At 42.2% G+C, this 72,089-nt stretch overlaps 1 protein-coding gene across 2 annotated transcripts; it reads right to left on the reverse strand.

The window, feature by feature from the left end:
- Nucleotides 1-4,700: 4,700 nt before the first annotated feature.
- On the reverse strand, nt 4,701-40,619 carry dlgap2b (discs, large (Drosophila) homolog-associated protein 2b). 2 transcript variants are annotated; one of them, XM_061092110.1, is made up of 10 exons: nt 39,471-40,619; nt 30,420-30,637; nt 28,337-28,490; nt 26,872-27,091; nt 9,904-10,262; nt 8,624-8,709; nt 8,141-8,547; nt 7,505-7,596; nt 5,878-6,030; nt 4,701-4,916 (listed from the first exon to the last, which is right to left on the reverse strand). In XM_061092110.1, exons 1-10 carry the CDS (start codon nt 40,554-40,556, stop codon nt 4,701-4,703), a joined length of 2,991 nt encoding a protein of 996 aa, XP_060948093.1. In that variant the 5' UTR covers nt 40,557-40,619. The 2 variants fall into 2 exon arrangements, with proteins under 2 accessions (XP_060948093.1, XP_060948092.1); XM_061092109.1 differs by lacking the exons at nt 4,701-4,916; nt 5,878-6,030; nt 7,505-7,596; ... (1 more) ...; nt 8,624-8,709; nt 9,904-10,262 and adding an exon at nt 22,405-23,216 and having other exon boundaries at nt 39,471-40,556.
- Between the last annotated feature and the right edge of the window lie 31,470 nt (nt 40,620-72,089).

Consider the following 72,089-nt stretch of genomic DNA (forward strand, 5'->3'; position numbering starts at 1 on the left):
GGACAGACTTTACACACTTTGTGCCACTGGAAGTTTTACCATAAAAACCAATGAGCTAAGAGACTATTTGAATTGTTTGACAATGTTGTTACTCAAACTGTGTAATTATATATTTAAATGTATACCTGTTCTGCCAGTTGAACACTATGAATTACAAAAAAGTTTTTTGCTGAACATGATGTGTACATCAATAGATATAATAATCTTAATATAATCAACATAAACAATGTGCTTTTAAACAACAATCACCAAGCACGTCCTTTCTTCTAAATATTGCTCCAGGTACATAATCCGACAATTTCTCTACCGGCTGCAGTGGCATCTCTATCCAGCCGTAGAGAAATGCAGTTCCAGGCGTTGAACACTAGGGGAGCGGAGTCCGAATATGACATGGAATTACAAACACGGAACAAAACTGTTTGGAAACGAGGCACGAAATGTGAGTAAATTGTCGAATCCACCGATTTTCTACAATTGATCGTAATTTGAACGGACATTTGTCCACAGTCATGACTCATAAAGTGGATCTCACTGCATCGTGGTGAAACTTCTATGGGATCTGAGCCAAAAACCCCAAAAAGAAGGGTTAGGGTTAGGATAACAAATGTTACCCAATCCTCCTTTGCTGCCCTCTTGACGTTATTGTGCTGAAGTTTATTACAGTCCAAAGTTTAAAGTAGTCAGATATAAAGTTTTAAATTCTGCAGTCCGACCCAGCCCAGTTTCCAGCCCTTTGTAATGGTATCACAGACAAACTCGCACTCTTAACAGGTGTTGCAGTCCTTCCACAAATCTCAACCCAACACATTCACTCACTGAGTCCGATGAGAATCAGACCGTAAGGCACCTGAGGATTTGTCATGTACATAGTTGCCAAACGTCTAAGCCCCTTGTGGCGTGGTGAGATAGAACGTGACACAGACAAGGAAGAGAAATATTCAGTGTTTTCACTAAAGATGTCATGTTGATGTGTCACGATCACAGACGAGCGTGAGGTCACAAAACACTTTTCTAAATATCGATGTCAGCGCATGTGTGTGTGCGTGTGTGTGTGTGTTGTACGTACTGTGACAGCTCGCAGCTGCCGGTGTCCCTGTGACTTTCGAGGACATCTTTGTGTCAGAAATCAGCCCCACCCACTGGGGAATGGTGCAAAAACAGCTAAAGTGACATCGTTTTCCATTTTAAGCCAGAGACCAGTAGGTCGTCCCAGTGGATCCTCACTTTACTCTCCCAGTTCCTCTTTGCTGCCTCGTCCCTGTCAGGTGACACGTGACGATTTTACCCAAAGCAGAGAAGCTAATCTGTGGATTATTACCACTAATACGAATTTGTAGATTTCACTCATGTCTACTGGTTTGAAAGTGGAAACAACCTACAGGGAAATTCTTAGTGAAAAGGTAGCTCCTAAAGGAAAGCCTAGATTGATGATGATGACTTGATCAAGTACCACACAAGATGGAATCACAGTATGCAGTCTGTGGGAAGTCGACTTGATTTGCTTGACCTTCATTCAGGTGGAAGAGCAGTAGAATTGTCAAAGTCATCAGCTGTTGTCTCGTAATTCAGTGAAGCTGTCGTCTGCTTCTTTGAGAACAAAAGTTCAGGAGGAACCGGTGAAATAAACAAGGAGGAATATTTTAAAACTGTAAATTCTCTCTCTCAGACCAAAGCTCGTATGTGAAAAATTAAATGACTGATTAAATTTTCTCAGTTTTCCGTTTAATGCATTATATTGTTTTTTGCGTCTGTCTGTAAAGTCAAAAAGCTCCTGAAACATCTCGGAAGTAGACCGGCCTGGATCTTTTAGCATCTTCTGACCCTCTTGGATTTTCTTGCATCGTTTGGGGCTCTACATTTGTTTTTTTTATTTGCTTAAGACCGTTTGGTAACGTGAGGGTTTTCCATCCAGCAGTGATGTATACGTGTCACAGAGTAAAAGACTCTCCCTCCTGAAAAGCAGGTCTCACTACCTCACCAAAGTATTTACAGTACACAGACTGCTGCCCCCTACTGGGCACTGGTCTTATAACAGTAACATGGGAAACCTAGTGGCCATGTAATAGTCTTAATCAGCTGGGACTGGATTGACAGATGAATGGGCGTGTGTGAGCAAAATGTCGGTGTTTCTTCGTCTGTGTCGTATAAAATATGGACGGGTACACTGAATGCCCCTGGCTCATGGCGGGCATAGTAGATTTTACTTTAAGGTCGGTGGAATGTCGAAATCCTGTAATCTCTCCCGTCTGATACATAAACCCGACCTCTTTTCAAGCCAGACAGGAAGTTACACCATGAAACCTCTCTCCTGATTTTCACCGCTGAGGGCGAGAGCATTGCAAAGATGATCTTTTCTAAAGTCACAATGTCCCACACGTCGCTGGAGAGACACCGGGCACCATGTTAATAAATCTCAGTTTTAAAAAGTCCTTGAGTGTGTCTGTGTGCGTGTGTGTGTGTGTGTGTGTGTGTGCGTGCACATAGGACTGGGTAAAGGACAACAGTTTCAGAGTAAAAAGCAGCACCATTTACTATAGTAACTGAATATTGTTAAAGTGTCATTTGCACCTGTCTTTCATAGACTACATGAGCAGATCAAAATAACAACAGTATATTATTTTTTAAATATGCGCCACTTGGAACAAAAGGTCAGATGCAGTGTGTCAGAAATGAGCTGTTAGCAGAGGAACCCCCCCCTCAGTCAGCAGGACCAACGCACTCAAATCAACCCACAACTGCTTTAGCTAGAGATACTGGATGTTTACTGTGATGTCGGCCGTGTGATAGATACTGTAAATGTGATTAAACGTGTTAGATTTACGATAACGAGGCCTGAGCGGCGTCGGAAAGAAAAAATGAAACACAAGGTGCAGTTTATATGATCCTATAGAATAACATGAATTCTGTGGTAAATCCTCCATTTCTGTCCTTGCAATTCAACTGCAACAATATCACATGAGCTTCATAAACTACATTTCCCTTGGAAATACAAACATGAATATTATAAGGTGCAAAATGCATTGTTGGATACAGTCACCTCTTCCAGGCTTCGTAAAACTTCTTCTTTTTCTGTTAATAATTCATATTTGTTCTGCAATGGAAATGCATCCAGCAGCAAATAACGTACATATCTTTAAAAAACGTTCTAAGATGTGGTGGTTTTTTAATATGAATTAAAGTGAATCAATGAAGGGAAATAATGGAATTTGTAGCCTCATTTTCAGATCTCATTCAGCAACACTGTTCCACGGCAGCAGCCTGGTCACCTCGGCCGAGGAGGTTCTGTCTGTTTGTTAGGTTTGATTGTTCGTGAGCAATATTACACAAAAACACAACTGAGGTGTTTTTAAAGGATGGAAATAACCAATTAAAGGTTCAGTGTGTGGAGTTCAGTGACATCTAGTGGTGAAGTTGCATGTTGCAGCTGAATACCCGTCACCTCACCCTCCCCTTTAGATGTTTAGTTTGTCCAGACTGGGACCTGCTCCTGGTGTAAATATATAGTATTTAAATATAAAAGGCCCATTCTAGGTGAAAGAAAAACACAATTCTTACAATTTCGAATGAAAAAACTAGTGAAAACATCACTAGGATTCATTTATATTATGTTTCTGACACTAGATCCATTTCACCTAAATCTTACACACTGAACCTTTACATTTTGGCGCAGATCAGGGATATTTATTCTCTTTCTTTGACATAGCAACATAAAGCGTTCGTCAACTTTATTACAATTTTTCCAGTGAATAATTCATGGAACTTGATGGAAATAAATCAGGTATATATCAGCTGATATCTTTGAGTGTATATGGAGGAGGTTTGCCCTTCTAGTTCAAGATGGAGTGATGCAATAATGGTAGAAACAAGAGTATTGTATTGTATATAACCACAAAAGTGGCAGGAAATCTCGACAACGATAAAGTTGCACCAGGTTTCTAATGAAAACCATCACTTTCTGCTGCCGTGGTAACCTCAGGCTGCTTTAGCCCAAGACCATTGTTGCTGATGAGATAAAGTTGCACTTTGTGTTTCCCTTTGAATGTAACAAATATAACATTACTCGCATTCTCTCCGTGGGGCTTATAGCGATGACGGAAGTTTGAAGTTATAGCTGAATTTCATGACAAGTGAAATGTTTCTTTTTGGATATAGCAGCTCATTCTCATGGTGCAGAATGTGTGGAGTCCCCTGAGGGCTGAAAGCTACACCAGGCAACTTCACATTAGCAGCTTCAGGTGACGAAGACATGTAGACCTTTTTTTTATGACGTTGAATAGCCATGAGAATACTGACGCTCACTAATCCAGCTGGCCTGAGATCCCTGTTAACCAACTTTAATCAGACCAGAGGGACAAGAGGAAAAAGGTCTAATGCTGGTGTGTCCAGGTTTTACTGCTTCCGAGACAGCTCGGGTGTCAATCAAAATTTCAGATTTTTGTATCTCTTCCTGTTGGACGAGCATCGCACACACCTGACTCACCTGACTTCTCACTGGGGGAAGACGGGGCGTTCTTCCCCATGGCAGTGCCACGTGGTCGTTTAGGCTGAAAAGAATGGTTTCCTCTGAACTCTTTGCCTAGTGTAGCTTCAGTGGGGACAACCCAGAGAATGGCAACAACAGATGGCAACACAGTGGACGAGCTGGGGGACAGATGAAGACAGCAGGAGGAGGAAGAAAGTGGACGATGAGTGTGTGGACCTCAAAGCCGGGTCTGGGCCTCTGGGATGTAGATCTCGATACTGTCCGCCCTCTCGGTGACTGAGTTCTGTCTGAAAGAAGCTGCTCGTTTGGCAGCCAGGAGGCGTCTCCGGGCTTCGTGCCGCTGGCGGTCCTGAAGGTCCAGAGAGCGCTCCCGCGTTATAACACCGTGGCCCTTGGCTGGCCGCTTGGGCAGGGGTGGGGGCCACTTCCGCTCCTTAGGAGACAGAGCGACTTGATTAAACAAAAAAATGTCTAGATTATTTAAGCAATTAACTTCACAGAACGTGTTGATTTGAAGGGAGAAATGCGATTAGAACGACGTATCTCAATTAATGGTCTAAAGTTGAAAAGGGTGTAGATGTTTGCCAGAGGTTATCAATTATATGGACCTTAAATTTAATGGATTACAAATAGAACAGTGGATCGAATCAGACATTATTGGATGGCTTTTGTGCTGTGGAGTGAGATGTTGATGATGATGTTTAGTGTCATTTTTTAAGTCTGATCCCGATGTTTTGCTCATATTGGCTGATTTAATCGACCCACTGGTGAATGGGTTTGGCTCTAGTCGGTATCACAGCCCCTGATTCCCTGAGAACAGAAATTACTTTGAATAACTTTCATCGATTGAGTTCTTAACTGGTTATATAGTTAGAACATCACTTACGTTACATACAACGCCACTAACATTCCCCCTTTAGAATCTACATACCTAAATCAGACTGACGCACACAATCGTTTGAATAGAAGCTTTTTCTAATTGCTTGCTAATCTGCTGTTGGAAGTAAATCGGTGCCTCGCTTGCTGGAAGCAGATCAGCCCAATAAAGAGCATCTGTGGGACTGTTAGCACTCGACTTCAAGGAGCCTGAGATGTGCCCGTTAACTGCTGGAGGTAAATAACAGCCCTCGCTACTACAACTGTAGCATGAAGATAATTATCCAAGAGCCCCGGAAGGCTCTAGTCCATCTAGAAACACATCACAGCCTAAATGTGCTTCTCACACGTGATCCTGGGATGAGACGATTATCCTAGAGATGCAGCTGATGATTCCAATGTGACAGTAAACAATCCTCAAACAGGATCACTGATGTCTGTGTAGTTCAGTGGGTTGGTCCTCAGTGTTTTCAGAGTGTGGATTTGTGAGAAGTTAAATTAAATATCACTATCTTTACCTTCTTCTCCGGACTCTCCACCAGCTGCCACTCGTTGCTCTTGATCTGCTGCAGCTCATCGAACTTGGCAGTGACGTCGTCGATGGAAAGCTGCAGCAGGTCCCAGAATCCAGCCAGGTCCTGAGATGTGGGTCTGGGCATGGCACTGGGGTCCTGAGGAGACGGTGGAGGAAAGGATGTGGTGAGCATTTGACATTTTCTAAAAATTCAAGTGCATAATTGTACACGCCATCTACAGATAAAATACTGTATTTCAGATCTGTGTTAAACCATCTGCTTCATATTAAATAAGAGAAAAGAAACCATGTCACTGAAACCATCATATCTACTTTGGCTTTGAAAGCACAATTTACTTTCTGGTCATATCATAACCACATCTACACCTGAACCTCACCGTCCTCACCACTGTGGGGCAGCATAGCTTCAAAATTGGTTCATAACCTAAACTGACACTTTGTGGTTACATCCTTAAGATATGACAAAGTTGTTTTTATATAGCGGTAAATTTGGTTTATTTTGTGCCATAAAGCAACAACAATGATTATAGATAATCAAATGCATGTGAGAATGGTGAGTGAGGGAGGGGTTGTTACTTCAAATCATACATTTCTAAATTGTATATACATATTTTTCTTTGTGTTCAAACAATTAAATACATCAATGGTAGGGGAACACTTAACTTCTCGAAAGCTTCAATACAGCAAACTCACAATTGTCTAAATGACAAACGTCTTTAATGTGACTAACATCTGGTGCTCAGAGTGTGTCTGTGGAGCATTCTTCTTCCTCCTTGTGATCCTTACCCAGCTGACTGATGTGCAGATGACAACTTGCACAATCAGGCGGCTCCACACAACCGTTACCACAGGCAGCAAACACAGACCGAGTGCCAAATCAGACCCAAGAACATTCTATCATCCCATACGTCATGCAGTTCTTCCTCCGCCCACCAGGGGAAACCTGTCTCGTTGACCTGTCTGAGGGCTCGGGGGCCTATCTCAAGGCTTGTCTCTAACAATGTTAGACTTAATTCATCATCCCATTATCTACAGAGAGAGAAACCGCAGCATGAATCCATCTTAAAGAGAGCAACAAACTGAGCTAAGACACACACACATACACACACACACACCGCCTCCACAAGGTTTTGCATTTCATTAAAAATATTAGTTGCCCTTTAGACAGAAGTGATTAAGCACCCGTCTTGTTTCTGTATCTGCAGAAACATTCTCATTGACGACATTTTGTGGATAGAAAAAGGTGCAACCGCGTCTACGTGAAGTGAGGGCTAAACAGGGAGACGGCGTGTCGGTCCATTACTCAAACTCTAAAGGTCCCGATCACGCCGCTGACGCTGTGCATTAATGGATAGCCCCCCGAAACGCAGGTGCTGCTTCCTATTGGAATTCCCCTTCTGTCCGCTGTGGGTCACGAGGGCTTCACTATCGATCCCTGGGCTCTATTTCTGGAAGGTGCACAAGTGCAGCGTCAGAGCGAGCAAGAGGAAGAGGATGAGTTTCCCCCTGATCCTTTGTGTGACATATTAACACCATGTAGGTCGATTTCATGCTTACACACACACACACACACACAGACACACAGGCAGACACACACATGGAATACTCACCAGATTCTGCTGACATAACCAGTAAAACTGCTGAAACTTTTGAGACATTAGCAGCTGAGCACTTCCCACTGCGCTCCGGATTTTTCCAAGAACTGGTGGACGAACACATGTAGAGAGAGAGAGGGAAAGGGACAGAATTTGATTTGACAACTGACGCAACATGATGAGAAACATCTCTCATTCACAAGGATCCCATCAAGATTCAGTGTTTTCATAGGTAGCATGACAGCTTATTGTGTCAGTGTCCACTTTGGCTAAACTGGTTTACGTTGTAGACTGTAACTAAAAAACTGAAAATTCATGTCAACAAGTTCACAAAGATGATTTAAGTCATATAAGGTAATTCAAGGATGTTGACGTGTTCATGTTTCTGCTAAGTTTGGTTCTAATTCGTTATTTGAGTCATGATTGACAGCTGAGACTGATTTATGATTGGTTGAGACCTCAGTAGAGTGGCTCCACCCCTCTTTGCAGTCTTTGACTCCAAACACACAAGATGGCAGGGTTTGAATTCAGGATATTTTGGCTGGATAGTGTGAGGAAGCACCATCTTTAATAGCAGCGGACATCCTGCATTAAATATCCTAAAGACAACAACACCAGGTTGACAAAGATAGTTTCCCTGGGAACACTCACTCTCCTCCGACATGTCGTGTTCCTCTGCTTCTCTCTCCATCTCTTTGCACCATCCCTCCAGCCGCTTGGTTTCATTGTGGAGGAGCTGCATGAACCAGCTGCCGTCCCTGCGGAGGGGGGACACGCGGCCGGCCTCGGTGCCGTCCATGCCGGGCCCCACCAGCCAGGGCTCGGGCTGCGGACTGGACGGCCCACTGGACGGCCGGTAGTCCTCCCTGTAGCTGAACAGGCCCTGCGTGCGCACCGTGCGGATGGCCCCGTACTGCGTCGGCGTGCTCGGCTCCGAGTGGCGACCGAAGCCGCCGCCAAACTGCAGGCCCTTGTCCTCCATGGAGGGAAAGCCCTCCAGCTCCATGTCTGCTTGCACAGCAGTGGTCACGCTGTTTGAGCGCTTGAACCGCCCATGCCTGACAAGGACAGCGATGAAATGTTAATTCGCTCCCTTGAGAATAAAGAAGAATGTGTTTTGTCCGTGCTACTGACCGTTTGTGATCCTCCACCTGGATCCCGATTGAATGGAACTGAGGAAGGGCTTTACTTTCTGACTCCGAGTCGGTCACAGTTTCCACCTGGAGAAGACGCACAGCAGAACACTTTCAAGTCACCACACATCGCGAACGCTCAAAAGAACAAACACACTGCTCAGTTAGATTGTTTATTTTAAAACAAAGGCAGGTGTGCTGGTTTGGAGAAGGACTCGTATCATCTCCCACAATCAACTCTTTGAAAACCATTGCACCGATTGTTTCATACATACATCATACATCTCTGCCTTTCATAATCCTTCTCAAACCTATAAGTGCTAAACAAGGACCACAAGGGCAAATGGCAGTCAGGAGTGAAGTATCACCCCCCTGCTCATCCTTCCTGCTCTGCAGAGCACAGCTGATAAACCAACAGTCAGCGCCACTGGAAGAAAACCAGCACTTTTATGTAAGAATCAGAGACCAGAGCTGCCTGGTCCCTGGGGAACGTTTGGTGCTTTCCCAGGTTTCAGATCCACGTCTCCAGAGACTCAATGAGCAGCCCCGTTGTTCTTGGTCGAGAGTCTTTGGGGATTCTGGTACAAGACGTAGCTGTACGACACAATCCTTTAGGTGGATGTCTGTTTCGTTATCGACACGGCATCCATTTTAAACAACTGGACACATTTTCTTGGACTCGGGAACAGCATAGTTCACACAGGCACCTACGTCCAACCACTGAGGACTCTCGCCTTTAGAATAGGAAGGAGGAACCTAGGTTGTCAGAGTGACTCTTTGATTCTGTGTGGAGCTCTCGTTTACCTCAGCTGGTAGATATCACTCTTCACTACTCCTCCAGGTAATACATGTGTAAAGTTAAACAGGACTTTGAGACCTTGAAGTTCACACTGACTGGTACATTTGGGGAATTGATCACATCTCTTAAATAACGAAGATTAGCTCATTTGCACTCTTGTAGTTGTAGATGTGGACCTACTGTAAGTTATCCATGAAACATCAACCTCTTCTGTCATCTCTGTTAATGTATTTTTTTCCATCCAGAGTGATTCATTGTGACATCTACCAAAAAATCCATTGTAATTTTCTTCTTTGGAGAAAAAAAAACCTATTTTTCTGATTTAAAATGAATGACTGAGAGCCCAGAGGTGTTTTTACAGTTGCACAGCTCTCCTACATGTTGACATTCTGAATATCAAACTGAGGGAGACAGAGAGGACTGGTATAATTGGAATGAAAGCTGAGTGGTGAGTGAGGAGAGAGCAGAAGTCAGTTTGTTACCTGTATCCCGATGGAGGAACGTGGGGTTTTGAGGTACTCCTCGGCCTTGGACACCAGCACTGCTTTGTCGCATGTCTGGACGGAGGTGTGGCTGCCCGAGGATGCGTGCCTCTTGCCTGCTGCTGACTCCATGGCCATGGTGACCGCCTTGGTGCTGTCCAGGCTGTCCGTGGAGCTGTAGATGGGACGGCCGAGGCTGTCCGTGGTCCACAGACCGCCCCGTGGATGCCTGCCCTCCTGGTAGGCATCTTGGGTGGACTCTGTACTGCTCTGGGCTGTCACAGAGATAAGAGGCTTGGTGGTGGAGCGCGGGGGCACAGGAGGTGGAGTCTTCTTGTAACTAGGAGGATATGATACCGCTGGATAGCACAAGCAGGATGAAAGGACGAGGACAAGGCAAGACAGGGGTAGAGGGTAAAATAAAACATGAGAATGAAAAATGTGGCCAGAAGCGGACAAGTGCTGCAGTCACCTGTGTCACACCGTGTGTGAGCATGATGACAGAGTCGGGGTTAGAGCTTTCAAAGCAAGGGGAGTGTCACTAAGGTGAAAAGCAACAGCAGCTCTGTAACATGTCTGTGTGTTTACTGCAGGAAATGAAATTAAGGATTATGGGAAAGATTTGCTCTCTAGTGCCAATGAGAGTTTGATGGTAATCCATCCAGATGGACCTCACAGCAGAACTCTGCCAACTTCACTTGCTTTCATGATAAAACTCTGATGTCACATGTAATTGTTCAGGGGAGAAAAAGTTTTAAATAATGGAAAAGAGATTAGGATTCATTTAAATTCACAGAAAAATAAACTGAAATTTAGATTTCAAGCTTGTCTTTGTTTTCTAGAGCAAAATGTGACGAAGTAACTGAGCTGATTATTAACTATTTTTACTCTTAAATTATTAAACCTAATTACTTGAGGAATAAAAGCAAGACGAAACGTGATTCCAAAATAAATTAAAATAATTCTGTTAAGAAATTAAGTTTGCTCCTTTAAACTTTATTTCTAACAACTTAGAAACACTGAATAAAATTATCTTTTTTACACTGAATAAAAAAATATATTCTGCACTTAAGGTTAGAAAAATCTAAATGAATCACAGAGTAAAAGTCGTCTGTGAATCATGGCTCAAACTTTCTTTTGTGACACCTTTAACAACCGTTATGAACCTGAAGCTTCTCCCAGATTCTCTCACTCTCGGTCCTTTACTCATCCCCATCCATTATTTATAAGAGTTACCTAATGCAGCAAGAATCTGTGCTTCAAACTCTTACTGTTTACAAGTGGGTGCAGACACAGCCCCTAACATTGTGCCCACACACCTCACAGATACGTATACTAATGCACGCCACTTTGAACCATACAGGTAATTAAATGCATAGAAGAAATCCCAGTGAAGTCTGTGAAGCTAAATCCAGTCAGAGACTTGACTTGCTTCCCACTTGAAGGGGCTGCAGTTCTGCAAGACGCGGTGGGTGGAGACCGAACTGAAAAGAGCGGTGACTCAGCTGGTATGCAACACCATACATTCTATTTATATACGTTGACTTACTTCCTAAAGGAAACACGTAACAGACTGCTTGGTACTAAAAACTGAAAAACATCCACATATTCATATATATATATAAATACTCTAGTATCTGTATTTCTTGCAGTTACCTTGCATTAAATTCTAATTTGGCTGTAATTATAATGTTAATATATCTGTAGCCTTGCACTCATGTAACTGATTTGGATTAAAAACTCTTTGTCCTTTTTGAATCAGGCAAATCAGATCATAGAACTGCAGGAGGATATGAAATGGTTCCAACGTGAGGTTAAAGTACCTTCCTCATCATATTTTTTAAACAACATGTGAAGTATCTTGTTTATCAGATTCACCCACACTGTTACAAATTCAGGTTTCGGTCCAAACAGTTTTAGAGAGGTTGCTGCTGTTCGTGTGAAAAATATCACAAACACCTCTCTGCACAGTGAAATACAAAAGAGTTCAACAAGGTCATTAACCACTTCCTCCAAATATATCATTGTTGAATGGAACAAAAAAACATTCTGACCTTGATGAAGGCGATTTAGCGCAGGACGGTTTTATTTAGACTGGATTCGTTTTATATGCTGTACCTCCATTTTAGTTAGTTTTACCCATTTAGTGTGATTATGATGTGTATTTTTAGTTTGTTAAAAATACTGTATATATAAAAAAGGTAAAAACACTGTAAAGATCCTTATATACAGTGTAATAAATTATAGTTCCTAACTTATTTGACTCCTGAATGACATTACCTTCAGACGTCCATCCTGTTTAACTGAGTCGCTCCGCTTGGCGTTTTAAAATTAAAGTGAGGAATTTAGTTTCTCAACTGAATGAAACACTGTGGATGTGACCTCGTCCAATTAGAATAACTTAACAGCTTCTCTTCTGCTGACACATGCAAAGTAACTTTTAATTGTTTCCAGACTCCAATTGTGTAAGAAGGAAATCTTTGATGGAGATGGATGACAATTTAAAAACTGAATTAGTTGTTCCCCGTTCCAGATGCATCAGGGAGACCAGTAAATACAAGTTAACAGTTTGATTGCCGATATGAAACTGGAGCATTATAATCTCCTCAAATGTGTCTAAACCTCTCGCCTCCACTGTCTCGTACCTAAGAGATATTATGTACCTTCTTCCAATTGTTTTCAATCGAGATTCGTGACTCAACCATGTGGGCTGAAGGTGGCGCTGCGGAGGAAAGGTCACCGAGTTTTCCAAAGTGGTCTTGAATGTGCAAATATGCCCAGTCACATAAGCTCCTCTGTAGAAGCAATGAATGAGTGTACTCCCACTGCAGGATAATGGTAAATACTCTAAATGAGCCTGTCATCAGACTGGAGGATGACTCAGCACTACACGGCTGCCCCTGCTCTTCATTCACACTCTTTTGTGCTCGACTAAACGAGCTGACATTCAGGGGCAGATTTGTTGCCTCGCACGCCTTTGTTAATATGCCGGGAATAATCACAGAATTATTAGCTTAAGTTGTTGCTGTTCAGCGAAGACCTTTAATTTGCTGACTCCTCTGCTGAGAGAAAAAAAAAAGGACATTATAATATATATTGCAATAACATTGACTGGACAGCAGATGTCCTTCGATGTAGACTCTACATTATTTACCCTGGACTCTCTCGGAGTAATACTGGATCATATCAGGACTGAATTTCTCAAGTACTGATAGTGAAGAGTATCGTGTGTGTATATCAAAATCCTCATAAATATCGTGGAGCTCAAACTGCACGGTGAGGCTTAGAAAATAAAAGCCTTCATCAAAGTAAATCCAAAAAGTTTTTGAGAGAAACGCACAAACCTGTGAGATGAATTTTTACTTTACTACTACAAAATCCAACAGAGCTATTGTTAGATATAATATGACATTATTAGCTTATCTGATATTTTACGAGCGTTTTAACATAATACAGGAGAAACAATGAGTCTAGATTATACTACATTGATTTTAGGAGGCAGTGAAATGTTGCGTAATTGGTTTTTAAAGTTTTACGGATGTTTCAATATACTTTTTTCAATTTAAAACCAGATGCTGTTTTGCAATGTATAATTTTCAGGATTATGAGCAAACATTTGGCACCCAAAGAAATACTATGTGTCTCCCACCTATTTCCTAAGTAGACGTCCACATTTATTTACTTTTGTCCGTGTGCTTATTTTTCTAGCAACCCATGGATGTATGGCTGCAGCTGAAATGTGTTTTTTTAGCGGAGATAAGAGCCAGTGAGGTGGAGAGGAGAAGAGATGGAGACAGACTGGTTACCTGGAGGAGGCTGAGCGCGGTCCACGCTGCAGGAAGTAGGGAGACGAAACTGAATCCCTGCAAGGAGCAAGCACCACCAGTTACTAACGGACCAGTACAGGCATCTTCATCATTCACACTGATGCACTACAGGTCTAAAGCTCATTAAACACAGGATGTTTTCTGCTTATTTATCCAGTTGCTAAATAAGTAACAGGCAGAAGGAGAGAGAGAAACACACAAGCTGAATGTAGAGATTTAAAAATGGGTCATATTATTGTTTTTTTTCTGGATGCACTTGGAGAAAATGCATCTTGCCCTTTAATGATTTCACATAGTATAAATGAGTTCCCTGCTTCTCTGTTTACGGGATTATTACAGATTGTTTTGGTTCACACTCATAATTCAGCATTTGTCGTGTTTCAGTCTCAAAACGCAGACAAATATTCTAATGGAACTGACACAATTTGCAACTTGATGGGCAAAACTCCTCCGCAACAATTTCTCAAGAGGTGCCTCAACCTTGTTTACATGTTAATATCAAGGTTTTTGTATATGTACATTGTACATTTGAATATGAATATTTCTAGATTTTGTACTTGTTGCTGTTTGTTGCCTCCAAAAACATTGTATTGCTTCATAAAGCAATCAACAGAATCACTATCCAAAGCTTTAACCTTTGATTAATCAAGGAATTTTGCCCATTTGCATTGCCATATTATACATATTATCTAAAGATCAATCCATACTTATCGATTACTTATTTAAACATACAGTACATTTGAATCTGAAAACACAGCTTCACCTTATCATGTTATATAGACATATAAAACACAGAGTAGAAGTTATTTAAACATTCATATGAAACCAAGTTGTGATCAACTTTTTTTTATAACTTAAGGGTCTAATGAAGCCATTAGAATTATTACTATTACAAATTTAGATGGTGAGATGGTTTATTATTTTCTGATCCGTGGATATTGTCAATACTTTTGTTCAAGCAGTACAGTGTCTCTTCTGAGAGAGTGTTTGGAGACTAAAGCCAACTCGAACTCTAATTTACAGACAGAGACTAAGAAGAAGAGGCAATAGCAAGTAATTATAATCAAGTGGTAAATTAGCCACTCTACTACTGTGGCAAAAATACCAAAAACGTGACCTTAAATTGGAAAATTTAAGTCGGCTTTTTGTCGTGTTAACAGAAATGAAGATAAGACGTCTGGAAACATAGAAAATCTGACAAAATGTCCTGAGAGAACCATGTTTTTAAACTAAAAATCAAGTGTTGCATGTTGTACTTTGAAACTCTTAATTTACGTGAAGTGCAATATTGAATTAAAATCCCTTCTTCCATCTGTTATATGTACTAGAGAATGTCGGAACTATAACTACTGTACTTGCATGGACTTCATGTAAAGTCTGACCTAAAGTCAATATTTTCGGTGCAGAGAATAAGTAACAGACTTTCACTTTTTTCAAAAACACCCCCTCAAACCTTTTTTTCTCCTCTGTGGTCAAGGCTTAAAATTTTCAGAAAACTTGATGCAATAGTTCTGACCGCGTCTGGTCTCCAGGCCGACTCCCTCCGTTTCTGCTCTTGCCAGAGTTGCGGACTCAGACTGGCAGAGGCGCTGGTGAAATGCGACTCTTACTCAGCTCGGGGGGGGGGGGGGGTGGTGGCGTAATGACGTGCAATGACTGACAAGCTGTGCACATGAGCATGGGGGCCGAGAATGTGACCGGGTGAATGTAGCATGTCTGAAGGCTACACTAGTTTTGTTGGACATGTATTTTATAAACCATGTTAACCATGGAAATAATTGGAAAAAGTTCTTATTCATTGTATTTGAATTCATATCTTGCTAAATCTATTTAATTTAAAGCCTAAAAATCTCATCCTACAATTTTATCTGGTTTCAGTATCATTATTTTGAACTTTGTATTTTACGTAATCGCATTAATATCAAGATATAAATGCGGAACATTTTACTAATATGAGGTAATTTACTAATTTTACTATTGATGAAAATTATACTGCAATAATTGCTGATATTGTTTTATTGGCCGTCCCTTTTCACTGGGCACTTTACAACATATTTAATGTGAAAATAATTGAGAATAAAAAGTATCTACCCCTGCAGATCTTGATTGGCACCAGTACAATGTCTCCTCAGTTATGACTCCTGGATTCAATCCAAATTAAATCCTACTTGTACTGAAATGGTCTGAAATGGCCTTTTCTCCTGTTGAAGGAATCCCTCTTATAAAACTGTATTTTCTTGAATAATGCATGTGCCCGACTGAATTACATCTCTCTTTAGTCTGTGCGTTTTGCCACAGGCAGAATAAATTACTAGTAAAAGGAACACAGCAATAGAGAACTGACTTTGGGGACTTTATCCTCGTTTCAGGGTAACTACACCTGACCTGACCACTGAGTACTTCCTCAGGCTTCAGCTTGATTATGATGCTGATGGTTTGCAAAGATGAGTGGATGGGTCGGTAAATGGGCTCATGAATGCATGGATGATTTGACATAGGACAATTAGCAGGACTCGAGTGTGTATACGTCGAGAATCCCAGCTAATTCCGCTGGATGTACGAAATTTAAACTAGGTTTGTGTAGCTCTTATTTTGTTTTCCAAGAGCTGTACACTACACGAGCATGTTGTTCATAGCCACATACATATATACATACAGTGGTGATGCCCCCATGGATGCAAGGTGGGTTTACTTTTTATGTATGGTAATTCACAACAAACCAATACAAATCAATGGCCTGCCCCAATCATGAGGTAGAGGTCAGCGTCCCGAATAAATCCTCCACAAAGATTTACCTTCTGCAAACGTCACGAGATTCTTATAGCGTATTTTGAAAGAGCCCCTCGAGTATTTTCATTGTACCCTGTATTCACAGCTCCTCTAATAAAACAAAATGACATATTGGTCTTTTTGCTGCTGTTACTTACAAGTAGCTGGGTTTAAAAGATCCTTTTTATTGAATGTATCACTAGTTTGAATAAATCTCCAAAACCTAAAGTTCATTAGGTTTGGTGAGTGTCTACTTTGCTCTGATGGTGGCGTGGTAGAGGAAACGTCTAGGGTTCACTAAAACCTTTATGGGGACGTGAATATCTATATCTTCAATATGTTGCTTTGTCGGAAAGACGACTTCCAAACCTCTGCTGCTAATGAGGTCGTTAAAGTAGTAGAACCCAATATATCTACAAGTAAAATAATATATATGCAGGATTTTGTGCAGACTGGGTGATTTCCAACTATAGAGAGAATACTTTTCAGTATCCATCACCCTCCACCTTAGAATTAAGAGTATTGTATGACTATTATTGAATAATATTGCTCTAAAAAGGTATTTTCCACGAGCATTAAAACCAGATTCATGATATCAGCTAAAAGCAGCATTGATTTGCGGTGGTTTGAAGAACAAAGCCGTCACGTTGGTCGTAACCTGCCTTGCTGCATTCCAGGACATTTCAAATAAAGACGCACGGCCGTGAGCTGACCGTATTCCTCGCCCTCCGCTCAAAGAAAACTGATACAATGGTTAAAGCAAGAGGGTGAATCACTACTAGAACCAATGAATTTGAACAAAACTGTAATATTAAAACATAACGAATAAAAACAAACCAAATAAACAAATAAAAAAACTCTATGCATGTTTTCAATTGAAGTATATTCCAGTTGTGCCGTAGAGATTTTAAGTGGAACATTTGAATATTGTGTCTCGTTGCCAATGCCAGTGTGTTTTCAGTGTTAACGTAACACAAGGCAAACATGTTACTTCTGTTCTTTTTGGTTTGTTAAACTCAATATGCAACTTCTCCACAAGCATCATCTTGTAAAATCTACTTGATTCAATGTGGGGAACAGATGAAAACATTTAAATGTATTCAACGTACTCAGTGAGTGGGGACAGTAGCTGCAACTTCATGATGCATCTTATTCTTCTAACGGGTGGAAAATGTGGATGAGTCGGACAAAATGTATGAAAAACTGTATTAACAACATATATAAAAGAATACAGAATAAAGCGGTTCCCTACCAGACCTACCGTACTCTCTACGCCCCCCAGCTAAGCTACGGACGCCTACAATGGGGGGGAAAAATAGAAAAAGGAAAAAAGAAAAACCAAAATAAAAATATGATAACTCAGTAAAAAAAAAAAGAAGCAAGGCATAATAGAGAGGAGTCAAAGTAAAAAGACAGACAGCCAGACCCATGCTGTGTACTTGTTGTGCGTCAGGTTGTGTAGACGACTCACTACGGACATGCTACAAGTCAGTTTCATCTTTGGACGCCATCGTAAAGCTATGACCCCCATTTTTTGTCATTAAAATTACCATAAACATAAGCATCATAAACATTTTAATCCATTGTTTTATATCAATTTATGAAAAATACATAAGGCCAATAAAAGTTGTCAAATGAAAAAGAAATTCACAAGAAACACCACGATAAGCGGAAAAAAACAAAACAAATAAAAAAAATATCACATGTCACATTTCATTCGTTGAACAAAATAAGCGTACGCTAACAAATGCCGGCTTAACTGTGGTTTTCAAAAGAATGCTTTAGAACTTTTGGACAAAATCTGATTCACTGAACAATGCAGTCTGAGATCCCTGAAAGTTGCAATGTGAGTGACGTCGGACAGAGGAACACGTGGATCTCTGTGGAACTGGGAATTAAATTGCAGGAAGTATTGCACATGGGTAAGAAAAGGTAGTTCTACTGAAGCAGTGATTACAGGTTCAGACGAGATCAGATTCCATGGGGGGGGGGGCACAGTTGTTGCATCAGATCTCTGGATGACAAAAAAAAAGATGTCGACAAAAACTCAAATTGGGAAGTTGACTACGTTCTGTTCAGAATTTCTCTCACAAACAATTACATATTTCATCGCACAACAATATGGTTGCATTGTCAAAAAATATCTTTAAATTACCCTTCGTTTCTTTCTTAAGTATTTTTTTTTAAGGATAATAGCTTTCTTTGATTTTAGTAGTTAGATCAATATCTGTAATTCTGCTGCATTTCAACTTTTTTTGAGGGAAGAGTCATTATTTTCTTTGGGCTAAATGATGGAATGATGTTGAGACATTGGGTTTAAATGTATTCAGAGTATTGGGTGAGTTCCGTGGCATCAGTCAGTCACTAGTTCCATTTGATGTAAATTCATTACAATGTATTTGCACAGCATTTCCAATTATATTGTCTGTACAAGTCAATAACTTTTTTTTTTTTTTTTTTAAATCTGTGATGCACTTATGATTGTTCATTTCTTCTGTGTATAATGTTTAACGAAGCACACGTATGCTACAAGATGGCAGAAATCTCAGGAATCTCACCAACAACCCCTCAGACGCTCGTACACCTCGAAGCTCAGATGAGAGCAGTGGCAATGACACGGCTGCTTTGCAGGAAAACACTGAAACAGCCGCTAGTCTTGCCCGGGGCTCATGCAAGAAAATAAAATCAAAAACAAAATGAAAGAGATATTTCATTTTTCTAAAAGAGCCGCTGATATTTTTCTGTCAACATCAAAAATCCATTCCTGGCATTGACGACTTGCGTGAAGGTTTAACGTAAAACACCTAATATCTATAACTGTAAATATTCAGATGACGTAAAAATACAACAAATAACATACGCCTTGCATAGAATGAATGAATGTAGATTTGAGACATCGTGATTTGGTGGTCCTCAGCACCTATAAGTTACTTTGCATTCCCCAAACGATGGGAATAGATGGAAAGTAAGGAACACCACTGCATTCCCCTCTTAGTTATTCGAAAAGCAAAAATATGAAGACAAGCCTTTCCAAAGTTTTTTCTCTTTTTTTAATATATACTGTATATATATATATATATATGTATTTATATATTAAAACGATTATAGGCTAAATGTTGTCACAGTCATATGCCTTTCACTGAAATTAGTCATGATTTATTCTAACCTGACCTTTGGCTGGTCTGCGATGGAAAAACGCAAAATTCTTTTATTTGGGTTTATAACAATTATAAATAGGTTCTAAGCTTTTTAAAAAAAATGCTTATTCTGTATTGCAAAGAGTGAAGAATGGCAACAATACAGTTGAGTTTATCCTTTATACCTTTTTACTCTTTGTACCGAAACATCAGAGTTATGGATGCCTTGATTCAGTGTTCCTCTGTTACACCAATATTAGATTATCAAGGCAAATGAAATCGTTAGCTCAGACTTTTAGCTCAGGTTCGATGAGATACCGTGACAGATGTGTGGAGTGGAGCTACTGCAAAAACCGAAAAAGGAAAATATCTGCCTTTATTCTTTTTTTTTTTATTTTGTGGCTTTAAATTTGATTCCTTACCTCTGGTACAACCTTTTTATAAATATCATCTTTTTCAAAAATGCCACTTTTTTCTGCAAGAACTGTCTTTTGATCTTGCAAAAAGGATGGAAGTGGATCCACTCTCTCTCTTTATAAAGTGAAAGCTGTAGCCTCTCCTTTATCACAAGTCCTTTTCGCAAGGTTCACATTTCAGTCAGGGGTCTGATACACACAGGCTTTCCATGCTCCTGTGCTGCAGTGATCATCCAGAGATGAGAGCTGTCAAAACTTGGGAGACGTTTGTTGTCGGCCTCAGTTCCAAGGGCCTCCGGATTAACTTTGGTACGCCATGTTGGTGCAACGGGACAAATGGATGAGTGGTGGAGGGGGATGCCAATGACTAGTGAACGACGATAGCTTTATGAGTAACAGACAAAATGAGCAATTGGCCAAATATAGCAGGTGATTGAGGGGTCCCCCCCTCCCACAGGAGCCCAGCTAAGCCATCACTAGTGAGGCGGTGTTAGCACATTCAGTGGTACTGCACTGCACCTCTGGGGACAGGTAGAGGCCCCTCAGAGGGTCTGATTGTCTACTTCTAGGGACCGATGTTTCTTTGTCATCTTCCTGCAGTGATGAACCGGCCCAGCATGAAAAATCCAGTCTTTACCAGAGAAATGTGGCATTTAAAAAAAGGTGAATTTGGTAGAATTCAGTCCATATCTCTGAGGACACTTAACCAAAACTGTAAGTTCAAATCATTACTTGTTAAACGTCTAAAAACAAAGTCGGAGGCATTTGGTTATTATCTGATAACGAATACGCCTCTTGGGCGATCTGACAATATTTTGGAGCTTGTAGTGTAGACGGCAGATATCTGGGTCAAGTCTCCATCTTCCGTTCACTGTTCATAGTCCAACTAGCGATTTGTGTTTTAGGTCTAATCTCTATTAACATCCATAAATGCAGATAAATTAAAAACCAAAGTCTGCTCAAGGTAGAAATATAAACCACAAGGCTAATTCCAGCCCCAAAACTCTTGTGCCTCGCCGTTTATAGAGATTACTCATGGGATCGGTTGGACACTTTACATTCACAGCGCAGTCACCACTGCACGAAAAACCAAAGGTGAAACACCGGTATGAACTACCAACCTCCTTATGAGGCGCATCGGCGGCTGGATGGCGGACGTGATGAAGCAAATGGCGGCAGACCTCAAAGACTGGACAAAGAAAAGTGCTGCGTTTGGTTTAAAACCACAACTCCTGATTTTACCCCTCTCAGCGCCGGCAACACAGTATGTCTATAACTGCAAACAGTACAAGTATTGAATATAAGTTTCTCTATATACAAAATGGTACATTTATATACATGTACAGGAGTTAGGAACACGAATGCAGTTTTGTGCAAGAATGAACTGAAGCCGATACATTCATACTTCGTGATCACTGTGAATCCCCCTTCCCCTTCCACATGTTGTTAGACTATGAAATCACTGTAAACTATTTTTCAGCCGGGGGCCACAGAGCCAGTCGACAGAGCCTCGAGACAGTGTCATCCATCTAATATTCCAGAGAATTGGGCTTTTAAATGTTGTTATTAGGGCTATTATGAGTTATTGTTAGCGCTATCTAATATTTCTTAATTTCTTACTGTTTTTGTGAGCGAGACATTTTTCAGAAAAAGCCCATTTCAACTGGAACTGGCTGCAAAATGGATGAAGGCCATGGCAGAGGAACGCTTTGATTAGAACAACTAAAAAGGAAATTATAGATCAATATATTCATAAATAAATTTGTTCATCTTTAAAGCACTCGTTTTAAAAAACTAGGGTTTTATAAAGTTATTCACAGTTTTTATTCAGTATTCTCAGGAGGTGCTTAAAAGAACGTTTCTACACAAGGAGAAACTGGAATGAACATGAGCTTGAGCTTTTCAAATTCATGTGCAGAAACAGGCCCACTTACTCCTCACCTGACCCGTGGCTGATTCTAGGTCATTCAGCGAACCCTCAGATCTCCAATCGTGTGTTTACTGTAATTGACGTTTCTCTGAAGGTCGGGTATTTAAGACGGTCGAGAGAAGATAATGCTGCACTCGTTGGCACTTGAGGATCTGAACATCAGCCACATTCTCTCTCACATTCCCATGTCACCTCATTCCGGTGTGAAACATAATCATTCTCATTTATTCCGTGGCTAAGCAAGACACTTGTTTTTTAAAGATTGCTTGAACAACATTGTAACCTGTTCAAGAGATGACAGACTCTGTGTCTGCATAGAGTAAAGGGACATCTAAAAACAGCTCTTCCCTGCCTCTCGTGGTCAGTGTCAGGTTTTCACCCTGGCTTCCTCGTCTCGTTTTACAGAATGCGTATGGGAATGGTTAGAATGACATAGACAGGTATGACATGGGCCCACTGGTGTACTTTCTGCTCCATAGTTCTAGACTGGCGCTTCTGTGACCACCCGTGTGGGCACCTGAGTCCGGCTGCTTATGGGGCTTTTTTTTTATGATCTCCCAGGGGAAGTCCTCTATTGGAATCGGGCTGGCAGGGCTGCACGACCCGTCTGGCGTGCTTTCAGGGGTTCCCTCTATGATCTCAATCCGGGGCGGGTCCATGAAATCCATTATGCTGAACGGCGCCGGCTCTGGCTGGCACATCACCGACTTGTCCTGTTTATTCTGTCGAATGGACCAACTGGAGCCTGCTTGGATTCCTATGGACACCCTGTCGTCTGTTTGCGTGGTGCTGTCGCTGCACGGCTCCCGGCACAAAGTCCACATATTGTAGCACTGAGTAAAGTTGAAGAAGTTGCTGTTGAAAGTTTTCAGTTCCCCACAGACGTCCCTTCGCAGCTCTGCCAGCTCATAGCGCATTGCTGAGATTTCATCCTTCCACTGCAGGTTGAAGGCAGCGACCATGTTCGCCGACTCCTTAAAGGCCTGGAGGGCCTGAGGGACCGGGGTCTCAGAGGCGGATACCGGCGAGGCGGAGGGGATCCTGTATGAAGGCGGGGACGCCGGGGGGACGGAGATGGCTGTTATGGTGGAGCTAGTACTGTGCTGGCTGCGACAGGCCATAGTCTCTCTCTCCAGCCTTTCCAGCTCCGCATAGGCAGAGGAGCTAGCACCGTCATCATCGTCTATCATGTCTTCATTTAGTAAAGAGGTCCCATCCACAATATCATATCCCTCTGGAAGAAAAATTTGAATATGCAAACAGAAGGACATTCAACGTGAAAGGAACAGCTGGAGTGTGATTTGATTTGGATTCTCAATCAGAAAGTCAACACATATCTATGGAAAACATACAGTATGTGAGTGGCAAGTAATTCCAATGACATCATTCCCTGTTTGGTTCTAACCCACCACGGACTGGTGTGCAGTCCAAATGTGACTAATATGTAAGAATGTTGTTGGTGGAGTTGATAGCATGTGTTTTAAAGTTTCTAATCATCTGGTGTTCAAGGTTAACTTTTAACAAAATGGCTTTGAGGGTCAGCTGTTATCCTTCCTGAGTGAGTAGAGGAGTACACACCTAACTGTTGTCATGAGACTCACATACTGTAGACTTTTCACGATGTTTTTAACACTGCCTTCTCAGTCATCTCAAGGCTTCTTTCCATCTTTTCACTGCACAGCACAGCGAAGAGTGGAATTAAACACACCAAATGCATCAATCCTTATCAAATGATGAATCCCATTTTTCCCGAGAACCCCTATTTCTCAAGACATATCAAAATGTTGACTGGAAAAAAAATTTGTGCCATTTTGTGCAAAAGAAAAGATGTAAAGGGAGCAGAGGAATCACAACCCACTGGGCCAAGAAGCAGATATGAACCCTATTGAACATATCAGGTCCAAGGTGGCAGATTAGACCGTATGAAGAAAGTAACCCGGCGAGGGGAGGGCCCCCCCCCCCCTTCAGGGCTGCAACCAGGAAGAGGCTGCAATCCCACAGTCAAACACAGCTGACAGACTCGATGCAAACGTTTTTTTTTTAAGATGTCAAATTTTCATGGAAAGAAAGAATAAAGTTTACACATGTACAGCAGACAGATGCTGCTCTCACACATGATTGGAGACAGTGGCGATGCGATAACATTCAGAGCTATTTTATGGTTTGGGTTATGAAGACATTGTGACTGCTGCACACTGTAGGATTTTCACATTTTTAACGGATTTTAAAGTCGTGGGAGACCAGAGACATAACGACTGATCACCTATGTTTAATCTTTTAATCGAGAGAACGCACAAACTTGGGGATTCAGTCGATACGATGAACACGTTTGAAAAAACTTGCGTTATAATAATTAGAATAAAAACAGAGGCGGACTACGGCTTTTTGCGTTTGTTTGTGTAATGTTTTGCACAAACAGGACAGGAAACATTAAACCAGTACTTAAACTGTTCCACAAGTTTGTCCTCAAAACAAACAGAAGTCTTCTAGGCAGCCATTTTCTCGCCCTAATTGGCTATTGCATGTTTTTGCCCGATCGCAGTTCCTTTCTTACTAATTGAGTCTCGCTGATGTCAAACCAAAGTTTGGAAGATTATCCTCTAGTGTGCAGCAGGCACAAGTTTGAGAAGTACATATACACTTATAATGTGGTCTAAGAACACTTAAATAGAGACATGTTAAACAACTCACAAAAGCCAGTATCACATTCATCAATGTCATCAATATTAAGATGCAAAGGTTTTCAGATAAAAATCAGTGTCTGAGGTTTTGTGAGTTGTTTGAAACCGTGTTTGCTACGAGGAAACATAACGGGATATTTTCTACCAGCTCTATTTTATAAACTCTAAGTGGCTATGGTTTTTTTACTGAGAAGGCAGTGCAAAAACACACATATACATAGATATATGTATGCGTGTCAACATTAAAATACCTGCAACAATCATCACTGATGCCTCCAGTTGTTCTTTCCCCCTGGTTATCCTTCAAGAGATGGATGGTCAAATGGAGAGGGGTTTGCTGCTCGGGATCCCTGCCCCACTCAAGGGCCCACTAGCCTCACACGGGGTTTGCTTCATAACGCTTACAATTCAATTATAAACTAGTATTAAATACTAACTTGACAAACGTGATTCCAGGAATCAAATCTTTATCAATTTTACGGCAACTATTCCCTCAGAGGAGTGAAAACCAAATGAGAAATATTATTTACAGTATGTCTTAAACTAGGAGGTGACGGTGCCGCGTGTAACTAATCACCGTCCACTGAACCCTTCCTCTGGTTTACTTTAACCTTATCTGACATGTTGTAGATAAAGCATCCTGCCAATCTTTGAAATACAACTTCACAACACATTCTACAGTCGTTTGGCCTTTTTCGAGCGGACAGATTTGGAGCAGAGACCTAAATGAATAGAGTTCAGCAAATAAGACGGTGGGATTGGAGAACACTTCTTTATCCTTCTGTCACATCGAAGAAATTGCAGATGGAAAAACCCAATTGAAGATGAGAGGAATTCCCGAAAAAACAAAAGTCCAGATTGAACAAGAAAACAAAGCCCACAGAATGAGTTAAAAGTGCAAATGTCTCCAATATTCAATTGACAGAAAAGTGTACAAAAACAATTCAAAATCCAGGTCATAGTATATAAAAATGCACGTAATTAAAGAAAAAAGTTTCAATAGGGTTCATAGCTTTACTCTTGCAGGCAAACACCAAATGCACTTAGTGAGGGAGTTACTGCAGAGACTGCTTGCACAAAGAACCTGAAATGTGTCATTTTAGGGATTGTGTTGCACGCACTGTGTTGCACAAAACCTTGAAGTCCTTGCATGTCGCATTAAAAAAGTACCAGGTAGTTTAAATTGAGTCGTAAACAAAACTCTCTGGTTTCAGAAAAACCATCTGTGAGTTCATGTGTAATTATTACTAACGAAGACATATCCCAAACAAAATGAACTTCTATTTGAAACTTGCCGTTGAAGACCACAATGATTTGGGAGCAAATAAGTTCTGTGATCATGTTTGAATTCCAATTGTTCCGGGAACCGCTGCTCACAAGGTTGAGTTTCATGCAACACAACACAACACTGCAAATAAACGAAGGCCAAGTCAAACTGTGGGAGTAAACCATCAGTGGGCAGATCCTTTGTGCAACCAGTGTGTGTATGTGCACGTGTTCTAGTCTTTGGAGATTGTCGACTTACCTTAAATTGGTTACAAGATTATTTTTTTTTATTTAACGAGGTCAATTGTGAGGTGAGTTGCAAAGCATGTGCTTGTGTGTTGGTGGAACAGAGCAGGGGGAGGACAGGCAGAAGGCTTGTCCGGCGTGTCCTCGCAACACAAATGTGTCAAATAACCTGCCGCTCCCCTACCCCTGGCCTAAGTAACTCAGACGCCTCGCACAACACATATATAACACCACAGTTTAACATGCTCAGGGTAGGGCCTGTTCCTCTTAGGCATGCCATGTGTCGTGGCTGTGTAGTGACGTTGTGTGCTGTGAGCGTGTGCTGCCATCTGATTGTGTTTAGAATGCATCCCCATCCCGCCCGGAGCCCAGTCTGCAGCTTGGCAACACCACAAGTCACCGACCAGAAGCTTGGCTAATGGTGCATGAATCGTGCAAACTAACATACAAGCAAATCCATCTGAACAATCAGGAGAGGGAGGGGTGGGGGGGGGGGGGTATGCAGAGGCAAAAACAAACACACGCACACCAGAGCTTCCAAAGAAAATGAACTGGGATCATTCAGCCCGGCATCTCTGAAGCTCAAGGGTTCCCCACTGTACATATGTAGGTATGTCAGGTTTGTGCGCATGTATTGGATGTATGAGGATATGTGGTCTAAGCCCTCTCTCAATTAGGGGGGGGATTTTTTTTTACCTGTTGTGGATCTGAGAGTTGAAGTGACAGTGGAGGATGTCATTGAAGGCAAGCAGTCGTCATCTTGGGAATAACCAGCCTGAATTGCACGGAGGTAACTGTGGCTTCGAGTGCGGAACGAACCAGGCAGGTCCAAGGCCTCCATGGCCTGGGATTCTACTTCACTAAAAACGGACTCGCAAACTGACTCAAACTGGCCATTGACCTCAGTCTCACTCACCTGAGAGACAAAAACAGGAATAGCAGTCCTTAATTTTTCCTCTTCCTTTCTCTTTCTCACTTTGATTCTTCCCCTTTGCACAGCAAATATGAAGGAGTGTTAGCATTAGGAAATGCCACTGTCACTTCGGACCTTAAACTGAATAAATGTCAAGATCAAATTAGAGAAAGGGCAGACGACAACATCAAAACAATCAGGAAAAGTACTTAAAGCATTTCATTTAACAAACTAGCAAAAACAGTTTCAGTCGTGTATTTTTGTAACTTTAGCAAGTAACAATATTGTAAATTCTATACAAGATGAAAACATTTATTGGTTGTGTATTATTAAAAAGGTGCAATCTACTCAGTTCTGTCATAATCTATGTAACAGTTAGTAAAAATAAGCAGTCGCTTGCTTTAAAACCCTGCCACAGTTCAATAAACATCATATTTTTCTTATTACTTCCGTGTTTAACTTTCTAAATTCTGTTGCAGAGAAGGGACGAGTTTCAATATTACTCAAGAACCTTTTTCTATTATTACCATCGTTAAACATCATCGTTATTAATGATACAATTAGCGTTAGCATCGCTTCTGTTACTCATCCGTACAGAGACTCATTCGCTGGTTGTGTCACAGATCTTCTTACTGTAGCCGCCACGTCTTTTGCCACCAGGGCGCTCGACAACAGACCCGCACAATTCATCCAACTGTATAGTTTCTTAGCAGGGTTTGAAAAAGGGGGGGAGGGAGGGAGGGAGGGGATACCTAAAATGGTTGATGTGTGATGTGAGGTTAGACAATAATAAGTCTCTACTTTGAAACATTAGTTGTTGTCTAAGAAGATAAAGATAAGCCATCTAGCCGGCACGTCACAACAACAGGACAGTGATAATTGGTTTCCAGCAATCCTCGGGGGGGGGGGGCCGAATCAGAACACAGGCTCTCCAGATAAACATTTCCTCGTAGCCCTGAACGCTAGAAATACAAACTGTGAACAACATTAGACTGGGGCTGATTCAGATGTTGTGCTAAAGCAACAAATCTGTCCAAAACAACACAAATCGGTTATTTCCTTTGACTTCAGTTCAGACAGGAAGGGACTACGACTACTCAACGATCAGCTGTTGACCTGCAGTATGGACGCCTGGGGATGTTTTACTGTTTTGCCGGGATGCCCTCAACACGAAGCTTCTATCCACGACACACTTGCTCTCTCCGTCTCGTCGGGTGTCGCGGTGCCATGCGTGTGTTTGGGACTCACCTGGCTGACGCAGCTAGCCTGACTGAGGGTGCTGACTGCGCGCATGTAGCTCTGGTTGCGAGATCGGAAGGGCGGCGGGTGGAAGGAGGCGGGGTCCAGCGTGACACTAGGGTGGGGCCGCATTTCTCTTGTGGTTTGCAAGTGGTAGCCCTGGCTGAAGAAGAGCAAGGGCGGGAAAGAGGGTCGCAGAATTAATAAGGCAAATAGAAAACTGTATTCAAAAGAAATCTAGTGGTTAGAATCTATTGTTGTTTATGGTGTGTCTTCTTTTCTTCTCCAAAGTGATTCTGAGCATTTGAATGACTCATCTCCTCGTGGTATTGTCTGAACCACTGGGATCAACACTGCACTATTTTTAATGACTACAGTTGTTACAGCTTCCAGTCTCGCTCCGAGTTTCCGCTGAGAAAAACAGCAACTCTCATCCCAGAACTGAGACCGCTCGCAGCTGCAATAATAAGACCTTATCCCACTCTTTGCCAGAGGCTAAAAAAAACAAGGGGGTTGAATTGTTTGTGGACAAAAAAGCAGAAGTGATCAGACCCCCGCTGAGACGACGGGAACCAAAATAGCAGCGAGCACCGAGTGGCGGAGGGGATGACGGCTGCATGACGCCTCCCCAGGTTCACAGAATTTGGTTTTAGCTGAAAGCCACACTGCCTGGAAATAAACCAGCACCAGGGAGCAGGTTTCATACGCTGACGATTAAGAAATGATTAGGTAAAGACGGAGAACTCCACGACGTCCAATTTGCTTTTGAAGGATCTTTGAATCTACAATTTGTTGACCACCTACTTCCTTTTTATATTATTAAACCTTGGCCACTGCAGAGACCTTCTGCAGCAAATTAACTGTGTATTTAAACATATTATTAGTAATCAGACTAAATATGCAATTAATTAAAAGTTGCAGCACTTCCACCATAATTAATTCCCCTTTAGTCTGAGCCCATTTAAACCTCTGGAGTCTTACATTGTATGAATTTGACAGTTTTGCCACAGACTTGTCAACAACACTGTGATAGAAACAAAGCACGTCGCCCGTGTAAGATGTTGAGCAAATATTGAACCAGCAGACAAAAAAAAAAAGGTCACAAACCAAAAGTCCATTTCGTGCTGAAACGCTCAGCAGAGCGATACTTTGACTGATCTCATGAAACGGTCATGGATCGAAAGGTTAGCCAACAGTGCTCGGGAGCAGGTTAGTGATGTTGGTATTAAGTAAAAACAAGTAAGAGCAGCCTCACGCAAAATATCAGCTAGATGTAGTTGTCCGGGTATTTGTAAAAGTACATTCTTCCATCTCTCATCGCAGCTGAGTTAAATCTGTATTTCTGTGACAGTAGTAGACAAAGCAGTGAGTCGGTGTTAAATGGAGACAATAAGGCTGAAGCTCTGAATTGATTTATTATTTATTGAAAGAAATGTTTTAGAATTTGTAAAAAAAATATTTTGCATGTACTCCCCCCCCACCTTTAACACTGAATAAATCTTTTCCAGAAACACTAACAGTCGCGTGTCGTCAGTGGATAAAGTGCAGTGAAGCTGTTGCAGATTTGAATTCCAGTCATTCCCCATAAGTAATGGCTTATTCCTTAAAACAACAGTGTGTAGTAGTTTGAGTCCAGTGCTGGATAAATGTCTTTCTGCAGTAAAGACTGAAATCAAGCTGCTGATCAAAGTTATTGGCGTGGCCGTGTCGATGTGACTCACAGGCTTTTAACAGTACTGAAGCTTGAGAAAGTAAACCACTCAGCCAACAACACACCTGACCTCCCTGCCATCATATTTGTGTGTGTGTGTGTGTGTGTGTGTGGGCCTTGGTAATTGTGCGAACACTGAAGTGAACCCGTACTGACCCCATTGTACAGTCTATGTCCCATTTACAGGTTTTTTTGTCAGTTGCAGACCTGTCCTCAGCACTGAGAAGATGCACACTGCAATACAATTTAAGTATGTAGTAATTAACATTTTTATTGCTCCTAAACCCTCCATCAATTCCCGAGCTATTCCTATTAATAATAAGGATCGAGGTTGACTTCACACATAGATCTGGACGTGTTGAGCTGGGCAGCCGGGCCTACCTGTGGGGGTCGAAATGGGCTCTCTGCATGGCTGATTTGAGGACTAGAGCGTCAGGCCGCACGGCCTTCTGGGGGGAGGTCTTGGGGCTGGTGTCAGAGTCGCCACTTTCATCATCCACCTCTCCCATAGCTTTGACGTAGCTGCTGCTGCGCATCCGCCGACAGGGGATCTCCTCGTCTTTGTCGCCGGGGTAACCACTCCACTCGTCCTGGGGAACCTGTGGGAGAGAACACACTGCATTCAATACTACAGACACAACAGTTATTGAACCTATTCCAAGGTCAAAGGTCCGGATTGATCAGTGATAACATTTAATCGACTTCAAGTCAAAATATTAAAATGATATTTGACCTTAGTGGGAGATATTTGCTTGTATTGTTTGCCTGCTTTCAGTTGCTTGAGTGTAGACACAAGAGGTTTATCTCCACATGGAGACACTGATCCAAATGTTCATTGGTCAAGCTGCTGCAGAATGATATATGGTTGTCAAGGATTTCACATTCATTTGATTTATTTGCAGCAGCCAAACACAAGATGAACATTGACTGCCACGTAGAGTACTCATTTAAAAAACTATTTTTTACAATGTCAGATGGGTAAAATCTTATCTTATTGTATAGCTGCACAGAACATTGATTTACTCCTACTCTACACACCCACACAAACAAACACACACACACACACACACACACACACACACACAGACAAACACACACACACACAGACAAACACCTCGAAAATTGACATAATCTGTCATAGTCGGACCGGCCATCGAGAGCTCCGTGCACCACATCGATGGATCATCAAAAAAATCCATAAAGTTTTAACCATTCATATCGTTCGGGTATGCTAGAGTATACTGCATGCATGTATATTCTCATTGGCCAGTCACAATATGTAATTCATCATCACTGATCCAATTCAGTTCCAGAAAAGCTTCATTTCACAAAGTATGTCTTGCAGACTATTTACATTTATACAGTCAAGAGAAATACGATGTTGTATTAAGCGAAAGATAAAATAAGAATTCAATAAATACAATAAAGCTCAAAGCAAAGAGTGTTGAATGTGTGAATCTGTCCCTGTGAGCAGAGTCTGAGAGAATCTATTATTTACGGGATGCAGATTTATAAGGAGTTGAGCAAAGATGCACTTGGTGCATGAAAGTTTGGCCACAGGAAGAGCGCTGGGTGATATTTTGTTTTAAGTGCCACAGCTCTGGGGAGAACCTCTGTTGACATGTTTAGTCGTGCATAGATAACTGGGACACTTTCTCCTGCTGGAGCTCTGGTAATTCCAAGTCCACGGCTGGTGCACAGGTCCCTGAGCCGTCTAAACGCTGTTCTGTGAAGTGCAAGTTTACAGCAGTGTCGTAAGTAGCTCACATACTTTTTGTCTTTTTGGGGACCAGTCATGAACAGGGCCATAATGTCTTAGTGCAGTTAAATACTACATTTTTGTGGAGGATTTATTTTCCCCACCTGGAAGTTGATAAGGCTTTTCTAAGCTGAAGTTGGGTCATCGGCAGCAATTTGTTTTTTCTGCCTCTTTGAGTGCTTTCTCTCAACCAAGTAAATTCTTCTTTCCAGCCTTTACTTTGTGTCTTTGTCCAAATGTGGAGGCTGCCTACTTTTCGGTCTGAGTTCAGCTGAAAATTACGGTTTTACTGGACTCGGAGATGCCGTGTCACAAACTTTATAAATATCAGGTTATAATACTCAAAGATATTGCTTGTTTACTCGAGCCAGTATCTGTGGTGACTTGTTAAATGCTAGTGGAGTACAGATGTACCACGGCCGTTCTGCTCGAAGTCAAAATATCCGGCTTGTACAGTGCACACAAGAGATAGTATTTGCTAGTACAATGGGGCCCAATTAGGCAAACGAGTTTGGGAAATGTATCAGACAAGTAGTGGGATAAGCTCTGGCTTGGTTTTCACTAAACAGAAAATTAAGCTGATTCTCTTCCCTGGTTTCAAGCTCCCCCTCTCACTTCATTCATCTCAGAGCCCTGGTTTCTCAAATTAAACTTCGTGCTTAACCTCGCACCTCCTGTGAGAATCAGATCCAGTGTTTTTTTTCAGTCAAATAAATAAAGTTATTGTTTCACAAAGTGTACGTTAAATGCATTTTTTTTTGTCGTCCATCTTTATAAACACACCATGGGTGAAACACACAACAATTTTTTTTCTTAAATTAGAAATAAAATAGAAATATTTACACAAGATGATTTAAATGAATCACACTGTATTATTTAAATCTGATGTTTTAGTATTTTAAACATTTGAGAAGCTGTTTCACTTTGCTCTTGTATTTCTACCCAGTAAGCATTTTACCAGAACCAACATTTTGTATTTGTAATGTGTGTTATATTTAGTTGGCATAGCTGAAAAAAATAATCCAGCAATTGAAATATGAAAGCCAGAGATAAAACAACTATGAAACAGTTAAGGTGTCATGTCTGAAATACTGTGAAATATAAGATTTATTTTCTTTTGTCCCTTGAGACTTGCACTCTGGGGTCACTTGCTAGTTATTCATTGCCCAATTAAATACTTCTAGTATTTCGAGTATTCTCCGGCTCTCATGCTGAAGGAAGTCAGGCAGATCAAAACCTTTTCAAAGTGTAAAGAACACTTTTTGTCTTTTTTCTGTAAACTCCCCTCCTGCTCTGAGAGAATCAGGCGTTAAGCTTCCGACGGCAGCAGCAGCAGTTTGTCTGGAATAAACACAAAAACAGGGTAACCACTGTTTATTAACCTGAAGCTGGTGGGACGTGTGTGTGGGCTTGTGAGTGAAGGCTGTTTCCTGTGTGTAATCTTTTGACAAAGTGCGTGGTGATAACACAGAGCCCTGCATCCTGTGAGGAAATCGGTCGTGTACAAAGGATTAAATATATACAGAGAGAGAAACTGATATGGCTCTGGGTTATAAGCAGAACCGTGCGTATGGAGTATAGGGATGGTTTCATTTTGACAGGCTGCTTCCTCATATGTGGTTTTCTTTGCACGGTACCTTGGTGATTTAAACAGTAGATTGTTGGATCAGAGATTATTTCAACACTTAAGCAACAATCACTTTAACCGAGCAACAGCCGTACATGATGATTCCTTCTGTTGATCCCACAATCCACTCCTCCACTTATCAATGTGTCCATTTCAGTGGTTTGGGAGTAAATTGATCTGGGGTAAGATTTATCAGCACATTTTTAGAAGTAACTCAAAGGCTACTTCACATCTGAAGGATCATCAAACCAGTTGAATGAGAACGGTTAGACGATGTTTGAGGATAGCACTTAGATGAGAGCATTTTTTATAAAACTGTTAATTCAATTTTCTGCACTTCTGGCAGTGATGTATTTTTTTTTTTTTATGCTTGCACAGCAAAGGTTGCCAGTCACACACTAGGGGCTTTAAATCTGCCTTCTGTTATGAATGGCTCAGTGTCACAGCTGCTACAAAAAAACATATGAGCTCTTAAATTAGCTATGACTGAAATAAGGACTATTCATTTGTATGTTTTGTACCTTAAATTTGGGTGTAGTCAAAACACACAGAAATAATCCACTAATTAAAGAGGGGTTGAAAAGTCACAGTCCACTGTGTAATCAATGACTGTTCTTAGTGTAACAGCATCAGGATGAAGTGAACATGAGCCAGTAATTGTACACACAGTGCTCATGTACAAATACCAGTACAATTTAATTAGATTTTTACGTTGTACAAATCAGGGCAGAGTACTTCCTGTGTAACTCTGCAGGAGCAAGTTCCCTCGATCTCTCTGGTGGTCATATTGGACACGCTGCAGGTTTAAACTCACATGTTTCTTTTAACTGTTATTAAACTGACTAATATTGACAAGTCCTGTTATTCACAGGCTCCTGCACACGCAGTGCTTTCCTTCTCCTGAAGAGGAATGGTTTTCAGGGGCAATGTGTCACACGCTACACGGTCTGGCACCGTATTGATCAGGTGTATAGTAAGTACAACAGCGTGTCAGTGTGTGGTTCAGCAGCAGCAGTGGTCCCAGCGGACGGGGGCAGCCTGAGCTCTTGAAACAGCAGCCTCGGGCGCAGGGCTGTCCGTAATGCTCTGCCAGTTACTCACTTTATCCGATCATATACTGTAGCTCGGCTGCTTTCTGCCACAAGCGCTGAACGGCTTTTACAGATACTGGCTTTAGAGTGGCTGATATATACCTCCTTTTTTGCCTTAAGGTAAAATAACGCTCTCTCCACCACAAACAAATCACTGTCCTTATCCTCTCCATCGCTGCAGCACCTCTTGGTTTCAGCTAGAGATATTCCAATACCTTTTCATCTTCCCAATAATGAATCCGAAACAAAGTATCTGTGATTCCCTGTTTGAACTGGATGCAAATAATATACTAAGAGGTAAGTAGATTCACATACTCACTGATTTTCCGACTCTGTATTTTCAGAGGTATCGGAGACTTTTCCGATGCTGTCATTGGATTATTCTTAGTTTTAGCTCCTGTCTCTTTAAGGTTCCCTCTTGATAAAGCCCAGTCTGCTCTGATTGGCCCGCTGGCCCACTCTCTGTTGTGATTGGTCAACCACTTCCAGCGTGTATCGGAAATGTTTGTCTCAGCCCTCACTTTGTCTTTGTGAGTGAGCCAATCAGACTAGCTCCTAGGTGAGCATGATGAACATGTGGTTCATTGTGATGTCACAATGGTGCAGACGAGTGACAGGGCCTCTCAGGAGCTTCAGTTCCACTTATTTGACTTTGTGCTATTCAACTTTTTAACTTTTGACCTTTTACACACAAAAAAAAACATGTAACACACTCGAGGAAATAACAAGTATCAAATGTCTCTTTTAACGCCCATTATCCTCTTCGACCTGACAGCCCACTTCAGCAGGGACCTGACAGCCTGAGGCACGAACAAGAAAACAGTGAGAAGGTAGAGGAAGATTTACGGCCACTGCTTTCCACCATCACTAATTGAATGCATTCTACGAGCGAGTTCTCCCCAAATGTTTTTGTAGTGGAGTTGAAAAGGTTTTTCTGAAGCGTTTGGACCATATGCTTCTTTTTCATCATGCAACAGCAAAGTAGGGAAATAAATGATCCTCTTTCCAAACGTTGTGGTATGTAGCTTCCTCTATGAGTCATCGCTTAAAAGAAAAAAGATAAGGGAGTAGTTTCCAACGCTGCCCTACTTGGGAAGGTAACATGGAAATTAGCTGGCTCGCTTATATCCCACAAAGTTGTATCAGAAAAACTATCATACATATTAATCTTCCAGTTTATTTTCTTCCACATCAGTTCAATAACAATTATCTGGAAACAAGTTAATCAGGTTTAAATACAGCAATAAAGTTTAAGAAGGGTTGGGTTAGGGTGGGATCGTCTGGGGCTGTGGTTTAACGAGGCAGCCATCACTCACGGTGGCGTCTCGCTAGCTCATTAGCATTACCTCATCTCTGCGCTCATTTGATGCTACACCTGAAAGAGCACGATCATCTGTGCCTCTGAGGCAGCAGACAGACGAGCAGCTTTCCACCATCATTAGTTACAAAAAACACTGCGAACGCCGTGCACAAAAATAACTCCGGGACAAAGCATCCTCGCAGATGCAGATTGCAGGCGGATATGTTGTAAGAGCAGGTAGCAGACGTTCGAGCGCAGAAAAATCGCTGACCTGTAAAAACTTGTGGGACAATTTGTAGTGAATTAGTGGTGTAATTTCTCTCCCCCACTTCTACACAGTTGTTAAACGATGAAGTGGTTGAATGTGTGACACTGAAGGTACTGAAATCTGAAGCAGGAGTTTTAAAAACTGATATTCTCTATTGAATTACTGTACTGTGACCCCAGTTTAATTCTCCTACTATGTACAGTAACTTGAATAAACAGGTGTATACAAATCAGCAGGAAGTTAAGCCCCGTTTGACAGGAGTGCAGACTATAACGCAAATATGTCTCCATAATTTTATATGGAGCGTGTACTTCTACGTACAGTAAATTCTCTGTTGGTGGATTTGGGTGAGAGTACCACACTGTGAGTGCAGAGTCCTGAGAGACGTAATGTGTTGTAATGGTGGCTGTATATCATCGAGAGGACACAAGCTCAATCTTTAGGGTCATTACAGAGGATGGAGACATCACAGGGGAGACAGAGTTCCTCCCAAGATAATCTTTTCAAAATCCCTGCTATCGTCCTGAGAGATTTTTTTTTATTATTACACTTAAGGTAAAGCACCACACTGGCTCCATTTCAAACAAGGACAGGCACAGAGATATGATTGATTCAAGCTATGTGGTTTATGGAATATTGGAGAAACAGTTTGGCTTCACTCCACAGTCGAGACAGTAGCTCACCTTCAAAACATGCTGCAAGATCTTGGGACTCAGCCAAACAATTAGTTATTTAGACTTTATTTACTCTCATGTATTGCTCTTACACAAGGGACCTGGCCAAGTAAGTGATGGATGACATATTACCTGTATAAAATTCAGTTAAAGAAACATTTGAGTAAAAGTGATTGACAGCAGATATGCAGATTTCATTCATTTACTCAGTCGTATATATAAAATGTAAATGATCAGTTATCAGAAACAATAGTTCAGTTAGTAATTTGTAAAAATTACTATGCAATAATATATTATTGGAAATGCACAATACGCCTGAATGGACATTGATTTCTCATTCTGAGTTTACAACTGATCCAGCCGCCTTATTCCAGCATTTATTATCCTTCATTCGAATTCCTCCACTACTCCAGCCACAAAACGCATGAACGTGCACTGACTGACAACTGGTAGAAGACGACTTTTCCATGACTTGCTCGCCAACTTCTGACGACCGTCTCTGCCTCTGCGGTGTATGTCTCCCGGCGTGACTCCAGTCAGAGCAGTGGGAGCAGGAGCAAGGTGCGAGCAGATTTGTTAGGGACCAAATAATAAAATTTTGACTGGTTGTGTTTACCACGATCAAGCGAGGGGCCACAGACACCAGCAACAACTTTATCTACCGATGGCTGATCAGGTCGTGAAAAGGATATCAACTTATCAACCCTAACGTTAAGATTCACCTCATCAGTCACTACATTTCACTACCCTCTAGACTTGACACTTGCTAGAACAAGGTCAATTCAACAGCTTGTCCAAGACAGACCTGTCCTCATCACCAGTGAACACAGACCTGAGGCATCAAGCAGAGTAAATCCGGTAACCACACTGAGCGTTGACCGCAGTGTCCGTGTGCAGATCTGCCTTCACTCCTTCCGCTGAATGAAGCCCTCAGTGAGGACACGCTGAATGTGTTCCTGTGGCAGCTGCAGGGCAGGCGGAGGCTTGTCGAATGCCAGTGAAAGAGTTTCCGTATTGACAGGGTCTGTCTGTCCCCACGGCTTACAAACAACCACAGTGTGTGTGTGTGTAGCTGTGTGTAGCTGTGTGTAGCGGTGCACTCCACATAGCATCAAAGTGCCTGCACTGGGCAAAGACTCAGCCTCTTCTCCCTCTCCAAGCACGGAGGGGAATGCATCCAGAGCCCAAGACAACTATTTATGGGTTTGTGTAAGTGTGGCACCATTTAAATCCACTGTCATTACTAAAAAAAATTAAAAAAACAGGGCAGAGACTAAGAAATGATGACGTTGCACGCATACAACTAAGAGCACAATCTACAGCTGGATGAATGCAGTGTTAGTAGAAGGCATACATCTTCTTCAGGCAGGCAGTTGGGGCAACTTTAACAATGACCAATTCCTGCATCCCTTCCATTCCCATTACAAGCAGGAAACCTTTTCAAAAGAAGCTGAGACAGTTCTCCTTAGAAGAAAAGTGTTTATGTTACTAAGGCCTCATGATACCTCTTTTTAAATCTATTCACAAGTCACTTAAATCCTTGCCTCCATGGGGACGCCAGCCAGTGGCAGGAGGCATTAAGTTGTCGGGTTATTCGCCAGTCTCAAGGATGAGCTTATCACATTTTGGTGGTCAAAGGTCAAAGATCAAGGTCTTAACGGCCTCTTAAACGTATAATCCTAAAAATGCCTCGAGAGAATCCTGTTACTTTCCCATTGCTGCCGACTGAAGCTTAGAATATCCGTGGGTCATTCTCACCGAAGCCTTTACACCACAATGTTTATTCAGGTGTTCGGGACAACACTACAATATTCACATTATTCTAATGCTGAACCATGTGAGTCTCTTAGGAAAGCCATGCTAATTTTTTGAAATTACAAACACTTGTCTTATACCATGTTTTTTAAATTGTTACTTGTGGCTATAGTAGTCCTTTGCGGACGCCTAGAAACTGTATAAAAATGTTTTAATTATTGCCTTCAGCAGTTCTGACTCATCAGTAAACATTTTTTGCCCTAAACCAATCTATTTTTCTCCATTGCAGTCTAGCTGCCGGTAACCCTTTATACTCAGTGTCTACCACCCTGACATCAAGTCACTCAATTGATCTCAGCACCTTAATAGACAATAGCCCCCTGAGGTGACTACACAAAAGGTAATCCTGGGTAAATACATTGGCTTCTCACACTCACACTCACAGACACTGTAATTGCCCTCAAGAGAGAAACAGAAAGAAAAGAGGAATTCAAAAGGCTTCCCCCAGCAGGAAATCCAATCAATACATCAATCACTCCATCTTATTCAGAATGACCCTCCACGGGGAGGGAGGGAATATTGATCTCAATTATTATTTGTCATATTTTCAGATAGGTGATGCTCAGGATTTCTGCCCTTTTCAATCCAGCACAAAAAAAAATCAGCCTTGAAATACTGTCTCAGACACTTTCTGAAGAATCATTCAGCAGAGGTTAGAGTCTTTTGAAGGAGGCGACATATTTTAGTCTTTAAAGAAAACAGCAGCTCCGTTCATATATGTTAAATTTGCATTGACAGTTAAGGTCATAAAGCAATAAACATAAAATAGGTCTTTCATTTCTTGAACTGAAACTTTAAATAAACACTTTAATTCACTGATATCCCTTTTACTAGCAAATACGATTGACAGATTGTTAAGAAGCAAACTATATATTACATAAAGTAAACGACCACCCACCTGCAGGTAGTGACATGTCCGTGAAGGCTTGAGGTCCATATGCATTATGGGTTTCTCTAGATTGAGCGATGACTTCCTGTAGGCCTCCTTCGCCTGGCTGACTGTCAGTGTCGACCAGGAGCTCCTCTTCATGAATTTGCCCTCAGGCGCCATGGCCATGCTCTCACAGGCCGAGCACTTGACATCATTGTTACTCTTAGAGGTCTTTAGCGACAGGTCTCCAAAGTGGTGGCTGTGCATGGATTCCGGGTAACAGTGGCTGACGTGTTCCCCGTGGTGCCGCGACATGACACTGGGCGTGCGGTAGGTGCTGTCACTATCCAGATTGTCGTCGGAGCTCCACCAGCCACCCGAGCGGTGCTTGCGCTCTTTGCTCTTGCTCCTCTTGCTACCGTGTTTGGTGGAGTGGTGGCCGTGATGGTGATAACTTCCCGTTCCTCCTCCACCTCCTCCACTATCACCTTTTGTGCCGTTCATCTTGGACGAGCCCTCCAGGGAGTGAGACTTTGTGAAGAGCTTCTGGACAGAATGAACAAGGTGCCTGATGCGGCCGGGACTCTCGCTGCGTTGCTCGGTGGTGGTGGAGGTGCGCTGGTACTGTAATGTGTGGAAGCCGTCACGGTGTAGTGGCATTTGTTTTTCAAACTGGTCTATAAGGTTAGCAGGAAGGCGGTTGCTCTTGTTGCCGGCGTGGTGGGCGGAGGCAGCGGCCGCGGCGGCAGCGGCAGCGACGGCTGGGGAGGTGGCAGAGGCTGTGATGGCAGCGCAGTCGTCCCGGGTGGCTGAGTCGTAATACTGTGAGCTGTAGTGCATTCTGGGGAAGGTGCTGCTGGAGATGTGTTCGGACACGGCAGCTGGAGGCATCATGACCGGCCCCATGATCATGCAGTCAGAGTGGATGGAGCTGCGCGGCGAGTAGCGGTGGTGGAAGTCCATGGGGCAGCTCTCCGTGGGGCTGAGCAGGTAGGACTGGTGGCGGGAGTCAGCGCCATGGTGAGCATGGAGGTCATGGATGTGGGGGTCGTAGTCCAAGCCATGGGGTAAAGGGATCTGGTGCTGGGAGCGGCTGCCCGATAAGCCCTTCATGTTCCTGGCCGGAGGGAGGCGTCTGCCTTCATTGAACTTTCGAGACGGGGACCAAGGTGAAAACTTCTGGTCTGTTTCAGAGAAAGGGAAAGACAGAAGAAGATAAAGACATAAGAAGAGATGCATGAAGTCAGAGAGATAGTGGCTCCGAACAACCATGAAGAGTAATTCTGTTTAAAGCCCAAAGGCCCTTAATTTAAAATTGCTCTTGTGGTTCTCGTTAAAAGTAACAACATGATAGATAAATACTCAAGTGGGATTCTCTTTGCATTTCTCAATTCACTCCTTTCTCACGAAAATCACTTAATCTTGTAGATTCTAACAGTTTTTGTGCCTGTTCAAGTTAGTGTATATTAATATTATTATCCTCCTATTTACAGCACAGTATAGTGAAGTGTACAGAGCAACAAGGGACCTGTAATGTGAGTGACAAGTCAAGAGACCTAGTTCAGTAAGAAGTTGAATGTTATAATTGGCCAGTTGTTATACTCAATACTTGTATTACAGTAGGAAGTCACAGAAGTACACAGCTCTGAGATATCGTTAAAATCAGTTTCCAAGTTTAACGTTGTGGCTGATTTCTCAAATATTTATCTTTAACGTCAGATCGAAATAATTTCTCTTCTACAACGAAGGGTTTGATTTGGATTTCATGAGACACTATTTACCAAATCTTGTCTGAAAGTCGTTCCACTTCAGCCCCCTAAGACGCTTGGAGGTTTTTTACTGATTATCTCCTTCAAGCAACGGTGACTTGAATAATCTGTCAGTGTAATATTTTCTCGCACACATCAGCCATTCATTGTTTTCTGTAAGTGTAGATTTCAGCATTTCGCAAGGAGAAAAATACAGAAGGTGAAAATATTCTATAGAGTCACTGATAAGACTGTTATTAAGGAGGTGAAACAGGAATTTGCAAAAATCTAAACGCTCCTACCGATCTCTTTAAAAGCACAGCTCCACTTTGCTTTAATTCCTCCGATACATCTCTTCATTGGAAGACCATGCTCATGAACAAATCGCACAGTAATCGTGATTCCCTCACCAAATTGACTCTGTGATGAAAGAGTTGTTATATAAAAGTTCTGTGTCGAGCCCTGCGGTGCACCGGTTATTAGCCCTATGCCTAATTATTCTACGCGGAGCTGCAGACCTCACTGCGGGAATCACAAAGAGCAACTCATTCCGCCCAACTGCAGAGAGATGAGACAGTGCATTGCGTGTGTGAGTGATCAACCTCGTAAAAAACCTTTTGCACTGCCAATCTCTGTAAGGTGTTTAATGGAGAACGCTGCTCAGGCTCCAAATACTGTGCTGAAACAACAAAGGCTTGTATAGTTTATCGTCACTGCTGGTAATAACCCATCTGTACTTTTCTGAAAAGGAATACGATAAAACTTGAGAATATTCATGCATAAATATCCAGTTTCTCTCAAGTTTACGTTTTTAGATTTACTCAGGCTTTTAATTCTCACATCGGAAAGTCTGGACCAAGGTTCATGTCTTGTTATGCTTGGTAGTTTAGGGAGCGCACACATTTTATATTACTTGCGTATGTCCCATCGTCATCACCTACGTGAGCTGCATATACATCTACTTGATATTGATTGGTTTGTAGATGTGTGTGTGTCTGCAGTTGCCGTGTTGTCAGTTCGACAGGTAGCAGTCTTTCCATTTAAACATAGAAAATCAATAAACCACTTAATTTAGTCAATTTCTTTGCCACTGTAATACCATCAAGGTATCACCTCCACCTTCAGGCGATGTTGGAATCTGAGTGTCCTCAGATGATATCGAGCAATGCGACAGGCCTGGTAAACTGTTTTAAGTTCTTATAGTTTAATGCCATCTTAACTTTCTGCAATTGATCTAACACTATTCACACTTTTCACATTTTCACACTGCAAATAAACTGAACCATGTTTACATTACGTAAGAATTTATCTGAAAAGCTAAATTGACTTATCCAGCAAGTGATAATGTGGATCCGATTAAAACTAACCCATCCTTTCCCAGTCCTGTTTATAATAAATTATGTTATCAAAGGCAGTGCAATATTATTTTTCATTTCCTTCCCTCTCTCTTCCTCTCATACACACACATGCACACACACACACACACACACACACACACACACACACACACACCTTGATCATCATTTACTGTATGTCTTGCCCATCAAGATGCAAGACAACGTCTAAAACTGGCAGAACAACAAATTGCAGCAAAATGAGCAGTGTTATTAAAAGAGTGTGACAGAGCCGTGCTCTACAGCCAACGTTCCCATCAGCTTGTGATAAAAGCTTCGAGGTAAACAGAACGTCGGAGCGTCTATTTTCCCCCTCTAATTAATTTCTTGAAGTTCTCTTCGGCAGGAAACCCCGGCCTGGAATGGTGCACATCGTCTTACATAACGCGGAGGAGCTGTGATCTCTCGCACTATTTCAAAAGAGCCAGAAATAAAATGCACAGTTGTCATGGCAACCGCTGCTGAAAAAGACCTGGGAACTGTAATAGGATTTTTCAAGGTTGTTCGGGGTGGATCCTGATCTCACCAGCAGGGAAGAAGAGACACATACAGTATGTGATGTGTTACAGACACTTGAGCTTGATTTGCCATATGTTCTACTGTGTTCGCTGCCCCGTTACCGATTGCACCACATTTTGTACAATTTAAATGAATGATGGATTTAAGCAGCAGCAGCAGCAGCAGCTGGAGGCCACACAATGGAACTCGACTTAAAACTGTGTCTTATTAAAATAAAAATAGAATACAAATCTGAATTTAAATGTGTCTCACCCCGTGCCACAAAGTCCCTCCCTCTGAAATCAATACAGGTTGAGCAACAAAACACTTTTGAATCACTAACCTTTCAAATCCATCATGGGTGGGATGGTTTGTGCTGCAGGTTTTTTTACCAACAGACTTCTTACCCCATCGCTGAGCAGATGTAATTATTGTTTTCATTTTACTAACGTCCTTGCCCTGCTTTCAATTTTGTATTAACAACAGTAGAAGACATTAAAACACAGCGTTATTCATTAAGAGATATAATAACCCTTATTGTGATTCTTCTTCACGTGTTTGTGCTTTATCTTAGCAGAGGTTGTACATCTGGGGTTAAAATGCCGTGTGTGACTATGGGAAGCCGTTGATGCAGTGTCGTAATCACTGTAATAATCTTTCGGTGGTCCTCTCTCTTTATCTCATTTCATCCATCACAGCTCTCTGTTGTCTCCCTAAGCCTGAGTAGCTCTCAAATTTACCACACTGAAGTAGAGGACATCGACCAGTTGCTAAGGCAACTAAATGTGTCAAATTAGAGCCTAGAACGGTAATGAAAGCACACGGAGATGGTATGTGTGTACATGCATGCCTGTGTTATGCTCTGTTATGTACAGTGTAATGTAACCCAATCGTGTATTTTACAGTATACCCATTCCCAAACCCAATAATCTAAGTTCATGTCTCTAGATTGAATCACATCATTAAGTTAAAGGTAGTTTGAGATACACAGTGTTCTTCAGAAGGTATGACCCGCTCCGTCGTCCAGCTGCCGTCCCTCCTGCCGTGTTTGCTTATCTCCGATAATCTAAACAGCCAATAGTTACACTGGTCTCTGACCTAATGACACTTGGCTGTTATCCGTCATGTTATCCTCTCCCAGGAAAGAGCAGACACAGTACATAGCTGTTTAATTAGTCGCCATATCTGCATTGTATCCGCTCAGGCTAAATTGCATTTGCTTGGTCCAGTGGGCTTGATTCGCAAAATTCATCGAAATGCCAAGGCTCGCTAAGATGTCCAGCAAATTTTACTAGTCTTTAAAATAGCTAATCCTCGATCACTCTGGTATAGGGAAGGATGAAAGTACTCCGAGAACAGGAAGCAGCTGTTTGCAATCACAGAGTTTCAGTGTAACTCTCAGTCACAGCTCCAATGTGATTATGTGAACTCTCGCGAGGTGCTTTGATTGCTCTGTAATCAGCTGTTTAAAGTCTAATCTTTTAACCCAGATTCGAGTCTCTAGCTATCAACCAATTCATTTAAAAAATAAAGTACCAAGAAGGTGCTGAAATGTTTTTTTGCTTCATCAATCAATCATTAAGCAGAGTTAGATTATGAATGCAGTGTAATTATCCACAATTACCAGTTCCCCTTAGATCCATCAGTACACACAGCCATTCCAAGAGCACTACAACGCAAATGTAGCATAGCTTATCTTTAATATCACATATTGTGACCACTTTTTGATTCACTTAAATTTAAAGAATTCTCCATTCCATCCATTAACTATATTACTTGTCCTTTTGTGGGGTTGCTTTGTAGTGTTTGAATATATTAAAATATTCAATCAACCTCTTTCAGACTTAATGGGAACCTCCCCAGCCCCTGGGTTACTTGACTGGAATGTGAATGAGGCTGAGTTGAGGTGAAATACTCCTCTGTAGTTCCAAGTCTCCAAAGTGTAGAACCGAAAGGATAAAAATGCTGTGGTTAAACTCAAAGACTTGACCTGACGTGGCCTGTAGCATATTTCCCAACAGAGCAAGAGTCCAGTGACACCTGCCACCGATCCCTGGCCAGGATGTGAACGGTGGTGCAGGCGAGTTATGGCAGTTCATATCACGTAACAACTCGGTCTGACAGCACAAACAAACACTGACTGTCTGCCGGAGTCGGCTCGTGTCATCCAGCATTTGCAGCAGACTGCTCTGCAACTTCCACTAATACATAGTGGCCGGTGCACTGTTCTCCGTGTGGGGGAGGTGACATCAAGACAGGGATGCCGGCAGGCTCAACAAACTCGTAAAAAAAAAAAAGGAGCTCGCTGTGTCATAGGGGCCGAGTCTGGATAGCCTGCAGCCAGAAGCAGAGAGAAGGATGAGTTCTCAGCTCTGCCTGGACATTACCTCCCACTCTCCATACCATGAGCAAGGATGGAGCCCCTTTAGCCTGCAGCTCACTCGCCTGAGGTGAATTGTTTCAAGTGCTCATTGGAACAGACTTCCATGTGAGCGCACACCTCTTCTGTTTCTACAGTAGCACCAGCTTCAGTTCCCTGGGAAAAACTCAATGAAATGAACTGAACCGGTCGGATCTGCACAAGAGATGTTCCGATACCAATAATACCAGCATCGGAAATAACTCTGCCGGATGTACCGATCTGATACCACGTCCTTAGTTTCACCCACATTAAACTGCACCACTCTAAAGAGTAGTTGTGCTACACTGCTACTGGAAAGCACTGTTTTAAGAGCGCATCAGAAAAAGTGATTTCCGGTGCTGTAGCGTTGACTGGCAACCGATTCCAGCTCGTGGTAGGAGAGGAGAGATAGAACCAGGAGCAAAGAGGAAGAAAGAACCGTTGATGATGATTGACGGATGTCAGAAGGGAGAGAATTAAGCTCCTGAAAGGTTTTTTGAGAAAAGCAAGCAACCTTGTGTCGACTTTCAGGAAGAAGGGGGAGATCTCGGGAGATTACATGCAGCCATGGAGGAAAATGTAAATCGAACTCTGCAAGTCAATATACCCCTGGCTAAAAATGAAGGATTTTTCAAAAATATCGAATTAAGGCGACAATAAATGCTGTTATCTGACACTCGGAATAAAATGTCTTCAGCTGTCAGGACTGAAAGGGATTTCTCCTCAATAGGACAATAGGTTGTAAAAATTCAAATACTCCCCCTTGTCTCTTTAAGAGCTTACAATGCAGCTCCATGAAACATTGATGAGAGCTTTCCTCTTTCACAGCTTATGCAACAGCTATTCTGGTGCATGAGCAACAGACGATTTCCTCCCTGCCTTAAATGTGCCTCTGTCAGCACCTGATGCAGCCTGTAAAACACGTTTTCTCCTGACAAAGATGCCACTCTGGGAAAGGGGGGGGGGGGAGAGAGATTTGGAGCCCGGTGCGGAAGAGGAAAAATAAAAAAGGAAGAAGAGAGGAGGGGGGGGAGCCTCTCTGCTCGCTCTGCTCTCTGGGAAACCAGTGTGCTAAGTTTAAGCTCTGTGCTACAGTCGGCGCCTGGCCAGCATTTCCCAAGATGGTTGCATAACTTGGAATAAATGAGACCTTCCTCCTCCACACCAGTGCACAGCGAGCTGAGGCCACAGGGGAGCGCCGAGCAACAGGCAGCCAAACTGTGGAGCATGAATCACACTGCCGGAGAAAAAATAACACCCCTGAAATGATTTATTGATCGACGTTGAGCAAGAAAAAACATCCGCTCTTAATCAATCCTTATTACTTTCGCTGATTGTTCCTCGGCCTTGACCTCAACATCGGAGACTGACTTCGGAAGAGCGACGAGCGACACACCAAACAAATCCAATCAGGTCAGTTACAAAATTATCAGACACGATGGTCATGACATTACATCTCTCGAAAGGTTGGAGACGATACGGACACGAGAAGGGAACTCGATGTCTCGCTCAGTACAGGTCAACGTCTCTGCCAGTGTTTCCAATGATGGCGTAATAGGAAAATGCCAAACAGGCAATAAACCAATCTCAGGACAAACCACAAACTGGTGGTGGATTAGTGGCAGAAACTTGTACTATGGGCAGAAAAGTTCTCTAGTTCGACTCCACGGAGAAACAACAAAAAGACGAACCTGGACTGATCTGTCCAAAAATCCAAGAGGATTCTCCCTACCCTGTCTAGTGCCCCTGAGCAAGGCACCTTACTCCCCCAACACCTGCTCCCCGGGCGCCGTACATGGCTGCTCACTGCTCTGTGTGTCCTGCACCAGATGGGTTAAAAGCAGAGGTTAAATTTCCCTCCTTGCATGCGTGTGCTTGTGCATGTCTGTGCATGTGTTTGGGACAAATAAATAAATGCATCTTAATCTAACACCAAAGATGCTGGTTGTATGATATGTTCACCTCTCTTCTTACGGGAAACATCATATCAAGGGAATCGTGTTTTTGCACACAAGCAAAGTTCTATACATGCAGTCTTTAGTTCCAGGTGACCGTTAGAAGTGCAGTTATGGCTCCTTGTTCATTCACACCGGGGGCCAGTCTTTTTAGCCTGAAATAAACTCCCCCTGGGAATCGGCAGGTTCGGCTGCTGAGCGGAGACACTCGCCCGTGAGGAATCACTTGTGCTTTTCGTCGCCTGTGATTTCGTCTCCTTGTTGCCTCAAATAAAAATGAACAGAGTATATTCCTGTCTACCTAAGGTGTCCTACCCACGTCTCGAGCTACCTGCCAAAAAATAAGTGTCGGTTGCATTCAGCACCCCGTTTCTTTTTATTCTTTTTTCAAACAAAATCAGCGTTCATTCATTTTCATTGCCTGCTAATTGCGAGTCAGGGTCACAGGAGTCTGGAGCCTATCCCAGCGCTTGATGGGAGGCAGGTGGAGGATTTTGGACGGGTTTCCGACACTTTTTCTCGAGATATCCAAACCTCAAAAGACAATTTAGAGACTATTTGTGAGAAAGCTGACTGAGCTGATGAAGCCTCTTCGATGAGTCTAACTCAAAACAGAAAAACCATGTCCCATTCGTAGAGTATCCAGGCTATGATGTGGTTTATTGGAATAGTCTGGGTATGCACAGCAGAGACACAGTGTCCTGGATGTACTGGATGTATTTCCTCCATCAGAACCTGTGACATGGAGACACCTCTGTGCCACACTCTTTTTTATTATTCTCACAAATACTTTGGCCAGAAACACCTTAATCCACTTGGACAGGGAAAGGTGTCAAAGTGTGTTGTTGCACCTGCCCAGCTTCCCTCTCTTATTTGTTTAGACGATTGAATGTAACATTTGACATGTCTTGGCAACAATTGAATAGATATTGTAAAAGAAAAAAGGTAACGGTGAATAGCAAATGAATGTTTACTGGCAGGAAATAACTAAAGCATCTGACTGTTAATAAAGGTGTAATCGCTCCAGCAACACTGAAGAGGCAGCAGCAATGAGACGGCTGATTATGGGTGAAATGGTTTTGCTCATGCACAATATTTCTGCATTATCAGTCCAAGGTATTTATCAGCTTGGACATTTTGAGGAAATCTTCTACGGTTTAAGATGCTGAAGTGCAGGGAAATCCACATTAAGCATTAACAAAACAAAACGCCATTCTAACTAAAGATGGGTCACAGCTTTGCTTCTTGAACTATCAGTTAAACGTGTTGTGTTTCATGTCGTCAGTTAATTTAAATTAAATAAATTTGATGAAGAAAAACTTAAGCTAACAAAACACAAGCTTATTGCACCGAGGTTCACAGAGACAGACAAAGTCCCAAAAATAATCAGTATGTAACCGTGATTTCCTGAATGTTTATAAATTGTTATCAACCTTTATACTGTTGGTCAGACTGACTGTAATAATGTTCTCTGTTATAATACAATATGTTATTCCACTGATCTCCATCTACTACATTAAAGATGCTGCACTGTCCTTTCTGCACAGAAAGAGAAAATAGCGCATCACAAATGTATTGCGTTATTTCATGTTTTCTGACTGTTAATGAAGGTGTAATCGCTCCAGCAACACTGAAGAGGCAGCAGCAAGGAGACGGCTGATTATGGGTGAAATGGTTTTGCTCATGCACACGGGGACAGCAGCGAGCATTACATAAGTGTTAGACCTCGCAACTGAGACAAAATCACATGCAGTTGCTTTGCAGCAGAGGCCGCATTTCACCTTTTGATATCCGCCCACTCCCTCCCACTGCTGCTGCTGCTCTCTCCTCGCTCAGCAGACACAGGCTGATGTTGTAGTGATGCCACACACCCTGGACACAGTCTCTTCTCTGCACCCTTCACCACAAGAAAACGCCAAATAGGGAGCTCGGAGTCCATCGCTGCTCGCTGTGCAGCAGCCTGTAAAGCCTCCTACACTATCATTTAACACCAGGGATGAGGTCCTGTGTAGAGCTGAAACGTGTTCTCGCCTCAGGGGTCTTGTGTTATTCCATAAGTATAAACATAGTGCACGTAACGTATGAGTTATACAGCAGAACAGAGTCTTTACTGGGGTCTAAAGGGAGTAACGAGGACCTCATGATTTAACAATGAGCCTCATGCAAGAGCGATTCGTACGATCATGAAACGTCAGATTCAACAAACGCTTCTAACTTCAGAAAAGCGTGTATGTGGCGTGCAAATCCCTAATGAATGCCACACATATAAAACCATATAACGCTAATCTTCCTTCTGCTCCTTTACATTCATGAAAATTGCATCAAAGAGTAAAAAAGGGGAATTTGCTCAAGACGAATACCAAATGCATATTTTTTCAGCACTAAGCATGAGGTGGATGAATAAATGTAGAATTAGGTTATAATTTGAATTACTGAAACATGTCAACGTGATTATTAAAATGAAAAACCTGAGTAACAGCAGAAGTGACTCCTACAACAAGTCAGAAACACTTGTTGAATGCAAAGTTCTTCCAAATCGATCGTATGGATTATTTAAGAATGGCTTCTGCCTGAGGCCCATTGTTCGTTGAGTCTATGGAATCTAAACTGTAACAAGAAGGAAGCTATGTGAGAAATTCATAACTAGCGATGAAACAATATACGTAAAGGCACTAAAAAACCCAGATCTAGGAGACGTTTGAATCTAATCCTTTTCCTCTTACAGCAGATATTGTCACGTCTCCATAGAAACGGCTCGTATGTTGGGTTTAGCCGTTATTAAAGAATCACTTTCTGCAGCTTTTGTGAGTTTAAATATTGAGACATCTGGTGCTCTTTAACCATCTTGGCTGTGTGGGATGTTTAAGCGTCCGCCTACAAAGCACCTACCTCCACGAATTGAGTTTTTTTTTATTTATGACCAAGCGGATTCTGCAGTTTTATGCTACATTTGTCGTGTTGCAGGTTTAACCAGCTACTGACCTGGGTACTTGTTTAGTATTCAGAGTCAATACACAAGTGTTTTAATAGTTTTTGTGCTTAAAATGGAAATGAACTCAATACGCAAATTCAGTTAAAACTGCAAAGAAAAGAATCAGCGTGTGCATGACTGAGGGGGGTGTTCTGCCTCATCAGCATCCTTTACAGTCCCTCATTATAACCACAGGCCGTCACTGACTCGGTTCACCAAAGTTAACAAGTTTAAAATTCTGCAAATACAGCTTGAGATACATTAGCACCACTTTTGATTTCCTGAACACGCCAATGCAACCTCCATAAAATAGTAAATGAACAGCAAATATTTCTGCATTATCAGTCAAGGTATAAATTTACCAGCTTGCAAAAAACTGTTTTTGCTTTCAGGACATTTTTTGAAAATCTTCTACGGTTAAAGAGGGAAATCAACTTTACCATTGACAAAACAAAATGCCATCAATCTTAAGATGGGTCACAGCTTTGCATCTTGAGCTATCAGTTAAACGTGTTGTGTTTCATGTCGTCAGTTAATTTAAATTAAATAAATTTGAGGAAGAAAAACTTAAGCTAACAAAACACAAGCTTATTGCACCGAGATTCACAGAGACAGACAAAGTCCCAAAAATAATCAGTATGTAACCGTGATTTTCTGAATGTTTATAAACCTTTATTCTGTTGGTCAGACTGACTGTAATAATGTTTTCTCTTATAATACAATACGTTATTCCACTGATCTCCAGCTACTACATTAAAGATGCTGCACTGTCCTTTCTGTACAGAAAGAGAAAATACTTCAGGAAGAACAGAAATCCCATCAAAGCAAAGTGCATCACAAATGTATTGCGTTATTTCATGTTTTCTTAGATTCAGAAAACAGGAGGAGAAAATAGCTTCTTCTCCAAAAACCCCCGATAGCTGCATCTCACACCTGCAACAGCTGCAATATTAAAGCCCACCCCCCGCCCGTCGTCCTCACAGATTTAACAGATGTTTTATTCAGAATAGAAGACACTCTTTTTGGGTTTCATTTCAGCTATAGAACAGTGATACTCCTTCAGTATATCTCAGCAATCCGCCTTGAATCAGAGTGTTGCAGTGCAGTATGTGGAGAGACATGCAGCAGCTCAGCCGGTCCTGCAACAAGAACATCTGCACAACACACAGTGTGTCACACATTCATGTTTTTTAAAGCCACGAGCGAGAAAATGTAAAATGAGAGAATCCCTGTAATTCACTGTACAACTTTGGTATTTTTTCCAGCCCAAAGCATCATCACAGTGACTGACAGCTTTCAGGAGGTTTAGTCATCAAGTCTTTCACACATAGAGATGAATATTAGTATTCAAATTTGTATTCTTGAAGCCTTAATAAGACCAGAGAAAAGCCAATATATAAATTATCCTATAAAATCGACCAATATTAGTATTTTACATAATTAAAAGATGTGCATCTATGTTTACATGAATTTCACCTATATGTAATATCCACAGTTAAACGTGTATTTGTGCTTTATAGTTATTTATAATAAAGTCTATGGTTAAACTGTGAAATATCAAACCTTAATTACTTTTTTTTTGTCATAAGGGTTTGAGAACATCTTGTGAATCATTTCCCAATTTTGAAAAAAGTATATTTATTGGAAAGTCTTCTCTCCCGGATATAAATTTTGGCATCTGCCCCCAAAAATCTAAATGGGTCGGTGCTCGCATGCTGTAATTACTTTCTGTCAGTATCAGCACATATTGTTGCAGTATCTAAAAACTTATTAGATATTATTTGATATTCCCTAACATGACATTTCTTAACAGAACATTTCATTACTTTGCGAGATATTACTATTATTGCACATTATCACTTAAATATGAGATATGATTTGGCACAATTGAGCCTTTGGTAGAACATGTTATCATAAACCATAGAAAAAGCATCTCTATCTGTCCTTTGAAACAGCTGCTTAGAGGCTGTTTAACTTTATGGAGCTTTCTCCATTTCTTCTCTGTGATGAAGACTCACCAAACACAGGCTTCACTGGTTAATGTGCACAGAGCTCCACACACAGGAGGCTTTTTAAATGTTGGTTCAATGCAACATTGTGTGAAACTTCTTAAATATTAGTGCTGTGAGACAGTGTACAGAAGAGCCCTGTTCTTTGGGATCAAGTGTCCTCCAGATGGTTTAGTCTCTGACTGTGTGAACACTGCTGTAAGGAAAAATTATCCATGTACTTATTCACGTTGTTGGAGCGGCCGACTTTTGGCATCAACATAAAAATTAAGCAGAATGTTTACTGGGTGATACAAAGCGAGCAGAATGGATCCAGATGGGATGTGTCACATCAAGCGAAGGCAAGAAGTGGCTCCACACAGTATCGCAAATAAAAGTTTTTCACTTCACATATATTCATTCATTACGCATGCACGAAGGGACGATACTAATTATCATTTTCATTAGCAATTAATCCGACAAATATTGTCCTGGTAAATTCATTTGTCGTTTGGAATGTAAAGTACCTGGAAAGTGTGCGTTTGATCAGCCCCAAAAAAACTGATCCCCAGAGATTTCACCAAAAACATCACATTTGGGGATTTCTTTTTTTAAGTAGTTGCAACTGAATAAACTTTTATAATCTTTTCTGCTCAGAGAAATGTGCTCATGATGTGTAGTGACGTCAGAGTGAGCAGGTGTTTGAAGCCACAACTAACATTCCTGGAGCTGGATTTGTTGTTCCTCTTTCTACACTGAAACCTCTCAGGGTGCAGGTCTCTCGTGTTTGTCGTTCTTCGATCCGCGTATAAATCATTTTCAAGTAGTAAACGTATTCAGCCATGTAGTTCATTAGGCAGTCCTGTTGTCGCTCTGCATAGAAAGCAGATATTTTAATGGCCTATTTGCTGCGTGCTCTTCTGCGAGGCTTCCCGGTCACGCCAGCACTTTGAGGACGAAGACGGATGACGCAAATTGGTAGAAAACGTTTTTTCTTCCTTCCTCCGCCGCCAACATGTTCAGTCATGGTTGTGGTGAAAGGGTTTTTTTTCTTAGCGTGTGTGGGAATTCAGAGGTGCACCGCTCTCTTAATTAGGCTGTTTTGTCGTGTATCGCTCCATCTGTCTTGAGTCGACTGCAGCAGAGAGCGAGGGAGAGAGAGAGAGAGAGAAAGTGGGAGAAGGGGGGGGACAACTCCTCCCGCAATACCTGTACAGCATGCACCAGACTGTCAAGCAGCCAGTGTGAAGAGTTGAGCTTTAATGATGGCTAACCGAACGCAGCGCGCATGAAATATGGAACACAGGCCCCGCCTCCTCCTGATGGCTGTGCAGAAGACACGGGGAAAGATTGTGCACGTTGCTCAAGCGGCTGCAGAGAGAAACTGTGAGAGGGGGGGGGTAACAGTGAGCTGCATGAGGAGGGGGAACACCTGAACAGCAGGAACGCTTGTAAAGGTGAACAACAGAAAAGGAAGGTGTTGAAATGTCAAATATATTCTTTAAAGGAAAGTCTGTTTACAGAATAAAAACTACTTCATACCACAGACTGTGAATAAGAGGATTTACCCAAGATCCTCCATGTTAGCAGATGGGACTTGGGTATTTGAGAAAACATCTTTCTCAAAGATAGTTTCTGTCATTTTAGATAGTTCTTATCACACTGTTGTTTAATCGAGTGATTGTTTTCCCGGTAGGTTTGGTTTTAATTAGTTAATTGATGCTATAAAACTCCACTCCACTATATCTACTACTACTACTATGGTTCCAAATGATCTTTAAGGGAACTATGCTGTGGTGGAGATGGAATAATGAGAGAAATATGTGTGTCGCACTCCACAGGTATCATTAATAAAGAGTGTATTCTCACACTAGTAATCTGCTTTGTTCCCATTAGTGTTCATTATTCAGACTGATGATTTACTGCCGGGACGCCGAGGTCGCAGCAGGACGCTGTCGAGGTGTCCAGGCCGGGTCACGCCATTTGTCCTACACTCCAGAGATGGTGGGATCAAGGCTTGTTGCCGTGGCGACCACCTATCTAATGACAAACGGGGATGATAGGGTTCATTGTGTCGCCAAAAATATCACAAAAAAACTGCGATGAACTTAAAAGCATCAAAGTTTGAACCTTGTAAACAGGACAAAGTAAGAGAAGCTGCTCTGTAAGTCAGCTTTATTGTTTTTGAAATGCCACAGACACATTGATTAACAGAAAACCGTCAGTCAGGCTAATTTTCTTTCCTTCTTGTCTGTTTTCTCACATCGTGGGGATGGTGCATCTCCCCAGACAACAGTGTTATTGTCGTTGTAGGAACAAATCTTGTCAGCTGTGTCGTGAGAGGTTTGTTTCTAAAAATTCCTTAATTGCTTTGTTTCTCTCAGCCGTAGCTTTTGTGAGGAGGCCTGCCAGAGAAACAGGGGAATACAAACGGACACATTTAGTTAAAGGGGAATTCAGATCTATTCCTTTGCCTCTGGCTCCTGTTCACTTGCTGTTCAATGTGGTGGAACGACCTCAGCTCCAGTAAGTATGACCCAACTTTTAAAAAAGAGCGGTGATTAAAAGAGATAATCATAAATTTACTGAAATGACTTCATGTACAGATGTCACGTTGCTGCAAAGTGTGCTGAGGCTAAATTGAAAAACAGAGCACATCATTCATAAGCATGGAAGACAGAGTTAATTGCTGCTAATTTAATAGCTTTCTTAATTAATTAAACCAGTAACAATACATATGTCACTTATTATTCTCTACCTTGTTATTTTTTGTTTTATCCATATTGACTAGAGCCTAACCAATATGGAAATTTGTGGGCTATGTCGATAATAGGGAATAAAAACAAAATTCCAATACTAATATATTATCATTATCAAACGACTAATGAAAAAGAAAGAACACAAATACAACTTAATATGTAGAACTTGAATGAAGGAGAAATAGAAAATTCAGCATTGTTTTCTGTAGATTGAAGTTCTCATATTGACAATCACAAATGCCAATAACAATATGTTTCTAAAATACTATAAAAATGTGGCTATAATGTTTCTGTTTGTTTTCAAGCTCATTTAAAATCTATAATCAGGATGAAGATTGTATATGAGCAGCAAATGATAAGAAGACCCTCAATCAGTTTAAGAAATCAAGTCCTCGGGAAACCTTAGCTCTCCATTTCATTCAGTGCTGGGACAACCTGACAATCTCCTCTCACGATATCACAGCCCCGTCCTCTGTGAGACAGAGACAATCAGGACGGTGCGTCTGTCTCTGTGGGGACGGTTCAGACTGTCAGAGGGAAAACCTGCAACTGCCAGGTCCCAGGATTCATTGCTGATGCCGTCCATGACCTTCAAAGTGGACACGCTGCACCTGGTTGTGTATGAAGTCCACAACAAGCACACACACACAAACACACACACACACACAGTGACGTAAACTCAATCACTCAAACTGATGGGACACATTTGCTCTGTTCGCGTTGTCCTGACATGAGAGGTGAGGAAGTCAAGATGTGAACAACTAATGTCAGCTAAAGATCATCTGGATCACAGACTGAAGAGCAGCACCCAGCAGTGACGCCATCTGCTCCTCAGAACACAAGCTCAGCTTTAACTCCTTCTCATCGTATTAAAGTCAGAGACAAAGACGCCCGACTCAGCTCGGAGGGCGTGTGTGGGTCTGTGTCTGTGGATCGACATCTCTGAGGGTTCAGGGTTCGATGGTTCCATCCCAGCTCCCCCCTAGTTCCCCCGAATTCCCTAACTCTAAAAACAAAATGGAAGGGAGAGGTACCCATAATATCCAGACATGTGAAACGTCTCTTTAGAAAACCACTATAACCATATTGCTCTTTCAGTCATGGTCCAGCACAACCTGATTTCCAGGCAATAAAATAACCATGAGGGTCACAAATGCTTCACTTCCCTCTCTCTGATAAATAGCAACACCAGGACTTTGTAATGCAAACCGCGCTGAACTGCAAGAAAATGTCTTATTCTGTTTATGTCTTCTCTACCTATTTATTCATTTGAATCATCCACACATCCATTCATTGATTTGTAAAGTTTCTGTTTCACTGTAGGTGTACATTCTACTCTGGGTTTTTATTTTACAGTAAAAAGGCAATGTTGCATCAATACCCTCAGCAGACCAGACATCTCTGCCTCTGTTATATAACTACACCAGCCCGTCAGTATCACCGTGCACCGCCTGCCAGCACAGAATCTAATTTATTGATTGGCAGTGTTTTCTTAAGACAGGCGGGAGGATAAATATGCATTCAGAGTATGAGGCTGAGCTCATGCACTGATTGAATTTATCTGGGATCTGTATAAAAATACAGGCTCCGGTCCAGAGCTCCCTTCAGAGAGGTGACCGAGTTCATGTCCATCCACAGCACGACGCTAATGTTGGATCTGGAGTGTTGAGATCGCCCCCTGCTGGGTGGCTGCACTATAGGTCATAAACCCTGCCTCCTCCATGTTAGCAGATGGGACTAGGACCTAACAAAAAGGTGAAAATACATCCAATACAATTTTAGGAAATGCATTTCACACGGATTCTTTGTCCATGTGCTAATTTTCTCAGTAAGTTTTTAATCACTTATACGTTGCTATTAAGTTTGTGTGAAACGTCATGATTGACAGCTTGGACTGACTCTGGATTGGTCGAGTACAAGTCTTGACGGGACCTTACGACCACATCTCCACCCCCTGATCACTTCTGTGCAGAATCCGGCTCCAGATGACGTCTTTGTCACACGATGGCAACGTTCTTATCTGGGATGTGTCCAAGAGTCTCAAAAAGTCAAAAGATACTTTCAAAAAGTTTTGATGTAGCCTCAGAATCCGCTTAAATCTGACAATTTATCCAGAAACTCCGCAGCAGATTCATTACATCCTGCCTAGTCATTAATATGGGTTAATGAGGGTGTAGAGGAACTTCAATTATACTGGCAAGCTGCAACCCTCGGCGCCTATCTCGTCTATTATGTAAGTGATAATATTCTCCACCTGCCAGTGGCAAGAGACAAATACTGAAATAGTGCAAAATCCCCCTCTAGACTCTTCTTCCTTTACAGCAGCACCTGCACGTCTGTCAGCACCGTTAAATCCTCCGCTCCGTCCGTTCGGCCCGGACGATCAGACGGCTGCTAACAACTCTGAGAGCTGCTTTGTGAGGCTCAGTGCGTGAGACAATTACACAGAACATGTTAATGTCGACCACCGGATATAAAAGAGCACGGTACAATAACTATAGAATGTTTAATCATATAGCTTTTTAAAAAGGGCTTTCTAATGGCACTTAACTCCAATAACAGCTGTCTGATGCCTTATTCTCTTGGAAATAGTATAATTGATGAATTATCCGTATCCTATCAGAGCGATCAGCAGAAATAAAATGCATATATTTTTGGGGGAAATTTGTATTTAAGTGTTTTGTCATTTCTATAATTATTATATAATACTTTTTTTCATTCTTTCTAACAAATAACAGTTAATAAATTATCTGAAGGATGTCTATGTATTTCTTTTTGAAGTTATAACCCTTCCCAGTGTTTCCACAAACAACTCAAGCAGTGAAAGGGGATTCACGTTGCTGGAAATCCATTTAGTTATTCAGACTTTACTCTCAGTTCAGTTAGTTTAATCAGTGAAGCTTTTTGTGTGTAAATTAGTTTTTTCCCCCTGTAACTCTTCGGTATGAAATATGGTGCAGATGCAGCCGAAGGTCTGTTATTGACTTTTTAAAAATCACTCTCTTTCCAGTGTACTTACAGAGGAAGCTTGTGGACTCTTAGCGTTGCCTGTTCATCGCGACACTTTTCCCAGTTGTGTCTGAAATAAAAGCGGCAGCGATTCGGCAGATTTTGACGAAGGCAAAGAAAAAAGCTTTGAGAAGGTTTTTTTCACTCTGGGTTCATTTGATCTTATTTATGTCTGTGTTGACTTCTCAGGGCTGTGAGGCGAGTGGGGGGGTGGTTGGGATTTTGCATCGGAGCTGAGGAAAATGTGATGCGGCAGCTGAAGTCCCAAAGTGCGATGCTGGGATGTTGGGGAATCCCCTGAATAACAACTGTGATGCAGTGGAGTGAACACGAGCAGATCCTGGAGGAGAATAGGGACGATGTTTTATTGTGGCGAGCACTTCCTGTTACGCGTCTGACTCACAGCTCACTCGCAGGTTTCCTCCTCTACTTCAAATTAAAGCAGTTGTGCCAATTTAATGATTCATTAATGCATAAATTAGAATGTATTTCTGTCAATATATAATTGTTAGAAACTCTTTTCACTTATCCTATAGGACGAAGGAGCTACAGCTGCAAAGTGTTTTTATATTAACATGTAAATTTATGCAAAAATGCACATCACTTTCCCTAATCAAGGTGTGAAGTACACAAGCACACAGGGCTGACATTTTGCATTGCAAATAAGCGCTCTGACTTTAAATTCATCCATCCTGATTTTCATTTTGAATCAGGTGACGTCCTCTCCGCCGCAGTGTCCTGACAGTTTTGTAATGAGAAGAGAGAGAGAAGATTGGCTTCTGTTAATGGTTCCTTTTTTTAAAGGGATTTGGGGCAAATGAAAGATGACACTTGGTGAAATCTTTCCATGTCAGTCTGAGACGGGCTCCTGTCCCCTCACTGTTAGATAAGTCCAACGAAGGCCGACTTTGAAATCCGGCAACTAAAGATAACCTCCATCGAAAATACTAAAACCTGACTGTGTTTTAAAATCAACCAGCGGGAATACAACAAGTGAACCAAGCTACAATAATGACTCGTTAAGATTTTGATTTCAATCTACTGGTGTGTTTTCAGACATATGATTCAGTCATCTGTCTCACACACGTCTCACAAAACGAACACAATCAGGTCCTCGCACACAAAATTTTAAATCCATAACCTTTCTGTATTTTGAAACCTGAGAGCTGCATCTGTTCTTGTTTGTTTTAACAAATTTTGTTGCACAGAATATTTCAATATAGCTCCTAATGGCACAATCTGGAAATTGTGTCAAATGACCTGTTTTTCTCAGATCCGTCTCCCACAGCGTGACATGCGATGGACGGTGTTAATGTGCACATTGATTGGTCTTCTTCAGCAAATATTATAGGCGCCACACATTTACCAACTGGAGGTCCTTTGGTTCATGATTGAAATATTCACAGTTGCAGCATGTGCAGGCAAAACTAACTTATGAATACAGAAATGACTAAATTGTATTTTACAGCATAAGCCCAGGGGTATCTATGTATTTAGACTTTTGAATTTTGAAATTTGTTCCTCCAAAAATAATTCCCAGCTTCCTAATATTTATTTACAGTCTCCACCTGGTTTCTAAGATGTCTTTCAACCTTAAATTCAAGCCAAGAGCAGATTTAAACTCTTCTGCTGGTGTCATGGCGTTTTCTTTTCTTCTTTTATGACTGAAATTTGTTTTAATTTTCCTGATGTAACCTCGTCCCCGCCTCGTCACCTGCTGACCCACGTCAGCTACAATCTCACGACCTGTTTAACGATCGACTGACGGGCCAGCGCGGGGAAGTAATCGAGAAGTAATTTAATTACAGAAATAAACAACCTGTAAACTCCTATGCATCATTTATACTGTGTGTGTGTGTGCGTGTGTGTGTGTGTGTGTGTGTGTGTGTGTGTGTGTGTGTGTGTGTGAAGCTTCGCGGGAAAACACTGCGTCCCTATCAGGGGAATTATCTGGGTTTGCTTTGGGCTGAAGTGCTGTGTGTCACGCGTATTGATTTTAACCTCAGGGAAAAGTGATTTATCAGAATCACTCAAGGATGCTGGACACAGTGTGCATAGAAAATAAGGCCGTGCAGCTGCCATTTAATCAGGTGAATCTCCTTGATCTGCCTTTAAGATTATATATACACACACACACACACACACACACATTCAGAGAAAAGTTTCTCTAAGTCCAAGTTCGTATTCTTTCATGACCTTTTAATTATCCGGTACCTGTGTGGGATGGTATATATATGATTCAGGTCTATATTTGCTCTGTTGTTTGTTTCCTGGTTTGTGGGGGTGACCAAGAAAACTATTATTAATACATTACAGTAGAGCACAGACCTCCACCGAAGCCCAACTGTCCCCTTAAGTCTCATCAAGTTTTTACAAATCAAACCCTCTAATATCAGATATCAGTTGACTAAATATGCCTGATTTTCTTCATCAATAGTTTTTGCGTAATCCTGGAGAACAAATACACAGGAATAATTTGTTTTTATTTCCTTTCATGAAATTCTACCAACAGATTGACATATCTCGTTACAGCCGTATAAAGAACACCCAGTTGAACAATTTCTTTCCCACTATGACCAGTTATTTTGCTCCTCTACAATAAACTGGAGTTTTTTTCTCAGAGAGAGTTGGGTCGGTTCCAGACTTGTATTAATTTGTTCTCATCTGGCCGTCTCCACAGTTAGCACACTGTGGAGGCAGGCTGCTAATGACAGTAAAAACAGGATGTGGAGATAATTGCAGTTACAGGCAGATCAGCTGCTGCTCTGAATCCATTACCATGTCATTTGGCTGTGACGGGGACTTCTTGCAAATTTTCCTCGTGACAATTAATGAAGTTATCAATATGGCAGCCATATGTTTTTCCCACAAGTGAGGATACTGGAGGTGATTACACAAATTTGTATTTAACATTGACTGATATAATACACTTGAAATACTGCGTTGTATCGTCTTTTAAAATGGTATAAGTACACATAGTTTTTTTTAAATAGTTTGCTGTTATGTTCAAGTGTCTTAAGTTTGTCTCAGTGTCTTCTGTCCCAGTCTGACTCGTGTTGCGTTCAGGGCCAAACCATCTGCTGCTCCACTGTTCTGACAGTTCTTTAGAACTTTGACTATGTTTAGACCTTGTTGTCATACTAAAGAGTGAAGTGAATTCAGTAGATCAATAAAAACACATCAACCATCAAATCGCCCCAAAATATATCTGAGTTAATGAAGAAACAGTGTTTTCAATAAACGTAGTTTTTAATTTCAGCTTTCAAATGTCTTATTCTTTGTTATTTTACATGTATCAAATATTTAAAAACAAAACAGGGAAAGGAAGTTATTTTCTAACAAGTTAAATTGTGTATAATTTTGTACAGTTCAGAGCTAAAACATGAATCCTGTGTTTTTACCTAAAGTGATTCCAACCGGCTCTTTAGAAAGAACAACACAGGCCAAGAAACGAAATGACCTCCCAGTTAAACTTCATCTATTTGATTTAATTTATGTATCTGCCTCACCATCATCAAAAGATTACAGCCCACTGATCTTTAAGAAAAAAAGTTTAACTCTAACTTTCTACTTTCTACTTCTTCCCTCTGCAGCCGCTGAGGAAAAGTTTGCATCGCTCTTGGAAACCCCGGGGCAGGAAGGTTGGCTCAGGAATAGGACTGTGATGCTCCTGGTGTTTGGTGAGAAACAGAATGTATTCAGTATTCAAACACCCACAGCAGGAGTTCAAGGAACTTAGCCTTCACTGTGCTATTTTGTGTTTTGTATTTTTTTTCAATGAGGGTACAAGGGTATCAAAATGCTAAGTGGTTGCCAGGCAACAGCAGAAATGTCAGTGGGAGATGGTTTACGAGGTACCGCTCACTTACAACTCTGCACTGATCCTGAGAGGAGAGCGAAGCACCCGCAAATCAAGAGTGAGGGGAGAGAAGGAGATGGAGATATAAATACAACTCATTTTACAGCAACACACTGACTTTACCTTTACAGCATCCAGAGGCCAAATGTATATCGTAATCAGTCGTCTAGTTCCACCTGATATTTAAACCTCAGGCTGCAGCAGTGTTAGAAAATGCTTAATGCTCCACAGAGTTCACACTGCACGACTCTGACAGGCGCTGTGCAGTTTGATTGGCAGTCGTTGTGAGTTCATACAAAACATCCTTCACCAGGACAACCCCCCCGACTGGTCCCAAAAGCTGCATTAAACCTCAGAATCATGTGAGAGACACGATGAATCCGCCTGATTCTCCTGCTCCACTGTGGCTAGAGACGCCCGTGCTGTGAACCAGGTTTACAGGCTGACACAGACACTTGTTTACACCTCACTTGGTTTCTTACATCTGCTCTTAACTTCTGCCAACCCCTCCATCCCGGTATCAGGTTTTGCCATTAATCTTTTTCTCCGACATAAAAAAAAAACCAGGATGAAATTCAAACTGTCAGATATGATTGCCTCTTCCTGGAAAACACAAGGCAGCCCTGTGTGTGTGTGTGTATTGTTTTTTGCTCTCACTCCAGCTCTCCCCTCCGCTACATGCGTGTCACCCACTCCGGATAAAAACAAGAGCGCTGACCTCGCCTGTCAGCCGGGCGATCCCCCCCCCCCTCGCCCCTGAGAGAGGAAAAATGGTCGCTGTGCAGCCGCTGAGACGCCGGCAATGGACACTGGGATTACACACGTCACCATCAAAAGACCATAGATGTAATTTAGCTGTTTGCTGAGGTGACATATATCGTTTTTAAAGTGTTCCTGCTTCACTGCACAGTACAGTGAGGAGAGGGAAGAGGGGGGGGGAAGAAGTGTGATGATGACATGTTGCTGTCGAGGGGGTTGTGCATGACTTTCACTCCTGGCAGTACACACATCAAAACACAAGCGTACACACACAAAGACATACATACAGTGTAGAGACTGAACATACAACCAGAGGCCATGTTCAAAATTGTCCCATATCCCGTAATATTTGCCATATTGAACCAAAAATCTATTTTACACCGCTCATCATAACGTAAGAAATTTCTAACTTGCTTCGTTTTTTCGTTGGTTAGCTGTGTGAGGCGCTATCTTCGCAAACGCCCACTTGTGCTGTGGTCCATAGTGTTTTTACCATCCACATGGTCAGACCCCACAGGTTCAGCTGCATCTATGCCTGATTAGCCAATGGCATTTATTATATTCATATATGGAATTAATTCTGTGGAAAACGCTGCAATAGTTACACGAAAATAAATCTCTAAACGATTGTAAGCAAACATTCACACATCTCATTATGCGTTATCTGACATTTGAGAGGTAAGCTAAAAAGAAACGTAGTGACCTTCTTCGCAAATTCCCTCTTTATTCTGTCCTTTTTAAGGCTCAAAGTGTCTGAGTGACAACCGTCGCTACGCTGCTTCAATGGCCACCACTTAATGCACTTTACTATAGTTCGGTATTCGGTGATATATGACCTTTCCAGTCTTCATGTCTCTTTCATTTCTGTTGTATCTTGACTTTATGTTTCTGTCCAGTGGAGGAGAACGTGCACAGGAAAGTAGACAGAGAGAGAGAGAGACGGGTCCAAAGAGTGATGTTCTGCCCGTGGCTTAATGGAGGACGCTTGATTAGTTAATGTCCCAATGTGTCCGTCTTTGAAAAACAATCAAGATTTGATTGCAACTCTAGTGTCTCCAGGCAGAAAGCAAGCCTCGGTTTAATCCGCTTCACATATGCAAACCCTAGACGGTATATAAAGATAGATGACCTGACAGCTCAATAAAAGTGAAGCCAAATCATCGTGTTGGCCTCCTAGTGTCATAAACCCTCCCTCCTCCGTGTTAGCAGATGGGACATAGACCAAATTATAAAGTCAAAGTACATAAATAGATGTACCTCTTAATTTTTTGATACCAGAGCTCCACAGCGCGATAACTACTGTGCAGAATCTGACTCCAAACGATTTGAAAAGTGCACATGCACTTGAAGTGGAGCAGTAGCTTCCTGATTTTAGCCGTTTTAAATCGTAGCACTGACACACGTGGCTCCTCACACTTCCCTTTTGCAGCTGTTCAAGTATGGGAGCAGTTTGCAATGACAGATTTTGGCTTTAGTCTGTGCGGAAAGTGAAACGTGGGCAGGTGTGTGTGAGTGGGACAGGTTCTACTTTGGGTCTGGGAACCAGCACAGGTCGTCCGTACATGACACTGTCAAAAATGTCAAGTTTTTACTGCTGTCATTTTGGAAATGGCTACATTTTAGGAGTCTGCTTTTAAAAATGGACTGAGCCACATGTCTTTTCTACATCATGGCCTGTCTCCTCCATCTCCTGTTCTCTGCCACACACTGCACATTGAGGCAGAATCCACTTGAAAAGCCTTTTTTTAGCACCAGATATTCATGCTGATAGGCAATCAGCGGCCAAATCTACAGTAAATGTGTCATGGACGATCAGCTCAGGCGATAACTGACTCAGAACTAATGGACAGCTGGCAACAAGAGACCATGTCATGCAGACCAGCCCAGCCAGGCCAGCCTCTCCCCAAGGTCACAGCCAGTCTCTCCAAAAGCAACTGGCAGCAGAGCAGCAGATGGTGGTCAAATGACGGCTCATCATTACTCATCCAGGAGATCGATGGTTGCTCTTTCTCAGAAAAAAGCTTGTTAGGATTCTGCTGCTTTATTCTAGTTTAAAAGAAAGATTTACATCGGGCCGAAGAAGAATGGAACTCAGGAGAGCACATATAGCCAAGGCCCAACAATCCCATCGAGATCCATAAATTATTACCTGGGAAATCAGGGAAAAATGTCAAAAAACTCCCAGTCTCACAAATCCTGATCAATTGATCTACTAAAGTATTAGAAAATTGTGGAAACTGTCGGTTTGCAGTGATGAAAACGGAAAGAGGGACAAAACGGTAGCGAGGTGAATTCAAATGGGATACCTGTCCACACCAAACCCACACAAGTCCGCCTATTTAAAGAATCCTCGATCGTATTTGAGGAGCAAGACCATACTTGGCTAAATGTAGACTCTTGGTTTTATAAGAACAGACAAGATCCCAGATCAGGGAAAAACCTGGAAGACACTTCTCTGTTGTCACCCAGAATTCACGACTCCATTTTCCTGTTTAATAAACAGCGATCACCAGATCATATTCATGCATCTTCACCAAAAGGCACATGAAGTATCAGTGTTGGTCGTAATTGCTATGGCAACCTGGCACATTGAGTTAGTTGTGCTAAAAACAGAATGGAAAAATGTTTGCAATACAGTTACAGGATAACAGGCTCCACACACTGATTCAAACGTAGTGACCTGCATCTCAGAGTTTCCTTCGAGGTTCTCCGTCTCAGCTCTTCATTTCGGGATGAGACAAATTAGTTTAGGAAGGTTTAGTGAGTCTGCTGCTCGGAGAAGTGTTTCCTCAAACCACTAATGTCATGTACAGAGATGAGGCAGCAGCACCCTGGGGTGCACTCAAGAAAATGATATAATGAGAAAATCGAATTTTTGAGCAAAGAAGACACTAACTGAGTTTCCTCGCACGCCCGAGTTATAATGTCAGACAGATTGAATTCATACAGAGAAGCTTGAATCATTTAATATTTGTTGATGTACATGGCTCCAGAGGTGAGCAGCAGTAATCCTTAAACAACGTTCTTCTAATTGACGCTAACATACCTGCAGGTCTCGGTGACGGGAGAGCGAGACCCGGCTGAGTGTTTCCAATGCTGTCCCCCCGTATCCAGGCAACAGCAACCCGCCGCGATTATTACATCATCCAGCAGAGCGGGCCTCCCATGCATTAATCTCAAAGTAACACTTAGCCGAGCTTAGTGAGCGGTGAGCGGGAGCAAAGTGTGCTTTAAACGTGGAGAGGGAAGGATGGAGGACAGGGAAGAGGGGCAAGTGTGTGCGTATGAGTGTGTGTGTGTGTGTGTGTGTGTGTGTGTGTGTGTGTGTGTGTGTGTGTGTGCGTGTGCGTGTGTGTGTCTGAGGCTTTTCACACAGTGGTCATGCACAGGAGATTGTATATCATACACGACATGTTGTTTCAGAGTACTGATGGGCGGGATATTGCTTCAATTCAATGGTTTCTGATGACTGGTATTGTACTGAAACACCAGTTTGAACAGGCGCCCCATGTACGAAGGTGTATGAAGGTATGAGTCCCCCTGTAGCGGCCGCAGGTTCAATTCCCACCCGGCTATTTACGGCGTGTTGTCCTTAACCCCTTTCCCTCCTTTCACGTTTGAACTCTGTCCTGCCAATAAACGCATCATTGACATTACCTTAGACCCGCCTTCATTTTGAATTTAAAAATTAAAGTCAATTTGGTGGTTTTACATGCCTTAGTTATTTAAGGTATTAATCGAACAGGCATCAGGCTGGTGCGGTTTCAACGGCCTAAACCACAGTATCTAACTATCAGAGTGTTTGGCATGATCACATTTAAATTACTAGAATAAATTAGGTCCCGTGCAAAATACCGAGAGGTTCAACATCAGCGTAAAAATTTTAAAAAATTAATCTCGGAAAAACGTCTTAAAATAAAGCAACACTGAGCGTTTGGAGTCTGGGGGCAAAACAGGATGCCACCCGCTCTCCTCCTGTTTACTTGCAGCGACACACTGTATGAATAAAACATTTACTGCATCGAACGGCCCCGATAACTTATACAGTTTGCCATGCCCCCAAAATAACTATTAGATTGTATTTACTCCCCTTTTAATCACTTTCCAAAAATAAGCATCTCATTACACAAGACGTCCTCCTCAGCCACCTCTTGGCCTCTCGATGTAACAGTGTGTTGTTTGTACACACACGTGGATGTGCGTCTGTGACTATGTGTGTGTGTGTGTGTGTGTGTTGTTTAAGCCCACACGGAGTTCTGACCATTCAGTTGTTATTCTGCACTTCTAGTTATCATTATCACTAATGATAACCATTAGGTATAACAGCATGTTTCTGAGCTGCTGTGAGTCATTCATCTGGGAAAAAAAAGGCCTCACATACTCAGAGTCACAGATTTTCTAACTCCTGGTTTATTTTTAGTTCAAAGTTTGTCCAGCCTCTTTTCTTTCACTTTCTTTGATGGCAGCCGATGAGCCGTCCTGCTGGGCCGGTTCCATCAGCTGTGTTTTGCTGTGCACCAGCGAGCAGTGTGGCTCTCGAGTGTGATTTGTCAAAGCAGTGTGACGTTCAACAGAAGCCGTCTCTTCTTTAGACACCGAGAGCCCACTGCAGCGACAGAATATTTTAATAAAGAGGCTGCTGAGGGAGATTACACAAGCACCAACTGGGTATTTCACACAGCAAATATTTCTTCTCATGTCCGCATTAAGGCACAACAGCCAGCTCTCGTCGGGCCCTGGGAGGCGGAGCTGCTCGTGTGGGGGGTGTAGGGACAACAGCCTGGACGGGCAACACCAACACAAGCGAATCGAAAAAAACCCAACAGGGCTTTAAGACGTTTCTCCGAATGATTTTTAACAAGTACAAGGCAAACTGTTGTTAATGATTTTCCTGAGCTGTTTGCTTTTAGTAGCGCACCCAAACTTCAGCTGCAGCTCATAAGACAGATCCAGATACGTTTTTAGTATTTTATTTTACAGATTTGTATTTACGTTAAAATCCCTAAAATAACTTTCTCTTGGCCTTACTGTCATCTGGTTTCTGGAGTCTGCACATTCATGTCTTGCTTAAATTATCTGCAGTTCCACATTCGGTTTTGGAAGTGTATCACAAACTGACCATGTCTAATTTTGGCTTAAGAAATGAAAAGAAAGTCGCGGTAACACATTTTGTACCAAGTTTTGTCCAGATTGGTTGATTTCGGTTGGAAAGATTGTGAAATAAATCTGTTAAAAACACTTATAAGGCAGAAAAGCTCAATTGCTTCTGTTTTTTGCTGTTCTGGAGTAATGGGTTAAAACTGTAAACTGTACCCGGATACAGGTGCAGCTATATTTATCACTGTTCTGTATTAAACAACTCTCTGCTACTCTTTCCGTGGCTGTTTAGTTAAATTAAGCAGTTCTAGAAATATCCCTCTAACTAACAGAGCGACAGAGGGGGACAGAAAACATTGCCTCGTTCTCGGAGGTAATAAAATGGATGCTTTCAAAGAGGCTGACTGCGAGAGACTCTTTTCTTTCCAACTCCACATGTTACACCTGAGAACCCTGAATGGGACCAGAATGGTGTCGAATACCGATATGTCAGTATTCTACACCAAATCACCTCTAGTGTCTTCATTTGGAGAGCAGGGAGCTTTGATTCATGGTCTTAATGGGCTGACAGAGTAATGGCTCCGGAGAGGAGGTCCGTGCCTCCTCTCGTCTGTCCTCCCTCTCTGCGCACAGCATGACACATGCTCACTCTCATAAGAAGTCAATCTGAAAGACCTGTAGTCAGACAAGCACTCTCTCTCCGACTGAAGTGGGTGAGTTGCCCTCTGGTGGTAGCTTCCTCCCCTTAGAGGCAGGAAGTTCAGGACAGCATACAGAATACAATCTGAGATCTCACTGAGGATCTGAATCCAGATTCGGATCAAGATTCCTCTGCAGCCTGATCCCAAACCTCCCAAAGGCATCTTCACCTCATGCAAGAGAGGTGGTGGACTAGTGGCAGAAACTTGGACTATGGGCAGAAAAGGTCTCTGGTTCGTCTCTGATTCGACTCCACGGAGAAACAACAAAAGACTAACCTGGATTGATATGTCCAAAAATCCAAGAGGATTCTCCCTACCCTGTCTAATGCCCCTGAGCAAGGCACCTTACTCCCCCAACATCTGCTCCCCGGGCGCCTTACATGGCTGCCCACCTCTTTTTGTGTCCTGCTGCACCAGATGGGTTAAAAGCAGAAGTCAAATTTCCCTCAATTGCATGAGTGTGCTTGTGCATGTCTGTGCATGTGTTTGGGACAAATAAATGTATCTTAATCTTAACTCCTCTGAAGACACAGAGTCCAGCTCCAGAATATTTACCACGATTGGTTCTGAATTAATCCGTCACCAGCAGCGGGGGGGGCCAGACATGCGTCGTCAGTGTTCTCACCTTCCCGGTGCCATGACACATCAGAGCACAGGCCACGATCTTTAAGCCTCTTGTGTGTCTGTGGTCCCACACAGAGCTGTCTAATCCCAGTGCATTAAAGCGATTAGTGAATCCCGACACCGCTAAAAGGCCTCAAACCAAACAGTTAGGTTTCAGTCATGTGCCGGCACACATGACGGCACCGGTTACGTCACTGAAAACTCCACAGAGCTGCAGCAGAAACAGAGCTCAGTCATGTGTGTATCCCATAAGTTTCCCCACCTAGATTTGAAAATGAACCGATCTCTTTTGATGGGCTCCACGAGAGGCTGGATGGATCCCTACTGAGTGGAAATATCCAGCATTATTAATATTCCACTTCCTTGCTCATGTTGTGCTGATGAGCCAAGGGTTTGCTGTCCAGGCCAGACTGAGGATGCTGAGCGCCAGCAGCCTGCGAGAGGCGAGTAACAAACCTCTTACGTTGGCTGTTTCCAAGTGGGCAGCGGCTTCTGATTAGAGGCTAGTTAGAGATTTGCCAAAGTCAACTGAAAGTTGCAAGAACGGTTCAAGAGTGGTCAGTTTTTAGTTTGGAATCGAATATAAAGGGAAGTTGGATTCGGTGTCTGAATGAGGCAAGACTCCCAAAAAATGTGGAGGATAGAAAACTTCACTTTGTCCCTGAGGTGGTGAAGTTTGGACGACAAAATACAGCTGTTTGGATGAAGGCGACTGTTTTACAAACACCTGCATCTTCCTCCTCTCTCTTCCTCTTCGCCGTCCCCTTTTCCATCCCTCTCTCCTTTCCTCTCAGCCCGAGCTGTCAGGGCAGACGACTCCCCGACGCTGAGTCTGGTTCTGTTGGAGGTTTCTTCATTTTAAAGGGAATCGTATCAACCTTACCTTAAAAAGAGCCTTGACATAATATATGTTTTCATTTTCATATTCTTTATTGAAGACAAGTCACTGAAGCCAAGGGTGTGTGTGCTCACGTCGCCATATTCAGACATGATCTCCAGAAAATGTCTTGAAAATTGGGCCCGAAAAAAAATAAAGCACATCAACACTGGCATTGGCCTCATCACTTAAAGCTCTCGAGTCTTGTTGTCCTTCAAAGTTGACATCTTCGTCTCCGTCTTCTTCATGTATGCCTCCTCTTTTTCATCCTGAGATGTGTGTATTTTGGGGGTTTATTCCAGTTTTGCGTCCGTTACATGTTAGAAACATCATCAACCAAAGCCGCTCGATCGTGGTGAATTCTTTGGACATTTTCCTGCTGTATTCTCACAGGGGTTCGCTCGGACATTTTCTGTTTGTCCTGCCAACCCCTCGGTAAAATGTCCGTAGCAGCCTGCCAGATAATTTCAGGACAATATCTGGAGTTCACTACAATGTCTGAAAGCCGCTTTACACAAACAAAGCATGTGAGTTTCTTCCTGAGCTTCCTGTCCCTCCACCCCCACTCCTGGCTTGGTTTAGCACATTAGCATTACAACTTTGATTTCCCCGTGTGGACACGTACCACCTGGCAGGCGTCACCTCCCTGCGTGAGTCACAACACCGGCCATTATCGCACGGCAGGGAGCGTGGCATCGGCGAGGGATCAAGCCCATGTGGCGATGTTAACCTTACCCTCCCTCCTGCCCCGGCTTGTACTGATCCTATAAGCGCTCCCCAGAGTGCGATACGCTGAGATGACTGCTACCACCCTGCTTCTCCGCAGGCCAACCCTGCACGCAGCATATCCTATTATCAGGGATGGAGATGTTCAGTATAGATGCTGTTAAGGGAGGAAACACACACAGAGAGACTTAAACCAATTTCACGCATGACAGCAGCGATTTGAACTACATAGGTCGATGAAGCGGATTCTGATCTCTTTCCTTCTGTGGCGTGACTTCAAATGTGAAATCAACGACCAAAATGAGGACACTCACTTGCTTTATGTATCAGTTGTGTGTCTGCTTTTTTAACTTGTTTAGGGATGCTCTTGTTTTGCAGGAATTCATCTGTCAAATTATACATTTAAGTTAGTCCTTTGAAACAGCTGTTAATCTATATTTTTAGAATAATGCTCTATTAAATAATAATAGGGAAAAGACTCCATGATGATGATAATTATCATCTAAATCTGTAACTCCCTTAGAGCTCTCTTAGAAAGTAATTATTAGATTAATCAGTAATTAAAATAATCATTACTTTCAGTCATATTAATGTGTTTTGCAGTTTCATGAGATAATACAGGATGTGGATGTATTTCTTTTGTCTCTACTTGTTCTTTTGACCCCATGTGGCCAAAATAAAATCAATAAATGCAGTTTTACAGAAGCTGCCAAAAAGGAAAAAAAGGTTCACATCGGGCTTAGCTTAATTACATAACACCCGGCAGAAACAACCAAAAACTACTCATTGAATCGAAGGGCGGATCAACTCCTCAAACGGAGGCCGGACGGGCATTGACAGGACGGAGATTCAGGATTCGACAAAGACCAGGGATTGCCCCGGTCTCCGTTCAGCAGGGACTCTCTCTCTCTCTCTCTTCAGGTCTGCACTGCATCACGTCTGCCACGAGAGAGAAAGATCCTTTTCGCAGCTATTTCCGACACGCTCCTTCTCCATGGTGGCCTCTTTGTCCGGCCACAAATCACTTGTCACCTTTGTCACCTTGTAAGCAACAACCTCAGGAGTCTGTTTGTGGCTCTGCAGCCCAGGTGACACACACACACACACACACACACACACACACACACACACACACACACACACAACTCACAGAATGCAGCAGGGTTACGTTGTCTGTATTATTCACCGTTGACAGTTAATTGTCTCATGCATTCATTAGACTGATTGAGTCCTATTTGCCTCTGTTTCTGTTTCTCTCTCTTCCGAACCTCGGCTGCCCT

The sequence above is a fragment of the Limanda limanda genome, chromosome 18 (assembly GCF_963576545.1).
Source record: "Limanda limanda chromosome 18, fLimLim1.1, whole genome shotgun sequence".
NCBI lineage: Eukaryota > Metazoa > Chordata > Actinopteri > Pleuronectiformes > Pleuronectidae > Limanda > Limanda limanda.

Coding starts and splice junctions, on each gene's coding strand:
- dlgap2b (XM_061092110.1), bottom strand. CDS start 40,556: ATGAAGGGCTTATCGGGCAGCCGCTCCCAGCACCAGATCCCTTTACCC. Junction 30,638..39,470: donor GGACATGTCACTACCTGCAG/GTGGGTGGTCGT, acceptor TCTCTCCCACAG/GTTCCCCAGGACGAGTGGAG. Junction 28,491..30,419: donor GCCCATTTCGACCCCCACAG/GTAGGCCCGGCT, acceptor GCTCTTCTTCAG/CCAGGGCTACCACTTGCAAA.